Here is a 72,089-nt window from a genome sequence, read left to right as displayed (position 1 = left end):
CTGAACTCAGATCGCCCCATGCAATGACAGTCAGACGGCCTTGTCAGCAGACAGGTTTCGGTCGGCTACGCCGCTTAATTGCAGGCGAACTCTAGATGAGTCTAATAGCTAGGGTAATCTTGATCTTGATCTAGGTGTCAGCGCACTGTGGAATAGGAGGCAACTAGAGGCCGGACGAGCTGGCTCGCGAAGGCAGTGGTGGAGCCTTCTTCGGGCCCGAGCCTACCCTAAGAATTGTTCCCTCCGTTATCACGGCCAGAATGGAAGACTGGGGGACCAGTCAATTCTAGGCTCAGTGGCAGTAAGCACTTCCGCCCCTTGCCAAGAGTCTAAGCTCCTAAACCTGAATAACGGGCGATCAAGATCGAGTTGCTGTCGAGTCGCGGTCGCCTTTGGAAGTTCAAGTAAAGTACGATTTCCCGTGTACATAAAAATTCCAAAGGTGACTCGATCGCATAGTAGAAGCCAGATTAGGAAGATCACCTGGGTGCTACACCTGACGAGGCTCTGGAGTGTCAACTATCACCTGCATAACATTGGGCTTGTGGCACGTGCAGATTCTGTGGCTCAAATTGAAAATTTAGGCATTTTTACACGCTAGTAATATAACAAAAAATACTACGCACCTTATCTGTTTATTTATTAAATTGGTAGGTATTCATTTTTAGGCTAAGAGAAAAGAAAAACGCAGTTCTTTAAAATACTCAATCAAGTGGATCTAACAAACTTAAGGATGCTAAACAGTTATTCCGTAACTAGCAGTACAATTCTATAATTAGTGCATTAAATTGGGTAGCATTTAATTACCACTTAATTAATTACCATATTAATTTGTTGGGCTAAGTCGCTATGTGGAGATAGCGATGACAAATAAATAATTTAAAAAACCACAACTAGGAATGGTTGGTAAACTGCTTGAACCTCATCTGGTGCAAATGCAGAAATATTTACAGGTGAAATAAAACATGTTTGCAATAAAAGTCAACTTGTATTGAAAAAATGTAGGTAAGAAAATGAATGAAGTACTTCTTCCGTTTATTTCGTTACGTATAATTACCGAAGTGGACAATTAATCATTTTTATTGCAACATGCTGTTACTAAATATTGTTCAGTAAATTGGTTTGATAAAATCACCTTTTGTTTGTTTTGGGTGTAGGTACACAACAGGTATCTATTATAAAATTTTGTAAGTTAACCTCGGGTAAAACAACAAACATAATATACAATGTATCTTTAGGACGTTAATTACGTTTCCAAGATATATTTTCAGTTTTCTAATTACCTACTTACTTGAACCTTTCAACATAAAATAATAAGTAACCCACGGTGTCTATTCCAGCTATCCATATAATCGTTTGCAAATTTCCAATTCGTATAAAATTGTAAAAATTCACACATGTGTAAATAAGTGCTCTAGCTAGAAAGTAAACTTGAGGAATTTATACATTATATTGTGCAACGGAAAAGTAAGCAAAAAATCCGAACAGGAATTAGTCAATCTATAATTGCCGTTTAATTTCACACAAAGGTGGTACCTACCTATTATGTTGTGTGACCAAAACCTTGAAGTATTGTTAGGAAAAATAGGAATGAACTGATAAATTGATATAATTACGAATAGTGAGAGGTTGTGCATACTCAAGGTCTCTGAAGGACCAGTAATCTAGATTAAGTTTGCATCACAGTCCGTCTTATTACATGCTTTCACATTGCCATAGAAATTGTCGTTTATCTTCTTACTAACAAAGTTATCATAATTCATAAGCACATAAGCAGCTAAAATGTCAGGCTTGTTCCGGACTTTATAGAACTTCCGTTCGACTTATTTTTTTAATCGATTTGTTAGCGTTTGGCATCCAATAATTGTTTATTATTATTATACACTAATGCCCTATTACTTACCTCAATACAAGACCCGCTTCTTTACTGCGATAAATGTCACACTTATGCAGTGGTTGATTGATGTTTAATGAATCATATTGTCCGGCTGCTCGACACAAAGCTCGATATAGTTGAAACTGTAGTAAAGTGCTAACGAAAAATCTGAAATAAAATTATAAAATTTAAATTTAAATTAGCTTTCCTTTTGTATTGAAATAAGTTATTTAATGCTAAAGAAAAAGATATCAATCACCTGTGCACAATAATTAATATTGACCTTCATCAAACCATTCTAAGGTCTTAAGCCGCGGTGTAATAAAAAGGAAAAATGTAAAGTTGCCGAAGGTTTTATTACAAAAGCACAAATGACTCGCATTCAAATTAAGACATTTTTTTATAATATCCTTTAAAGTATCAAATTAATTCCGCCGTATTTATGATTTTGGAAGAAAGTGAGGCGTCATATATTGGACAAGTGTACGCATAATCTAGTATTACGTAAAGGACGCATGAGCTGGCCTCGTATTTGACTGAAAAATGACTTTCTCAATTATGGAAAGGGAGTTACTTTCGAGCGGGAGAAGACTTTGACACAATGTCGCTTATGCCTACTTAATGGTGGTGCATTAATATCCCCAGCGAAAGTGAAACGGAGGTATAAAAGTGGGTAAAATCTTAATAACCCTATACAGTTCACATCTTGAACTAGAAGCATCAACTGACGTATGATGAAAAAATTGGTGAGTTAAATGCAAGTGCTAATGTGTACAGTGACAGTGATTTATTTAGTGACCCTATTGGATTATTATTTTTATAGTGACACACATTTTAATTTTTGACTTACTAAATCCAAATTTCATTCAATCGATTTCTAATAATTTAAGTTTTAACATCGTCAATTTTATTAATTTCATTTTCTATTTCAGCTGTTATTTACTATCTTAGTCCTAGCCGCAGTGGCTGTAAGGGCTGAGGCGGAGGAGAAGAAAGAAGTTGACAGTAGCGATAAGAAACCAACGAAACGTGGACTATTAACATTGGGTTATGGATATGGTGGTGACTACGATAACGGATATCTTCTAGGCCAAGGAGGATACGGATTGGAAGGAGGAATTACTTTAGGAACCGGTTTAGGCCATTACGGATATGGAATCGATCTAGGACACAGCACCGCAATTGAAAAAACCATAACCCTTGTAAAAGGAGTACCAGTCCCATACCCAGTAGAAAAACACATTCCGTATCCAGTTATAAAGAATATCGCTGTACCAGTTAAAGTACCAGTACCACAGCCATACCCGGTTGAAAAGCACGTGCCATATCCAGTCAAAGTACCAGTTAAGGTGCCTGTTCCCGTTCCACAACCCTACCCAGTTGAAAAAATTGTGCACGTGCCAGTCCATGTTCCAGTTGACAAACCATACCCAGTAAAAGTTTTAGTACCACAACCATATCCAGTAGAGAAACACATCCCAGTTCCCGTAAAAGTGCCAGTTCCACAACCATACCCAGTAGAAAAACCAGTCCCATTTCCTGTCAAAGTACCAGTTCACGTTCCACAACCATACCCAGTATACAAAAATGTCCCAGTACCCGTAAAAGTCCCCGTCGACAGGCCCTACCCGGTACATGTACCTCAACCTTATCCAGTTGAAGTTATTAAGCACATTCACGTTCCCGTGGACCGACCAGTACCATATGAAGTCAAAGTACCAGTAGACAGGCCATATGCTGTTCATGTAGAAAAACCATACCCAGTACCAGTAAAGGTACCCGTACCTGCCCCGTACCCAGTAGAAAAACCTGTCGCTTATCCCGTAGAAAAGCCCTATCCGGTACCAGTAAAAGTTTTAGTTGACAGACCCGTACCTGTGCCTATAGAAAAACACATTCCTTACCCCGTAGAGAAACCATACGCCGTCCCCGTTAAAGTGCCAATTCCATACCCTGTTGTTCACACCCCCGTTGTTCATGACGCTCCAATTGCTCACAACTATCATGGTGGATATTACGATTACCACCACTAAATTTGAAATGTTCACACTGTGTGTGTTTAATACGCAATCTCAACCCTAATGTATTTATACCGTATTATGTTACTGTAATAAACTTCTTGTTTTATTTTTTTAAACTTTTGAATTTTTATTTGTGCTAACGGATCGCACACTGACCTACATCAACAGAATAGGAATGATATTATAACATTTCCTAATGTAGAAAGTGAAATTAAGGCGATTACTTTCATAAAATCATTAATGTGCGTGCTCCGCCGTGTATCGATAGACACTGATGACATTTTAATTCATAAAAGTAGGTAACCGGAAATGGTGCTGTTATACACATGGACATAACCGAGTTCTTCGGATTACGTCAGTATTAAACGAATATATAGATGTAATTTCCATACAAGTCAAGGAGCCGCACTTTTCCGCAATATCCGGCTTTTGTTTCTTTATTTCTGTGTTATTATTTCAAAATTCTATTTCGCGAAATAATTATTCACTCATTCATGCGAGTTCATAACAAATCGGCCAGCATTTAACAGTTGGTCAAGTGGAGGCGAAAACTGATATTTAATAAACGTGTGTAACTCTGTACAGATCCAAAATTGAAACGAGTCAATTAATTACTATATGAAATTGTGCTCTTAATTACCTGTCCACATTTCGCTTACCTTGAAATTTTTAAGCCGCGCACCATTAAATTCGTCTGAGGTAACGAAGTATAACTAAATAGTGTTAAGCAAGAAGTTGGACATACATTTTTGTGGCTTGGTTCTTTCAAGGTCGATTTTACGCAATATTAGTTGCTGTAATTTGGTATTTTAGCCCAGTGGCATTTGCGCTACCTGGAGTACCAAAGAACTTGTAGATAAAGTTGAAAAGTAATTAATGGCGGAGTAATTACAGGAACAGGTAGCGGGTAATTATAAAAAGCTCTTGATGACATACAAATGTACACGTATATGTATACCTATTTGAGATTAATTTAAAATTATTTCATAAATGGACTAATTAAGCTCACTTTGCAGATCTACTTATTTCTCGCTAATCTCATCTAATGTAAATGTAGGTTATGTTGCAATATCTACAGTGGTAATTAGTAACATTGAAAATAAGCTAATTTTGTGCGTATCCCATAAGATTCAAATCTAATCGTACAATATATCCAAATGTACAGGGCGGTGCGGTATATTTTCTCAATATGATGCAGTTTTCGAGAGGAGTAAATATTTTTCTTCAATTTCATATTTATTTTGAATGGAGTTGAAAGGCATAACTTACTGATGTTAATGAAAGATGTTCAATATGACCACGTGTTGGGTATACAATCGGCGAATATGGAAATTGTTTTAATAATTTTTGTTATTTCAAAAATTTACTTAAAATTACATTTCTAATCAAGTTGATCAATTCATCTTGTATAGTGTATATTATTGCTTAGATAATTTACGATACCATTTGTCACACTCGCGTTGAACTCTCCTAATATGTTCTTCCATAATTGGAGTCAGAAATCAATTCTATCATTTCTAGGAAAATTCAGTTAATGGGTTGAACAAATTTTTCAGTCGTTCCATACTAAGGATTGTGAGGCTAATAGGCTAATTATTGACATAATTCTTTTTAGAACCCATAATTTTTTAATGTTCAGAGACAATAGTTTTTCTCTGCTCCAACTCAAGAACTGACGGATATAGGCACAGATAACGTCAATAAAAGTGGCAATAAAATTCAAATGTACATTCATTTCTGGAATCTGAAGTTTGATCGATTTTTAGAGAAGGTTGGCACCCTAAAAGCGTATTTATGTTACCGTATAAACAATAGGGTAGATGACAAATTGTTTAAAACCGTTTGTAACTGTTCGTATACCTCTACTATAACTTTAAAATATGATATTTCAGCAAAATATTATTGCAAATTGATGCAATTTGAATGGTAAATTTGTATTGTAGCGCCAGAACGCTGTTTTGTGGTAGAAGTTCGTCTTTCATGGCGAACGGACGTGTTTTGAGTGAGCTCCGGCCTTTTTTCGTGGGTTTTTGTGTTTGTATAGGTTTAAAAATGTATTATCTCGGGCAGCCGGTAGCGTACAAAATTTGTAATTGTTTAGTGCTTATTTCATCGAAATCGGTTCAGTGGTTGAGATTTTACGAATTTTTACAGTTTTAAGTTTAATCTCAAGATTCATAACGCGCGAGACTAATTAAATCGTGAGAAGACAGGGCAGGAACCTCCAATCAACAGGACAAAAAAGGGCGTAAAGCTAAGATAAGTGCTTACTTGCTTACTTACTCACCTACTTACTTAGAATTAAGGCTAAATTTAATTTAAAAGTGAACAAAGGGGAAAAGATAGAATAGAGAGGCGCAAGTCACTGGGAGCTACATTGAATATACCTACTTCGAATCGGGGTGGAACAAATTGACCCTTGGGAAAGGAAATATAAACTTGTCAACCGGAGACATAAAAGAAACTAAGCCATAAATTACAATATTTAAGCTCTCAAATTTCGGTCTAATAGGCATGATTGACAAAAAAGGAAACCTTTCTTACCAAATTTCAGCGGCTTTTTTTTCCTGTTTTTTTGCGCTTTTTACTTTCGTTAGTACCTTTAGTTTAGAGTCTCCCAGACACAATAGAATATACGGGGCGGTCAAAGATAGACTGAAGGGGCACGTCTCGGTGACTTAACAATTAACTTAACTAAATTATCTCTCCTAGGTATCTCTTTTAGCGATCAATAAACAGCACCAACCACCCAAACCAGGATTAAGACCTTAAAGACAAGTACTCGTAACAGCGATCAAATAGAAGTGCGATCAAAAGAATACATCCTAGAATGCATCAGTATAAATAAGGATGGGGACTGCCTGTTTGGAGCGATTGCGCACCAACTGAGGCGACTGCCAGTGACATCAGAGCCTCACAGGAAATTAACCAAATGATTAAAAAAGAAATCAACGCATACATCAGGGAAAACCTGGAAGATTTCTACCCACAATTGATAGGAGACGTAGGCGGATACGTGGAGGGAAGAAGGAGAGAACCAGCAGGGTTGCGGAAATCGTAATCAAGAAGCACCGATGCATTGAGGTGGAGAAATTTGAAGGAAAAGCAAGAGTATATCCATGGCCCAAATCAAGATGAAAATAAGAAGACTAACAATCATAGGATGCCACATCCTCTCGGACAAAAGAGGGCAGGCGGAACTCAGAAATCGAAGTGAAACAACAACAAAAAAATGCGAAAAGAACCTGGGTATCATACTAGGCGACTTCAATGCACAACTAGGCAGACTGGACGGAAGTGAATAGGAGGAAGGGAACGGCAGCGACCTTTACGAACATGGTACACCTACATGGACTGAGGGTAGAAAACATATTCGGCAAGTCCAAAATGGTAACATGTAATCAAAGGAAATAAGCGTCACGAACACAGCAGACATATGGGCAAAAACAGTAGGATCGGACCACAAAATGGTAAAGGGGAAAGTAAAGAGGGGGGAGGGGAAGAAGAGAACAGGAAGGAAAGGACAAGGAGCACAACGGGGAAACCGAAGGGTGGAATGTGAAACTTCTGTCAGGGGAGAAGAAAAGAAAGGAGTACCGAAAGCAGTGGTAAAAGATTAGAAGCAAAAAGGGGATGGGATACCATATGGAAAAAGATCGGCGAAACGATCAAAGAAGCAACAAGGAAAACACTAGGGAAACAGAAACCGCCCATGTGACCGAACAGAAAGCGGGCCAAAACCCACACTAACCTGAAACAAAGAAGAAGCTAAGGGAAGCCAAGGAAGAAGAAAACAGAGCCTATGAGCAACACGAAATCAAGGAATTCGCCGAGTTCGCGGAGAACATCACCAAACTCAGACCAATAGAGAGGAATACGGAAATGTAATGGTATAGGCACATCAGAAAATATAAAAGGAGGAAACAAGGGGGAAACAGAAAATATCTCGGAAAATATATACCAATGACAGCGTGGGCGATGCTGGGACTACCCAAATTCCTAATCAACAGAACCATACACGCGTGGCAAAGGGAGTATACTAGTATACAATGGTTTTGGAAGAAAACCGTACACCAAAAGAAAACCAGGGGGATCAAACAAGGATGTCCGTTTCCCCAAGGCTCTTCGCAATAGCACTTGACCACGCTATAGAACAAACAAGGATGGTGGTGAGGAACCTTAGCATAGGCGACCAATTACAACTACCGACATTACTGGCGTACGCGGACGATCTACTCGTAATCGCGGATAATTTATAAGACACCGAGGACTTCGTCCAGGCCATCGGGATACCAGGTACACCCGGAAATGGTGAACCTACAAATATACAACGAAAAGAGCTACATGATGACAAGAGTGCCAGGAAACAACACCCCCAGTACAAAGAAGGAGAGAAGACCATAGCCGGGAAGGAGATAACCATGAAGCACAAGAATATATATGGGAACGTATGTACATAAGCAGCACCCTCAGCAGGCACAACGCAGTGAAAGACAGAATATCCAACGCATTCAGAATCACACACGGAATCTGGAACTTCATACGAGCGAAGAAAATACCGGACAGCTTGAAATGATGATTTACAACACGATCGTAGCACCGACAATCTTATACGGAATTAACACTTCAGCGCCAACAAAGAGCAACAGACGAACATTGAGGAGGGCGGAGTGGAAGGCACTCAGGATACTGAAGAAAACAGCAACCTCACAAGAAAGCAGAGAAGAGAACTATTAGAGGAAAAGACGATTGCCAGGAGACTGAAGATGAGGCAGATGAGATACTGGGGACATACCAACAGGAGGAACAAAGACCATATCATTCGGGCTGCCAAGATTCTATGTGCCTCGGAATGGAAGGTAGGCCGACCCTGCCAAACATGGAACACCACCATAAACCAAACGGTAGAGGTCTCGGGGATTACCATGGGAAGATGGGAAGAGAATAGCAGAGACAAACATCAAAGGAAGAAAGAAAGCAGAAGAATACTGGAGGTGGAGGAAGAATCAGCCACAAGGACAAGTAGCCAAGGGGAGGAGGAAAAGGGGACAGAAAGTAATGCGGGGAGAGGACAACAATAAAAAGAGCCTAACACGAGGGAAAACAGGGAAGGGAACGAGACCAAAGGATAGGAACATCGGAAGCCAATGAACGCCCGGAGAAGAAGCTATCACTAGAAAGCAGAGTTCCCTCTAAGGCAGAATACCAGTGGCGAAGCTGTGGCCGTACCCGTTCGGGTCGGATAACACCCAGTTAGCCACCCCCCCCACAACCCCCCCAATCCACAAAATCGACCACATTGTTTGGCATATGTCGCGGCCCAGCGCGATGGCAACAAAGTAGTGGGGAAACGTCCCTGATAGTGTCTACGAGGAACGCATCCTCACGACAGTTGACTAAATCCTGGGAGAGGCGGCGACGCCAGGTATATGTCAAAGTTTCAAGTTTCAAGCGCCAGAACGCTGTTTTGTGTCATGGCGGTGTCTGTGACGTCATAGTTCTGACAAGTGACAATTGTAATTATAAACACATAACCCCAACGTAAGTAGTAACTATGAAAACAATATGCCATGTCGAAGATTTTCTCACGTTAAACAGTTGAAATGGGACAGGGAATTAATTCTTGATAACCCATAGGGTATAGAACGCCTCGAGAAGCTAACTAACTACCTGGCCGCCGAGTATATCAACTTTACTTAAAGTCACATGATTTTATGAGTTAAAATTGCACTATTGTTCGGAATGATTGTAATAGTTTCTAAACCGCAAATTATCCCTTGTAAATGAAGGCTACAAAAAACCTCAAGACACGGGTTTAAACTCCCACTACTGTTCGAATTTACCGTAATAGTTCCCAACTCGCGATTTTACACGTTTGATTTATACGTACTTCGAGTGGCGTTTACAATGTATGATAAACTAGTACAAAAGTGGCATTGCGATTTCTTCAATAACTTTGTTGCGAAGTAAAAGAATGACCTTCTGTAAACGAACGATTGTAGTTAAAGGTTTAAACTTGAATGAAGTAAATTTTGTAACAAATTGTTATCAGTGTGGGATAAAAATGGAAGATATATATGGCTGTTTTTTAAGATTCTTATTTCTTAAAAAACAGTGTAAGTACACGAATTAGCTAAATATGCAAATGTCGTAACATTATATGTACAGTCTCTTGTAAAAGTAATGTCCCTCGGATACCTACCACTGTAGCATAGGCAACCAACATCCCAGCCGACTAGTCCAAGTTGGATTTGCGGGTGTGGGAGGTAGGTAGGTATCTAATGCGGTTCGTTTTCAGCAGGTATTCCCACTTTGCCAAACTAAAAATAAGTTAGTAGAATGAAAATGAATGGCATTTATTAGCTCAAAAGATCTGCGCTGCTTTAATCTATCCTTGGTTTAATACAATAGAAATTTTTACATTTCTTTCAATTGGTTTGGTGCGTTTTAAATTTGGAAATACTTTAGCTAAAATAATGACCTTTTACTTTTAATTTTTTCGAGTAGATTTTCTTCTAACAAAATAAATGTGATGATTTTGTCGTTTTATACTGACATTGAAATTGAAGTCTCATTATTAATTACTCGGGCCTCCTAATGGAATGCGATTATCTGCACTGGAAGCGCAACAATCCCGTTCCTTTTGTAACTACCACCTCCCACTCCTTTCAAACCCCGGGATGGCACCCGCGGAAAAATTCAGCTGTTTTAATTATTTTTCCCTAATTTATAATCATTTCACCTGCCTGAAAAAGCCGGTTTAACTGGTAACTAATTTTTTTGTCAAAAAATATTATACCTATAACCTGGACTAAATATCCTTATAATATGCCTACCTACTCAAAAATATGCAACGTAAAAGCTCTCCTAAACTAAAATCAACCACGACCAAGTATCACAAATGCATATCATTTAATTTCTGATGCTAGTTACAAAAGAAAGGTATTGTTGCACAGTGCACTTGTAGGGCAATTAATCGCATTCCATGAGGAGACCTACTCGCAAGTAATTATTAATAACACTGGAATTTCAATGTCATTAAAGGACAAGAATATCACCTTTATTTCGTTAGAAGAAAACCTACTCAAAAAATTAAAAAGTGAAAGGCCATTATTTTGTCTTAATAGTCTCTAGCTAAACTATTTGCAAATTTAAAACGCACCAAACCAATTGTAAGAAATGTAAAAATGTTTACTGCACCAAGCGAAGGATATGCAGCGCAGATCCTTTGAGCTAATAAATCGATGGCATTCACTTTTATTCTACTAACTAGTATTTAGTTTGGCTAAATGGGAATATCTGCTGAAAATGAACCGCATTAGATAGCTACCTCGCACACCCGCAAATCCAACTTGGACTAGGCGGCTGGGATGTTGGTTGCCTATGCTACAGTGGTAGGTATCCGAGGGACATTACTTTTACAAGAGATGTATATGTGAATGAATCATTATCTCAACCAAAAATGTTGACTCTAAAGGCCGTTATTGTGGAAAGAAAATTTTTGTCGACATCTATTGAACTTGAAACTGTATAACATTACGCAACAATACGATGCTACATACGTTGAAACTAACGACATTTTAAACAAAAATGGGCACTTCACAAAACACGGCCTTCACATGTCCGCAGAAGGAAAACATTGCATCCTAAGAAGAGTCCACCAACTTCTCAAGTCAAATGCTCCATACCCTCCTGGATTACCTTTGTCAAATGGATTGCGATTTAGAACCATTGGTAATTTAACTTATATCATTCCCTTAACTAGTGAAGCCCAAAATACTAATAATACATTAATTGATTTAAACGTCAACCCGTCGACCATCTAGTTGATTTAGTAAAATTAAGTACAACTAACTCTAAGGATAAGGTAATAAAATCCTGTACAAATCTAACAAAGAATGAGATCGCCAAAGATAAGAATTTGGATTTCAAATATTGTAATAGAAATTGTCTTGATTTATTTTATAACCGTTGTAATGACTACCCTGATAAGGATTCTGATAGCACTAAACTAGGTATAGGGAATTCTTTTGGTGTACTGCATTTAAACATTCAAGGGTTGGCTAACAAAATGCTAGACTTTGAAATTTTTTTGTCTCAGTACACAAATTTGGATGTTTTGTGTGTAAATGAACACTGGCTGGCTCATGATGATCAAATAATTACCTGTCAGATTGAAAATTATGTAGTTGGCAGTGATTTTAATCGCAAGTATTTTCAAAGAGGTGGGGTAATGATCCAAATTAAGCCTAGCCTCAGTTTTTCCAATTTACAGTTTGTCACTGATTTAAGTATAGAAAAAGATTTCGAATGTTGTGGTCTTCAACTGTTATCCAATTTTACGTGTGTAATATCAATTTATCGTGCACCGGCAGGCAATATGGGTGTCTTTTTGACGCAGCTTGAACAGTTACTGATAATGCTTTCTACGAAAAAGCGGGTTATCATTTGTGGTGATTTCAATATAAATTTACTACTGGATTCAAAAGATGTAAAGATGTTTGTATCATTACTTAGTTCCTTTAACTTCACAAATATGTTTGACTCTCCAACAAGGGTTACAAGTACATCAGAGACGTGTATTGATAATATTTACACTAACTTTGATACATTTTGTTCAACCAAAAACATTTACATCGATTTTTCAGACCATAATGCCTTAATACTCAACATGACAGGCGCCGTCTCTAAAATACACTACAATAAATACGTATATACAGAAAGGGAAGAAGTTTCAGTAAGATTAATTTAAATTTCTTTAGCAGTATATGCTAACGAATACGGATTGGTCACAAATGTACACAGCCAAAAATGGCAAATTTGATATATGTTATAGACAGTTTTTATGTTGTTTTAATTAAATCGTTTCCTATAAAAAAAACCTGCTCTCCAACGTACATAAGAAAGGATGGATTACTAACGGTATCAAAAAATCTAGTAAAACAAAACGGGAACTGAAGCAAATTGTTAATCATTTTCCCGATCCCACCTTAGTAAATTACTATAAGTTATATTGTAAGAAATTTAAAGACATAGTAAGGGCCGCACGAAGAAATTATATCGCCGCTATGAAATTAACAAATCTCCTAATGTTATAAAAACAGTATGGGAATTAATTAAAAATGATTTAAATAAAAAAACAGAAGCCAGGGAGAACTTAAACTTGGTTGTTGATGATATTAAACATTATGACCCTGCTGTTGTCGCAGATTGTTTCAATAGTTACTTTGCTGATGTAGGTGTCTCCATCCAAAAGAATATAACTCCTATTCCAGGAGGGAAATTATTAATGCCCTCGAATAGAGGTACATCTTTGTTTCTTAGTCCTATTACACACTCCGAAGTGGAATCAATTATAAAATCTCTAAGAAGCACATTATCTACTGGATATGATGATGTCCCACAAAATATTATTAAGGTCGTTGCTAAATTAATTTCGAAGCCACTCGCATGTGCCATTAACGATTGCTTTGAAGCTGGGGTTTTCCCAGATGTCTTAAAAATTGCTAGAATTCGTCCTCTATTTAAATCAAAAGATAAAACGAGGGTAGAAAATTATCGCCCAATTGCCATTCTGTTGATTTTTTCTAAAATAATCGAGAAAGCTTTAAAAAACCGTATTATTGAATATTTTAGACAAAATGATCTTTTTTGCAGCCAACAACACGGGTTCATACCCGGCAGATCTACTAGTACAGCTCTCAATAATTTAATGTTAAATATTTTAACTGGTTTAAAAGGGGAGAAGTGGACAGCTAGTGTTAATTGTGATCTATCTAAAGCATTTGATGTGATTAATCATACTATTCTATTGAATAAATTATTTCATTATGGTATTAGAGGAATAGCTTTACAGTTAATAAAATCATATCTAATTAACAGAGAGCAATTTGTACAAGTTTCACATACCGAATCCGACCGACCGACCGACGGCTTGTATCAAGTGGGGTGCCTCAAGGCTCCGTCTTGGGACCTTTACTTTTTGTCATTTTCCTTAATGATTTGCCATTTAATTTTTGATCACTTGAATCAGTTTGCGGGGTATCTATGTATGCCGACGACACTAGCTTTGTAGTCACTGGCACGTCACAGTCACAACTTTCAAATAATCTGATACAAGTATTATCTCAAGCACATCGTTGGTTCTCAAATAATCAATTGCAATTAAATGTCAATAAAACCAACATCATTGTATTCGCGAAAGATATTACGCAGTTTGATAATTTTAATTTTGGTAATGTTAAACTTAGTTTTGTTTGTAAAATTCTGGGCCTTGAATTTGATAATAAAATGAAATGGCGCCAGCATAGTTCATCATTAATTTTAAAACTGAATAAAGCGTTATTCTCTCTCCGTCATCTAAGACGCTTATGTCACTATGATACATTAAGGAGTGTATATTTTGCATACTTTGAATCTCATTTACGATTCGGTATACTATTTTGGGAAAACTCAAACCTTATGAGCAGTATCTTTAAGCTGCAGAAAAGAGCCATCCGCATATTGGTTGGAATAGGTCCACGGGAGTCATGCCGGTCTTATTTCAAAGAATTAAAAATTGCGACCTTATACAATTTATACATTATTGAATGTGCAGTGTTCGTCCACAACAACATTCACCTGTTTGTTTTTAATGCCAAGGTTCACAATTACAATACAAGACGTGGTAAGTTTATTAGAACCCCAGTTTCAAAATCTAGTATTTTTAACAATTTTATTCTTTCATTGTAACAGCTATAAAAATATACAATAGCCTACCAAATACCTTAAAGGCAAGTAACAATTCTGGTTTTAAAAAAAATTTGAATGCATACTTCAGGGAATTTGTTTTTTATTCTATATGTGAATTTTTTGATTCTTTTAAATAACTACCTATACATATTTTAAATTGTTTGTATGTGTACACCTGTATTGTAATATTTAAAAAAATAAAAAATTTGTGTGCACATCTGTATTGTAATAATTGTTGTTTATTGTGCAAGATTATTCAACGCCTTACGGTAAATATGAATAAAGTTTATCTATCTATCTAGTAGAATTTTAGAATGATCACAGTCTAATTCACATGTCCTTATAGTATGGATTAAGTCTTCACGCCCTATTTCTGTAGTAAAATCAAGCTAGAGTGGTTGAAAATAGGGTGACATCAATTTTGCTATTATTATTGTGAAGCAGTTTCCGCATTTTTTATTTAGGGAGCTTAGTGAAGAGCCATATAAAATATAAATAATTCGTTCCGGGATCCTCCATGCTAACAAGTGATTACAGCGCTTGGTGGTGGCTGTGAGTAATTTAGTCGAGGCTTCTCCATTAGCATGTGAAATGAGATCCTTTAAATGGTGAGGTCTTATCACGTCCAATTCCTGGATTCCTGCTGAAGATCCGGAGGGAAAGCTTAATATTGCATGGCGTACCTATACATCCTTGCTTTCAACAGATAATGGAGAATTATAGGGGAATAGCAGTTGTTTTAAGGGAGGCGGATGCGGATTATAAGTAATAATATCAACAGATGCAGTATTTTTTTTCTAAAAAAAAGTATTTAGACTTTTGCTCTAAAATAATTAGGGGAGCTAGTAATTGACGATAAAGAAATTACCATTGAAATCCCTTATGCTGTGTCGCGCTAGGCACCACCCTGTATAAGGATTCGTAATTTTTTTCTCCACAAAAAACCTAAATAGACTTTATCCGGAAGTAAACAATTACTACTTATTGAAATTCCTATGGTGCGTCCGTCAAATCACCACCCCGTATACACTATAATAAAACCAAATCTAACCCCAGGTTTAAAATTTGGTTTTCGCGTGCTATAGCTATACTCAGGCGTTCGTTTGCTATATTTGCTTACACATTTATTAAGTAGTATGACAGTATGACATTAAAATATTAAAATATTTCGAAATTTAAAAAAGCATGGCAAAAATTTAAAATGGCTCGTGTGCGCGAAGGTTGACATGTGTAATGTTTTGATTGCTGGTGACAGAACCGATCCAAAGATGGTGTTAAAGCACCGGGAATTTATTTTCGTTTTAATTTTGTCGTGTATAATTTGCCAGATGAATTATTAACTAATTGGTGCCTATATCCACTACCCAATAGTCTTTTCTAATGTCTACTCTGACGACAAATACTCCTGGTATTATACTTGTAGCTATATCTTAAAGTTAATTGCCATTTTTAGTATATATTCATGGTTCCAAATATTTAATTAGAAGTAGGTAATTAAAAATGATCGTAAGGAAATTACCATATTAAGTATTGCGCTGTTTGGTTATGTGATTCAATTACATTTTTTTGAATGTTATGCATTCTATCCAACATATTATAATTAAACCCTAATTGCCAATCGTGGGTTAGTCTTCCGAGCTGCTGATACATTCTTTGGCAGGACGAGTTTTTCTAGTTCGGGGCCAGTCATTAGTGAATGGTCAAGAAGGGTGCAAAATGGGCGAGTGCGCGTGGAAGTAGATACATAAGATGTTTTCCAAAGATTTAATTAGAAGTAGGTAATTAAAAATGATCGTAAGGAAATTACCATATTAAGTATTGCGCCGTTTGGTTATGTAATTCAATTACTTACATTTTTTTGAATGTTATGCATTCTATCCAACATATTATAATTAAACCCTAATTGCCAATCGTGGGTTAGTGTTCCGAGCTGCTGATACATTCTTTGGCAGGACGAGTTTTTCTAGTTCGGGGCCAGTCATTAGTGAATGGTCAAGAAGCGCGCAAAATGGGCGAGCATGTATTTTTCCTTGGTATCATTGATTATGTCGTGATATCTGTAATTTTACTCATATCAGCGGGAGTCGGAGTATATTATCACTTTACAGGAGGCAGGCAGAAAAGTGTTACGGTAAAACCATTGGTAAAATTTAGTTTGTTAATGAATGGTATTTTTAGGAGTATTTGTTGGCCAATCGTAACATGCATGTAGTACCAGTTGCATTTTCGTTAATGGCATCTTTACTATCTGCAGTTGCCATATTGGGTGCTGCCAGCGAGAGTTATACATACGGTATTCAACAGGCTGTATTCAATTTTGCTATATTTCTTTTTGCGCCCGTTCTATCGTATATATACATGCCTGTATTTTTCCGTTTACAAGTAACAAGTGTGTACGAGGTAAGTTGAACATTATTAATCCCATACACACACGCTTAGCATGCTCAATTTCACTGAGGGCAAAGAAATTGCATTTTAATAAAAAAAAGTGAATGCTGCATGTAATTTTAAATTCTATATATTTTTGACCGCAGACAATGCCACCGAGTCCCAAACTTGTTCTGCTTAATTAAACAGTATAATTAATACATTCTTTGGGGATGAGTAACAGATTATCCAAACTATACCTGAACTGCTTTCGTACAAATCAAATTTCAGTACTTGGGAAAGAGATTTGGGATGGTAGCAAGACTCGCTGGCTCCCTTACGCGTACCATTCTAATGACTATGCAGTCCGGATTGGCCTTGTATGCGCCGGCTCTTGCTTTAGATGCAGTTACTGGAATACCGAAAAGTGCTGCGATCTTAAGTCTAGGTCACCATTCAAATCAACCATAGGGTTCCACTTTTACCACTACCTTTTTAGGTTTAGTATGCACCTTTTATTCGACTATTGGTGGCATGAAGGCTGTAATTGTAACAGACGCATTTCAGTCGTTACTCATGTTTGCAGCAGTAACTTGCGTTCCAATACATGCAATATTGCAAACAGGAAGCTTTTCAGAAATTTGGAGAATAGCAAAGGAAGGAAACAGAACGAGCTTCTTAAAGTAAGTTCTGCCATTTTACTAGTTTCTTTAATTAGTGTAAACCACGAATAATGCAATTCTAGTTTTGACATCGATCCTACCGTTCGACATTCCTGGTTTTCGTTAATAATAGGTGGTGGAGTCATATATCTGTCAGTGAATGTTACCGATCAATCGCAGATACAGAGATACTTATGCGTTAAGGATTTAAAAAGTGCACGTCAGGCACTTTATTTAAAGATAATTATGTCAGGATGCCTTAATGTTAGCGCAATGTTCACTGGATTAGTAATTTATGCCAAGTACTATCAATGTGACCCTGTTGCTAATCGAAGTATTAGATTCTCGGATCAGGTGACGACAACACTGGAAATGTAACAACACTATTAATTCCTCTTCAGTTACTGCCCTACTATGTCGTTCAGATAATGGGCCACATTCCTGGATTGAGTGGTCTTTTTATCTCTGGCCTATTCAGCGCTGCACTTTCCACTTTGTCGTCTTCGTTGAATTGTTTAGCAGCGGTAACATTGGAAGATTACTTAAAGGTGAGCTATTGCAGTCACCTCCTAAAGTCTTACCCTTGCTTACACAGCCCATTTATTTCAAAGCCGCGGGCCGCAACCCTCCAAACGACAAGCTATTTCTATACAGTAAGATTATATCATTAGTTTTTGGATTTATTTGTATAGGATTGGCGTTCTTTGCACACTTATTAGGCGGCCTTCTTCAATCTAGCCTAACACTAACTGGCATTCTGGGGGGACCACTTCTTGCATTATTCAGTTTAGGTATGTTTACAAGAAGTGCCAATCAGAAAGTAAGTAAGCGTCTTATGTAATGAAGTAGTAGCTTCAAGTTTAAGGGCGCCATGACGGGATTTGTTGCCGGAATTGTACTTTGTTGTTGGGCGGCATTCGGCGGCCCGAGACCAGCCTTACCGAAACTGCCTGTACAAGTAAGTGGTTGCAACGGAACCATTTCCTTGCACCCCACATCGCCTGCAACTCTAGACGATCAGTGAGTATTTTTTAGCTGATACTCTGAAGTAGTAATGTTTTCACATCTAGAGAGTATTTTTGGCTATACCGTATGTCTTATCTGTATAATGGTGTTATTGGTTTTTTATGCGCGTTTGTGGTGGGAATTTCAGTAAGTACAATATGTAACAAAGTTTCCGGAAAGACACCAAAAGTGGATCCTAATTTACTTGCCACATTGACGTTTAACACGATGATAAAAGTGAAAAATGACGAAACTGAGGTAAATTACTAAGACTAGACAGGTACGTGCCCGATACTTTGATTTAAGGTGGGAGAAGCTCTTTTACACCAAGATATACGGAATGGGCATGAAGTGAAAGATTCGTTCTAAACAAGCCATTGAAGAGACCGAGAGCTTTGTCTCCAAAAACGAAAAAGTTCCGAGAATATGGTGCTCGATGTATTCAACTATTACATAGTGTAGATGTATCATTAGGACAATCAAGATTAAAACAATAGTAAATTAGTTTATGTGGAGGGGCAGTATTACTAAGTAACTTCTCCTCCAGATAAAATATGCTCATTTTTCTTCAAACTCCCGCAAAATTATGCAAAATATTTATTTAAGGTCCGATTCTACAATGCAGGTATATACCGAGAATAAGCTATACCTAGAATAGATGTCCAATAGGATACATGTTGCTATGGCAGCTATTCCAAGAATATCTTCTTTTAGAAATAGGTTTAATTGTAGAACGACGACGAAAAATAATGCTTCAAAGGGACAGTAGTTCGGTCTCGAACTTCAACGCGCCTCTCGTATTTAAACCAAAATTCCACTTAAATTTCTTTAAACTTTAACAAGTAATAAACACTGCATCGAAACGAAACTAACCAATACGAATACCATTAAAAACGTCACGTCTACACTAATTTTCCTTATCCTGTTCTATATAATTCAACATTTCAACCTCATAATACAATTTTTTAATGATTAAAAATTGTCACGTTATCTCACACAACTATATATTTCTCAAATAAAGGAAAACCTTAATAAATCGTATCGAAACTGACACATTCGCATTAATGAGCACCTTGATAACAAATAAAAGTGAGGTACAAACATTCCAAGAAATACTCTATGATTTATGAAGAAAATAAACAAATAAGACTACACGGTCGATTCGCAAAATGGTGTGTTAAAACGTAATTAGACCTACGACATTAATTAGAGAAAAATGGTTGTGTCATTAATAATATTAGGCACTCGAATTCATTCCAAATGTTTTAAAACCCAATACAACGTCCCATCTGACATTGTTTACACAGCAATTATAACTATACAGAACCATAGCCCATAGTCACCCATAAACACCTGTCCAGCTAGCTGAACTAAATAAAGTCACTCACCAAAACAATTAGCATGAATCCCTTAAAATCCTGGGTCGTAACTTGGCATCATTCTAATACGAAACTGTTCCTTTGCACCAAATACGAATTTAGGGGTTGATAAACAAATAATAACGATGTAATACAAAGCAGCAAAACCAATACACAAAAAGGACCAAGCACACGTTCGATTGAAACAATAACATAATAACTGTCAATAATCCACTCGTAAACCCCGATCGCCAATCCGAAAACGCACAAATCACAATCACAAGAACAAACTTCTCTTCTTTATTATGCACATACTACTATATTTACTCTCTACTAATAATCTCTCAATTCACTAAAGTTTCTTTTATAACATTTACTGCCTATAAACTGACTTTACTTTATTAACAGACAACAATTTAATTACTCCAAAAAACGTCTAAGTAACACTGACACTGATTCCAATATGCCGCGGACCAAAACCCGACTTCCTACAAACGGCTTAAAATAAAAAGCGAGAAATCCCCGTTGAAACACTTCTTCTATTCAAAAACTTCCCTTATTGTCATGTCCGTTTTTCACTTCCTTATTCTATTGTTCACGTACGCAGAAACCTTAGTTAAAACGCCCACCTGTGACATCTATTTACAAAGTTAACTAACTTTTAGCGATAAGCGCTACTCATATTCCTCTTGAAACTAAATAAACTTTTACAAAAACCTAATACAATTATAACAAATGTGCTTATCTTTCCTTAACTAACTGACCTAGGGAGTGCCACCCATACAGTACGATACTACGCTATAACAAAATAAAATGCGGATATTTAAACAAAAACTAACCATCGTCTAAACTACGTAAATTTGCACCACACTGTATATATTTTAATGATTTATAACCTTTACACGGCATAGTATTTTCCGTCACTTAGAGTTGACCTTGTATTACGCTGTAAATCGGCAAGAGCGGTGCGATCTCCGTACTCTATTTAAAAAACCGTCGAGTATATAAAAAAATGTTTGGGACAAAATTTGTAGAGAATTTTAATTTTTCTGTGGCCCGTATGAATAAAAATAAGCAAATGCTTAGACTTGCAAAATTCAAAGTAAATACTCGTAAGTGCTCCTTCGTACTGGGCGACTTAGCAGCGCTGCTAAGCAGAAGCAGAAGGACAGGACGCAGTGCAGCGCTGCTAAACAAACCAGTATAAAGGGGCACTTACGAGTATTTACTTTGAATTTTGCAAGTATTAGCATTTGCTTCCTTTTATTCATATGGGCGAATAAGATTACATAGCTTTTTGTCTCTCACTCTGTGGTGAAATATTTATTTATTTATTTATTTTATTTACTAACAAAACGGGACTTGCCCTTTTACATTGCCAGCAGTCAACGGTTTTGGCTTTAACAACTTAAACAAACAAAAGTAACAAAACAACAATACTAAAAAAAAAACAAATACCAAAATGCAATATCAAAGATGTAACAAGACATTACGGACACTCGTTCAAGTTTTCTGGCTCGTGACCTATTAGATTTTGTCATAATAATATGCAATAACTCCTTTTTTTAAATAATGTTAAGTTTACATTAAATATATTAGAATTGGTCTGGTGAATATATGCATTGGTGGTTATGGCTGCCCTTATCATTGGCGATTTTAATTTGTGACCGGTTCGACACTTAGGCACATAAAATATACTTTTTGGTCTGGTTTTATGAGCTGGAACATACAGATTCACAAGTGATAACAAATTAGGACAGTCAATTCTATTATTTATCAATTTGTGCATGAAACAAATATCAGCAACTTCTCTCCTATATTTTAACGGCATGATATGATTTTCCTCTCTAACTTCCCGATATTGATCATATTGGGGGTAATACCGTGCCTCTTAAAATGTAGATATTTTAAGAATTTATTTTGAACTGTCTCTATTTTTTTTTTATGGATTTGTAGACCGGAATTCCAAACTCTACTGCCGTACTCTAATTTAGATCGTACCAGGGAGTTGTAGATCATTTTTATGGAAACGATATTTTGAAATTCGGAGGTATTACGTATTAGAAACCCTAAATTTTTTAGTGCTGAATTAACAACGTTATTTATATGCTCGTCCCATTTTAAGGTAATTGTAAATTCTACTATGGCTGGTTTGAAAATTTTTTGTTTCCCAATGTGTGCCGAAGTCCAAGGGTTTAAGACGTTTTTGAGTAATCGGTAATCAGCAGCTGATGGAGTAACTGTGAAGCACAAACTCATTGGTTGAAAATAACAATTAAAAAAATTGACGGGATGTACCTACCTGTAGTTTTAGACAAGAAAAATTAGGGGTGTAAATAAAACTGCAGAACTTTATAGAGCGTTAGTAATTTCTGTGAATTCGTCTTGGAAGACTAGCCTCGGTTCATTCGGCCCAATTCAAGCCGTTTTTACTCATGGCACACCTTGACATGATAAGTGGTACATTTTAAAGGTTTGTATTTCATTCATAAATCGTTTGAGCTTTAAGAATCGAAAATTTTACAATAGGCCTAAAGATCAGGTGTAGTAATGTCGGACAGTTAGCGTTCTCACTCCATTAGTAGGTGGTAGTCTCCATTTTATTTTTTTGAAAACGCGCTTTCTTTATTAAACTCATAAATATGCAAAATAGCGGGATAGTGTATCAATCGACGAAAGGTAGGTAAAGTATTTGCTTGCAATAAGAGCAACGGCGTGTTTCCGTTAGCGGGACGTCGTCAGATTTACGGCTTTCCGACGGGAGAGACGCTACAATTAGCTCCGACTCCCGGCACATGTGGCGCTAGCAGCATTGCTGATAACAGCATGTTTGAAATGGCATTAAGCTTGCTTCTATAGTTCTATTATATGTATACAATACTGAATACAACACTATTGTATTGTATTCATTGTGTGTTGTATTGTAGAATCTTTGTCCCTTTATAATATTCATCTCTGCACAAAAGCGCCACATCGCGAGTTATCTGGCGCGCTATTGATATTTTTAACAGGCAGTGCGTCGGAACAAGTGAAATAGAATTATTTACGTCTTTTCTTCTGTCCCACGAATGGCACCACTTAACATTGTTGGTTTTCTAAGCCGAAGTAATTATTAAAACCAACTTGCGAATACCCTATAATACAATGCCTGATACTACAATAAATAAATTCGTATAGTGGAATACAATAAACAAAATGATGAATTGTTGGCAATTTTCCAATTGTTTGTTAATGGAAATACGCTTTTGTATTCGAAAACTGAATAAAGAGACTAACAGAAATTTATCGAATTGCTCCATTTTATTAAAATGCGTAAATAAATTCCAGTAGCGATTTTATACAAATGCACTTTATTTTTGGAAGAAATATTTTTAAATTTACACCTACGTGGTGGTTGAAAAACCGATGAACAACTTGCGAAGAAAGCGCGGTGAAAGCGCCATCAATTCATTACGTTTCCTTTCATATCGCGATGTCATTGTTTCAATCTGTCTGAGTGAAATCTCATCCCTAATACGTTTGTCCTTTTCGTTCGCTTTGTCTCAGAGGGAGGGTTACAAAGAGAAGGTGTATTAAATGTTTTGTGCGAAATTGATCGGAAATATACTCCATCATTTTTCACACTTTCTGGCTTGAACTAGCACACCGCGATTATTATATTAAATATAGGAATTTAGATTCCAAAAATTTCTCCAAATAATTGAGTGTTTTTTGCATGGAAATTCGTTATCAAGAAGACATGTGAAATGTAAGAAATGTACATTCATTATGCGAACTCGCACAGAGCTACCCTGTCTTTACCATAGCTCAGTAAATTGATCTCTCAATGTATGTTAAGCTCCCCTAAAAAAGATGTCTTTATTTACGAATTCATCTCAGTTCTCGATTATCGAAAACAGGACTAAAGATCTGTTTACCCCTCTCAAATTATCCTGTCAATAGTACTGGACTGACAGTCAAAAGGTATACACAGATATATTATACGAAGACACATTATGGTACAACCAAATAGCACATCTATTACAGAACTAAGGAAAAGTGAACAAAACTATTTTTTGTATAAAATAAAACATCCAGTATAAAAAACCAACAAGGTGCAGCAGAAGCAAATGAGCCGACCAAAGGACTAAAGTCGAGGATAAAGTCTTATATCATAAAACAAAAATAAAATGGTTTTAAGGTAGTTCTTTTTGGTATTGATGATCAATCCGCTCCAACTAAAATGGCACTTCAAAAATATAATTTTCCGGAAAATTAACAAAAAAAATGCTCGAATACAAATTCAAATCCTATTCTATTTCGTTCTCTCTAACTTTTATAGGATGTGGCCACCCCACTAAAAAGACAAATGTCAAGTGCTTGAATATCAGGTTGAAAGTATTCTACCTTGGATACAAATTTAACGTAATCGACCGTTTTGTGTTAATTTTTTGGAACTGATATTTGTGTGGGTTCAAGCCAATAGCTTTAAAGAAAATTACTCTCACGTGTCAGTAGCTGTTCACCACATTAGTGATGTGCGCTATTAATTTATGTTCATCCATCTTCGTCCACTTCTACAATTTTGCAGATATCAAGATGTGACTTCTTTTTTTGTTGAAAATACTTGCGACTAACGAAGACTTTTCGGCTCGGTGGAAAATTCGCACTTTATACTTATTTCAACCATGACTCATTTTGTGGAGAATATTTGCAAATTTTAGAAACTTGTAAGCTTCTCCTATATAGTATCGATGCAACGCACTGCGCCTTTTTCGTGTAAATTATAGAAATGCTCCGATGCACTCACCAAATTAAATTAAGTTGTAAACATTACTGCTATATACAGACAGGGGATAGTGTAAAAAATAACACCTTGCAAGCACGCATCATGCGAACGTGATATTACACTTTTAACAATAGATTGGGCGCCGCGGACGCGAAGCGCTAACAATAGGTGGATGGTCGTTAGATCTTCGGTATGGTCGACACACCCCATCCGACTTCTATCATATGTCATGTTATTTCATTACACTACTTTTATACAAAGCAAAAGCTCTATTATTTATCTTAGCGGTAAAGTACAGTATCAACCCCCTTCAGCGCCCTTTTCTTTCCTTAATTTCATTTTTCGCCCGATGTATATACGTGTAAATAATTAAAATCCAATCGGTAATGATAACAAATATCTATAAACTGCCTCAAAAAGATGTGGATCATCATAAAGAGATATAAAAAATGTTACAGACAAAACAAGTATCTAGTTCTAGTAGATAATTATAACATTTTCAGGATCACTTATACAAAAATGCCGCTTTTGTAATGACACATAAAATTATTGTTTATTGTTATATGGTCACAATTTCAATGACAACACGTTGGAACGTATTATTACGATGCCAAAGAATTGAATTTGTTGCATTCTTGTTAAGCACGTGTATTTTGACCAACAGAAATCGTGACTCTCATTTTTATATGGTCATGTACATTTTAAAAATATGGAATACATACCTAATTAAAAGGCGCCGTCATATCTTCCCACATTTATCAATGGGTTAATATTGTTCTAAATTGTTAGTTGTCGTCCCATTCTCTGGCTATCGTTTTGAATTACACTCTGTAAAGCGGCCTGGTAATCGAACTGGAGAGAGATTTAAAAAAATCGTATTTTGGTAGTGGACCTGGCCAAAAGTACGGTCCATGGGAATGCGCGTTGGTCATTTAAAGGTGGTAAAAGGTACGGTCCATAGAAAATTCGTTTTGTGTGAACGCGAATAAAATCTAAAAAGCTAAAAAGTGTTGTCTTTAAGTTGTTAAAAAAGGTGACAATGAAGGAGAAGAATTGTAAACGAAGGTTAGTGGTATTTATTTATTTATCCATGTTTATTGGATACTTTAAAGATCCATTTCCAAGGGAAATATTAATCTGTAGAATATTTAAAGGTAAAATTTTAAGTAACGGATCAAAAATGATTCAAATAAATTTAATTTCTTGTATTTTCAATGTATTTTGCAAGTCAAAGAACCTATTGAATTTGGTGTCCCTTGCTAGTTCATTTTCTCGGAATCAAAAAGGGATTTCGTACATTTTCTTATATTAAATGTATCCAAACCTAGAGCCAAACTTAGTTTGTCATGTTAATAACGAATGAAAATTTGTACTTACTTGTATTAGTAAAAATCCAATTTAAAAAAATTAAGCTATTTAAAGGTAAAAAGTGAGTGCTCATTTCAAAGTAAATTTTATTATCGAGATTTTGACAGGTTTAAATATTAGTAAATGAAATTTCAATGTAAAAGGGATATTCAATCTTAAATAATATTTGATTTTTGGATTTTTGTTCAATATATACACTTATATGGCTCTTTAGCGTTGTTATTTTGCTGGAAAGTGGAAAGGATTTTCTAAGTAAAAAATTATAAGGGTACAGTTTTGGGAAAAAAGAATAAAGCTACTGTACGGCATGGGAATAACTTATTTTTTGTAATACTGTTTCTTTTTTGACATTTCGACCTTCATAAAAAAATGCTGAACCCTATTTGCAACAAAGCCTGCTGCAACATTTAATGCAAATCCTAATATAAAAGTCTATCTTCAAGACACTGCCATTTAATTTTAATATTTTTTTCGTTTTTGTCTTCATTAAAAAACAACCAGATATTTCATAACCACTTAAAATCTCCTGCACAAATTCATCGTTCATCATTAGCTGGCATTAATAATAATGTTTACTTGCCAGATAATACCAAAGGTTTAGACACGTTGTAACGTATAATACATACACAAACAAATGGTAAAATACAATACAAGAATTATACGTATACAAGATATCTTTAAAAATTACAAACGTTAAAACACTTTAAAATTATTGCTGTCACAATCTTTCTTTTAATTGATCGCGTACTCCAGGGTGCGTTGTGACTTGTGATGGCGTAGAAAGCTATAAAAACCGCAACAAACTCCTATTTTGCCTGAATGGGACACTGTAACTATAATAGTTTCCAATTTAATACAGAAGCGTACACATATGTATGGTATATAGGTGCTAAAATGTGTAGAGCACTACTAAGAAACGTGATCATACAAAGGCGTTTCGTTTCTTTTTCTTCTACTGTTCTGTGCTTACTGCTTGCGGAAATTCTGGAGCAACGCAAAATACGAATAGGACATCCTCGAAATCTAAAAATGAAAATATAAACAGTTATTATTTTGTGCAATCATTGAATAATAAATCTGAATATTATTCAATGGGGCAATTAAAACTTACGGTAACTATGGTAACCACGCCCAGAGGTGCGAATTTTCCAATTGTAAACTGAACCGGTTTAATAAATTAAATTAAAAACAAATAACTCTCTTAGGTATTTATTTTTAAAGCAATTTTTAATCTAGTTATTTCATGGTTTCCAATTTATGATGTATGCAGTGAAAACGAGACAGTGTTGTTTCTCAGTGGTACGAGCTGAACCCCTAACATTACAAATCGTAAAATTTGACACTTCGTATTTTATTCCTTTAATCGTTTAGTTTCCAATGTATTTCACATTGATAATGCAAATTCGGTTTTAGGTATTTTATTGGTGAAAATGCCGCTGTTACAAAAATTCTCAGGGCAATTTACTTTTTGGGAATGGAGCTAATGATGGGTTGTCGGGATATGTCTTTAAAGAATTTCTACTCGGACCAGAAAAACTGCAAAGCTCACATGTTTCCAGGAAAAGCAGAGGGCATTGTTTTCTTACGCTAGTCATTGAAAGCTATTTTTTTTAATAAATGCAATTCAATTTTTATTGCAATCGCATTAAATCGTGTATATATTTTTTTATTTTTTAGACTTGGAGAAATGTATGAGAATTTATTATTCGACAACAGTTCAAAATGTGACGTTAAGAGCTACGGTACCAAAAATCTCAACATTTGCCTTTCGTCTGTATAATTTTTTTTTGGCGGATTTGGGTATCCCTTATCTAATTTTGTAAACAATCTTTGAAAATTCTTCCCAAATATGGTGCAGCTGAGGATCCTTAAACGTGACAATAACGAATTGACCCGCCAAATTGTGTTCGACCACGAAGAAATCGTACAATTTCAAGCTATTTCGCATTTCTTGTACTTAAACAATTTCAATAGGTCTACATTGTATTTGCGTACGTCCGGTCATTTTTAGGGAAGGCGAGCGCGTGTTAAACTAAACCTATACCTACGTTTTTTTAAGGGATTTGCAGGAAAATCGTAGGGATCAGAATTTGATCGGGCCCCCGTTAAAGGCTGCGCTATTTTCGAATGTCTTTGAGCGTTTTGAAGGATACGTACAGCGTTTCAGTTAACATGTTCAGAATAATAAAATTATCTGTATCGTGTCATTTTATATGCACCTAGTTATTACAGTCAATGAATAGATTGGGAAAGCGTCTAATGCATAAGTAAAATGTTCATAAGTTGACATGTGAACCCTTCAACTTCCAACAGGTGACTGCATTTCATAGAAGCCTTGTAGAATAATTCAAGGAATTAATATTTACTAAAACGCGTACTTTAGGGTAGTGTTGGGTTTAAATAACAGAATAAGAATGGAAGGTATAGGTACAATTTAAATAGGATTTAATTTTTTTTCCAAACAGGAGTATTATTTCGAAAGGACGGATAGGATGAAAATTAAATGGGGAAACTAGTAAATAGAAGGACACCATTTATACTGACGCATATATATCCTTTTTGCGTTGGATGTATTGATTAATGCACCTATCATTAAAAAAACAGTGCATATACCCTTCATTTTTAATAGGATTAATATATCCATATTGTAATAACATTTCCGTAGCGAACGGCTTTGTTGAAAACAAATATTATACTTTCGCAGTACATACTTATTGAAATGTGTAAGGAAATGTTGATTAAGTTTCCTGCATTTGACGCAGGTGTGCGACGAGCTTTTCTAAGTCATCGTTACCTGTTAGAGTATGTACATATATGTATTCAGGAATTGAACGTGCAGCCTCTGGATGACTATCCACGTTGTCAATTGTCTAAGACATCTTGTAGCTCAGGAGGGCGCAGAAAAAGTTCCAAATGTCACTCTTCTTAGCTCGTACACAGCTACCTCTGACAATCTCCATAGTATACGCTAGTATTTGCTATCATCCAGATAGACGCAGACTTGGAGATACATCTGACTGCTGACATGACGAACTGTGAAGGCGGTATCGCAGAAGAAAGGAAACTGCTTCCTGTTGAACTACGGCAATTGTTTTGTAAATTGCCTCACAAGGTACGAGTATAAGTGAAACAGCATAATGAAAAATTCCATCGAAATTCAAAACATCCCAGCCCGGGAATATAAAAACAACCCCTCGTACCTTCAAGGAGGGAATTACCATGGCTGCAAAATCGCATGTTTCTCTCACTTTCTTACATGGCAATTTGGATGGGGTTAAAGAAGCTACTGTAGATACTATTTCTTTTCATGATGACGGGGTTGTGGGAAATTGTTGCGAGTATTACCTTTAATGACTTTGAATATGCATCTATGTAAAAACAATGTAGGTATACTTGTGGAACGAGTCCTTTTCTCTAAAATTAACACACTTTCGGATTTGTTTTAATTTTAAGGTACATTATTTCCGACCACATTAGGAGAAAGGGAAAATTCTACGCAAGGTAAACAGAATTTTTTGCTCCGAAATGAGATCTTTAAAAGTATTGCCAAACAAAAGAAGAGAAATAGTAACAAAAGAGGAGAAGTGGAGTAATTTAAATCAATAATGGCAATATAAAGAGAAATCTTAACCCATTTTTAAGGAATAAAATAATCAGCGTAATAAATTCTAAGCAATCGCGCTCTTTTTAAATAGAACAATACAGACTTTTAAAATTCTTTAGAATCTTAACAATAATAAAGGGAGACAATAGTCTTCACATATATACAAAGTATAATGGAAATGAACACAAAAAGTCGTTCCATTGGCCGTGGTGGAGGAAACTGGCAACAATACATACAATGCTCGTGTGGCGGGTCACAATAGAGTTGAAAGAATAGCCGAATGCACCGGCCGTGAATGCCGTATAAAAGAAGTTACTTCTGTATAATTGTGTAAATAAACGACATGCTTTTAAATGTTATGCAAAAGAGGAAAAAATTAAGCGTATTGTTATGCGCGAACTCCATTTTCGTCAACTACGGAATCGGCTTCAGCATCGCTGAAAATAATAGATGGTGATAGTGCTACCTATTTTTTTTAATAGGTACACACTCAAAGTTGCGATCAATATTCATTATTGTTGAGGTATGCATTGTTTACCGGTATTCTTTATATGTCATCCCATACTCAAATTAATACACAATGGCCGTGGTGAGAGGGCTTTGTTATTCGATGGTATTGTGTCGCTGTCAATTAACCTGAATTCAATGAGTATCCCGAATTACATCCAAGAAGAGAATTTCAGTAAGCACTTTTTCATCAGTTTAATTCAGATGCAAAATTGTAATCGATTTGCCTATATACGTATACATAATTTTTGCTGGCGATTTGAAAAGCTACCAATGCTTTCTTGTGCTCCGCACCAGATTTAATGAACATACGAGATGCTTGAAAATGAGGTAAACGTTAGTAGGTAATGCTTAATTAGTCGTTAGTTTATAAAATATCGGATATTTGTTACGGAAATGTAAAGTATAGTGCAGATATTAGAATAAAGGTTAAAGCCTTGAATTTAGTACAAATTAATTGGTTATACATATGTCATATATAAAGTATGATACCACGAAAGCATAATAAAGTTTTCTGGGTGTAAAAGTGATGCTTGACACGGCCGTGTGTGTGACCGATCGGTAGCTATTAGATTAAGCGATGCACGATAGTACGAATATATTGCCTAAAACTCGAAAGTCGATATTCCGTTGCCGAAATCTCGATCGATTTACAAAAAGCGACTAGCCGACAGTTAATGAAACTATAAGCTCTCTTTTAAGAATCGAAAATGCGCTAAAATAGTTATTTATATAACAAGAGCGCCAACTACAATTTCGCGCATTGAGACTGAAGGACTGAAGGACTGAAGGAATACCAGTGAAATGCTCGCGCTAGCGTTACATACAATATTTTTTCTACAACTGAACCGATTGTTAATTAAATTTGCTGTTTAAGTTCAACTTTGTCATCTGTACGAAATGCGCATGAGAAATGCCTGAGAAAAAAAGAGGAACGTTACCTGTTAATTAACCGTTTAAAAATTTAGTACTTCACGCTTCGAAATTCGTCAGAAAATGATAGTTTTTTTTACAGTTGTAGAAAAGGTTTTTTTATATACATTGTATCCTCATATTTTCCAATTGAATTTTTAGCTTTTGGGGATAATTTTACTTTTGAAAAATCAAGGGTGCTTTTTCAAAAAAATGTTTTACAGCATACCAGTTTGGAGAAAGGATGGTACAAATATTATTAAGAAAAGAATGAAAAAGTGAGTCAACATGCAAAAAACTGTTAGTTTTTTTAATGCTTTTATTAACTGCATTTTTTTAAGAGATCAGAAAAAATGTCACTTAAAAAACTGTTCAAAATGGCATGTAATGACCGTGTAGACAATTTGAAGCTGATAGCCGATATTTTATTCAACATATTTAATTAAATTGAGTATTTCAAATTGCAATTGCTTCAAATGAGCTATTTTGAACAGTTTTTTAAATCACATTTTTGAGTATTTCCTAAAAAATCCAGTAAAAGAATAACATCGTCAAAAAAATCAAAGTAGGCCGATGACTATGAAATTTCCCACGTTTACTCAGTTTTTCATTCTGATTATGCTTTGTTAATAACATTTATTTGTATCTCGTCTCCAAAGAGCACCTGACTGGTATGAAAAACACGTTTCCTGAAAATTTCAAGGGCGCCCTTGATTTTTCTAAACCAAATTATATCACAAATAAAGCTAGTAACGCACTATGCTGCCTGGCTGCGATAACCAATCGCACACAATATTCCACGAGGTGGGCTAAATTTCGGTTAAAAGAAGGTTAAAAGTTTTCTTATTTCTAATAATAGACTCTTTGAGCCAACTGCAACTAAAAAAGTAAAGGGAAAACCTCACAGGTAGCAACGGTCCCCACTGACATTCGCTACACACGACCGATAGTCCATTAATTTTAGCAACATTCTGTATAAAATTCCTGACGAGCGCTTTTGTGTATACGGGACAATAATTTTCATATTACCACACAAACTTGTCCTATTATGCCGCGAAATAATAATCCAGCAATACCTTATAATTGCAAAGAGAATGATGTATTTCCATCTAATATGCACATTGAATAGGCAGGGACCAGTTAACTTCTGAAAGCTGTATTGTCACGAGCTTATAAAGAGCGCCACTGTCCGGCGTCTGGGCATCTATTCACAAATCCAGACGTCTCAGCAGTTCCTTTCCTAATCCCTGCTAGACGCTTTAAGCGTGAGTGCACAGTAATGCTTATTGTACACTCGGAATTCGACTTTTAATTTTCACCGAATTCGTGTACGCTCGATTAATTAGTTGGAGGAAAGGTTTTCGGAAGCGATCGTTAACATTGTAAAAATCTTCGTATTAATGACATTTACCCATAAAACGTCCGCTAATCCATGCACGGAATTCTTTATCCTCTATGTACACACGATAAAAATGTCACCGCATTTCCTATTGTTATATTCTGAATGCCGCATCGAGCCATACATAAAGGGACTTTGATAATGGCGAGGATAGAGACACAGATGAGTCTACTGTTGAAGAGAGACAACAACTTTTCATCACCAAGGAGATATGATGGCATTGTTTAGCTAAACAATAGACAACTTTTGTTGTCAATGGTGACATGCAAAGAAGTCATTTTAGCCTCCTTTCAGCAGTGGACAATGTTTGACTCGAGTTTCAATCTGAATTTTTTTACTAACGTCTTTATACAACTTTCCGATCTTGGTTAAATATAAAACTTTTTCAGATGTGAACTTTACGGAACTTAGATTAAAAATGTACAAAGTACATTGTATTTTAAGTGAACTCTTAAATCCCACAAACGTGTTAATAAAAGAATGAGTACTCATTTGTTCAACGATTTCTTGCAGTATTTTAGTTACACGTATAAACTGCATTGTGTGCTGGAATGTGCTGTAGCCTAGCCTAAATAAAAAATTAATTGATAAAGAGATTTTTACCTCAAATCGTCATGAAACCTTCCTTTTCATGCCTACTTTATGCCAGAAAATGTAGTTTCCCTGACAGAGGCAGATCAGACTACGTTTCCTGCAGCCTGTCACTTTACCGACCGCACCTGTCACATTTATAAACGTCTAAAATGACATGTCATCATTGACAGATTGACATTAATCAAAAGTTCTATTTGAAAATTGAAATTTTATAATAAAATACAATTTCGGGTAAAATTTAATACAAACCTCGTCAGTAAAATGACACCTTCTGACAATATTTTCTATCCAGTGTAGTGTATTGTAGTTTTATTTATTTACAATTAACTAGCAAAAAACGTATAACAGTCTTAAAATTGATTAACTTATAACAGTAATTATTATTTATCACTTACAATTTATAACATAATAACACAAGCGCAGCGAAGTTGGAACTGCCCTACGCGCGCTTTAATTTGCTTATATATTAAATGGAACGTTTATAGAAAATTACGGGAGGTTTGGCAACATCGGCATCAGATTTCACCAGGGATTTCACTGTTCGAATGAGGAACATTCTGAAAAATTCATTACCGTGGGTGCCCTTTTTTAGCTGCTATGGTTTATTGAGCTGCTTCTACTTTAGCTTCTGTTGATTGCTGACCAGCTTCGAACCCAGTCTAATTGCATCAATTGTTTCATTTTTCTGGTCACTACTGCCACAAACTTTCACTAATTGTTATTTAAAAATAACTCGACACTTCACACCAGTGTAATGTAAATTTAGTTACATGGTTATTTATTTACAATCAACCAACAATAAATTTATAACAGTCATAAAATTGATTAATTTACGTATAACGGTAATAACAATTTATCACTTTCAATCAGAGACTTGCTATAACAAGTCTCTGCTTACAATGTATAACATAACAGGGACGCATCGAAGTAGTAACTGAATTCAATTACGCAATTACGCCTTCGATGACATCCCGCTGTCTGGAATAATGTAAGAGAACGGACACAAAAAATTTGGAGTCCGTTTGCAACTTTACTTTCCTTTATACCACACTCCCTCTAGGATCATTCTACGGTTGCTCTCAGTTTGGTATCCAGCGTCCACGTAAAGTTTTAATCGCCATGTATATGAAAAAGGTTTCAAGTACCGCAGAACAAACCGTTTCAAAAATGAGAAAACTAAGATTTTCTTTATACCGCCGTCGGAAAAAAGGTCAATCCTCCCTGCCGAATCCTACTAAAATTGCATTCACCATCAGTTTGGTATCTCGTGGGCTTGTAAATTTTGAATTGGTACTCATACGAAAAAGTTCGAATTACGGCATGATCAAGGACATGTAAAGGTAGAAACTGTCAAAAATTATAGAATAAACGAGTTCCCCTTTATATCTACCATTCTCGGGAGAATTGCAGTCCTATGACGATCCTCTGAAGGTTACTTCCACTCTCAGTTTGGTGTTACGTACACGGCTTTAGTCTGTCATTAAAAAAAATTCGAATTACTGCAAAAGAAGAAACCGTTTAGGAGAAAAATAAGTTTTTTTATACCATCCTCCGAAAAAGCCCATTCATCCCTCAACGAACCTTCTAAGTTATGTCCACCTTCAGTTTGATATCTAGGGCGCATGCAAGTTTTGGATCTGTACATATACACTATACAGGGTGAGTTTTTTCCGATGTTTCGTATGGAGATCTCGTAAACCGTAAGAGTTAAATGAGCAAAGAATAGCAGAATTTTATGTAGATTAAATTTCCCTTTCAGAGTTTCTTCTAAGCCTAACTATACAAATAACGAAGTTTAGGTCAAAAAACCGAAAATTATCATTTTCGAAAATGCACTGGCGATCATTTATTCTCAAAGATATAAAAAAATAGTTTTAACAAACCCTAAGTGAACCCTCAGCTTTCTGATAGTGTTCAAACAACAACTTGTGAGATACGAGTAAATCACATCAACTTTCTTATTTCTTATGAATTCTTGAATTTTTATGTCACTTGATAGAGAATAAAATTACTAAATCAGCAATACTAAACACTTAGTGTTTCATTTGGGAATCCACCTTGCAGTGTTGTCTCGAATTTTGCAATTACTTCTTATGGCAATAATTCCATGGCCGCGTCGATGGTGACTGCGCAACCATAAAAGAATGAATTTGGTTTCAATCATAATTAGCCATGGAATTATTGTCATAAGAAGTACATTGTAAACTTCGAAGCAAAAATGCAAAGATGATTCCCAAATGAAATATTAAGTGTTTATTATCACCGGTTTTGTACTTTTTCTCTATCAAATGACATAAAACTCCAAGATGGCGCCCATAAGAAATAAGAAAGTTGCTGTGATTTACTCGGAACTCACAATTGATAAAAATTTTATTTTAACACCATTAAAAAGCTGAGAAAAAATTACTAGGTTTGTTACAACTACTTTTTGAAATCTTTGTAAATAAATTAACGCCAGCTCATTTTTGAAAATGACATTTTTCGGTTTTTTTACCATTACTTTTTTGCTTGTGGCCGACAGTTAGAGAAACAACAAACTCCTTTTTTAAAATCAAAATTGTGCCTCTGTCAATTGTCTAGTCTAGACTATATCAGACAGTGGAAATGGCATACGTTGTTTTCTTTTTACCAAGTGACAGTACAGTTGCGCAAGCTACTACTGCCAAAAGAGCATATAGCAACCATCACCAGCGTTCTCCTGTCATATTTGTAACTTTCTCGCTTACTTAGGTCCAAGTGGCAATCTGTAGTTCTTGTGTGGGAGACTATAGAACTGAACCCACTACCTTAATATCCAGCTTTTCGTTATTTGTAAGTGTGTTGATCCCTATTTAAGTAGCTATAAACAGATTGGTGGTAACTATATAAATATAAATGCAAAGACAATTTATTAGGGGTAAGCAACAAGGAAATAGCAGTAAAATCAACCCCTCTCGAGTTATCGCAATACACATAACATTACAAAATATCATCCCTCCGTTTGAATCGGAAGTATATAAATCACTACACTACTCTGAAGGTATCGGTATGGTGTATAAATTTAAATTTGAACGTTCGGATGCGTTTCAATGTCTTTGCATTACCGCTTCATTTGATTAATATAACGGAACCGTATTAATTAACATTTCTATCGCCCCTTTTCCCTTGGCATTCTATTCCGACGGCCGCGGCGGCGGATAAGTTTGTTGTAAAAATAAGTACTTCGCTCGTAATACGTAAACGCGAAAGTTGTAATCCGTTTAGAGGAATCTGCAATTGTGTAAATTTCTATTTCGGTTATTCGCAATTGTAACTTTTTACTTAGTCCCTGCATATTCATCTCAGAAACGTGGTCCAATCTGAATAAAACGCGAATGGTACTAGCACTAAATGAAAACTATTCAGTTCTCATCTTCGACTGTTACAGTGCATTTCAGTTGGTCCTATTGTTCTTCCCGCATTGTTCATAATCAAATGAAAATCCATCTGTATCAACTTCGTTCTCGAGATAGTCGGTCTGTTGTTTAACTTGTACGATTTATATCATACACTCAATATTCGTCTAATGAATGGATTAAATATGTAGATGCCTTCCCGATAACACTTTCTTGCGGATTTTGGACGAGTAATTGTTATTAACGTAATTCATCTATCTTTCCTTTTATGGGCATCGAGTTCCTGCGAAGGTTCGAAATCGCTCCTTTCAATTGTGAGGTAGCAGAATAGACGCTATTGTGAACGTTTTTTGCATCTCTTGGAGATGAATATAATATATATATATAATCCCCCCGATACCATGGCCGTGTGTTCATTGTTACACACGTATTTTATGGGATAAATGTATGCATGCGGATAGACGTAATAGTGGGATGAAAACCACTACAGGATTTATGCAGATAGTCGTACAAAGGGACATAGACAATACACGAAAAACGCATACGTCACTCACGTGTTAATAAATTTTCCAACTACTGTCATTTTTATTTAATCAATAACTTTTTATTCAAGTATTCACTTTTGTGGTTTACATCAATTAATCTAAAATTGACGGAGTTTTTTTATCGCTAAACTAGTGCAGTGCAATATACTCCCGAAAGAGATTTTACCCAAAATCGTCCTGAAACCTTCATTTTCATGCCTACTTTCTGTCAGGAAATTTTAGTTTCCATCACAGAGACAGAGCAGACTACATTTCCTGCCGCTTGCCACTTTACTGGCCGCACCTGTCACTTCATCGGCCGCATTTTTGACATTGCTAAATGTCGATAATGACTCCTGTCATCACAGACAGATTGACATTAAATAAAAGTACTATATGAAAATTGAAATTTTATATTAAAATACGATTTTGGGTAAAATTTAATACAAAACTCGTCAGTGAAATGACAATTTAAAAAAAGGCAACTTTTTACGTAGTGCTGAAATCTTAAACCTTCAGAAAACGGACGAAATTCAGGTCGAGAACCGACCATCGCTTCTTTGAATTACAATATAGACTTTCCACAAATGACTTTTTTAGTAAATCATTTTTAATTGCTTGATAGTAAATTAATTACCAAACTACGATAAAGTTTAGATATACTGACGACAAAATCAATCATGAAATCGATCCACTTTAGAAAACCATATTAGAGGTTTTCTATTTACAGCTTTCACTATGATTTATAAGCTAACGAGATCAATTTTACTAACAATTCCAATGTTGATAATTTCACTCAAATACATGCAATACAACGAGCTCCAATTTTCCCAAAGAATGCTATCTTTAAGAACGTTCAAATTCGAATCTTGCTTTGGAATTTTTAAACGCCAGTGAAAATTATAATTTACGATTTTTTTCTTATGTAAACAACTTCTACATTTATATAAATACAATAACGGTACCTCTCGTGAAAAATAGTTATTTGTACAACTAGAAGAAATTCAATTTTCACCACTTCTTTGGGGGTGGCTCCCAAACGAAACACGTTGGACCCTCGGTTTATTTGGAAAAAGTGCTTGTCTTGATCCACTCTATCAGTATCGCCCATTTTTTACATGCGGTCATATAACACCCTGTATATGATTGCCAACGTAAAAATGGAAACTGTAAACTTTCCCACAAATCTCAATTTTCCAATTACCAATCTTATAGTTCGACTGCCCTGCTCACTTTCTGCTAACAAAACTGCAGCAATGGGCACCCCTAAATAATCTCCAAAATGACTACTTTCTAAAATAAATGAAATCTAAATTAGAAGCAACATTTAAGCAATTAACAGTAACTGATATAAAATTCTTTATATTTTTACCTTTCGCTACTCACTGTATGAAATAAATGTACCAAAAGAAAAACCAGTATGTGAGGAGTTCAAGCAAACGACGGTAAAGTTTTTAGAAAGAAATTGTAAATCTGATTTTTAAGCAGTTTAAAACGCGCCGATAATAATTTATTATTAATGCTATGCAATGTTGGTTCTATTAGTAAATTGCGGTTTCTTTGCAAATATATGAATTATTGTCTTCACTTCGCGTGTAATTTTAAAGAGAATTGTCACCAACATAAAGCACTATAAACTTTTCGTTCTTGGTTTATTCGAGTGGTAATTTTATAAATTATTACAGTAGTTACTGCTTGTGTATGTTACATCACAAAATACTGTACCGAAAAATGACAATTTTTTTTTAAACGCCATCATATCCAAAAATATGTAGGTAACAATTGCTTTTAATAACACGTATACTTAAAAGCGTTGAAAAAGGGGAAAAATGTGCCACAATATCTATGATCGCCGCATTCACAATGAAACAAAAGGCATAGTGATGTAATTAAAAACTGCATTCATCTGTTTGTCTTCTCTGAACAATTGAAACAATACGGTTTTTTTTTGCTTGGCTCGTCTTTTGTTTGGCCATCGCTAGCCCTGATTGTAATACCGGCTATAACACTATTGCCTTGACGTCTAGAGAATTTGTTTTGTTGTTGAATATTAATTATTTTTCCTATCTTTTTGTTTTTAATTTTATGCGTTACACCTGTTACAATGGGTACGATTGTTCTTAATCGTTTCTCGTTTAATTCGTGATTATTGTAGCATTTTAATTTTCGTGTTATTCGTCATATGTCAATCGCTTAATCCCCCCATGACATTTTAGTTCATTTTTCATATTAAATTACACATAATAAAGCAGAAGGGTGTTGTGCCACTAATTCATTATCCCTTTAAAGTTTTCACCCTAGTTTAACCTACTCATGTCGCATTTCTTAATCGTATCACTTCATAAACACATTTGGGGGAAACGAACGCATCGGCATTATTTTATGTAATTTACTGTTGACTTTTCTCGGGGCACTGGAAATTGACTCTAATTAACAGTCCTGGCGTTTGTGGACAAAAACTTGATCGTTCGATATTGTGAATTAAATATGGAGATCGATGGTGTTTAAAAATCTAGAAAACTTATGTGTTGTGTGTTTTTCGTGGCAAAAAGCTGTTTGCGGGGTTCGCAGAAGAGATGCCTATGTAGTATATTCCCGAACTCAGAACATGCAGTGCGTATTTTAAAATATAAGTGCAAATAGGGGTGGCGTAAACTAATTCTTTGGTTTACCTCCGAAAACTTACCCCAAGAATTGATGTAATCTTACTACCACAGTCATAATGTAAAAACCCGTCACAGCCGTTCTTCCTCTGAATTTTTTTGAAATTTCAATGTAGAAAACCTTTCTGCAAGCCGTTCTGTCTCTGTTCTCTTCTCATTTAATCGACATCAGCTAATTACAGAGATCATAGAGTTCTCAGTAACTAATTGATTGATTTTAAACAAATAGAAATGGTTGTGTAAGTAATGAGAACTCCTAGATTATCGGCCATTTAACCACTTGCTCCATTTAAAAATTTGTGGGAGGTTACAATACCCAAAGGAACAATTCATGAAGGGGGCTGGTTTCTTAACTTAACATGGAATGCCATCCACCAAGAAGTGGGTGGTGAAATACCTACACCATGATTGCATCTTGTCGCTAACAACTTGAGCAATTGGGCATTTGGTATGAATATAACAATGTAAGACCTAAGACGAACTGGGCACTTCTTCTTACGCAGTAGAAAAGGTAATTTTATTAGTAGTCCATACTTTACAGGTGATTTTTTTGAGGTCTAAGTTAGCCTGGAGGTACTTTTTTGTTGAATACTTATTGTGATAATTAGCGATTTATTTTAATACAGAAGTTAACCGCACAAAATTGCTTATTTGCCAATTTATTTAAAATTTTGCAGGATCCCCCAAATACCGGGATCCCGCGGGATTAACATCTAACGATCCCGCAAATACCGGGATTGAGATTTTGCTGCGGGATTGCATTCCCTAGTTGTCGTCAAATGAAGCACAAATAAACATCAAAACCAACTTATGTTACTTCGGGAACTTCACTTCGTTCATAGCACTTAATTTTTGATTTAGAAGACACTCGGTTTGTTGTAATTTTAGACGTAAAATTTGGTACTTGATGGTCCCTTTAACTGCTAACTTGGACAACCTTATAAAAAGCCTGTCACGGTAAACGCATGAACGTTAAAACAGATAAAATTTGTTTTTTGATTACGTGATTCACCACTGAACTTAACTCGAAATCACGACGACTTAAATCTCTTTAAACACTCTCTAACCTTCTTCCACAAAACTCTACAACTGGCAAGATGAACTGTCTTCCAACACACGCAATTCACCAAAACAACAAGCGGCCACATAAAAAGCAACGAATAACGTCTTCCTCTTCTTTTAAAACATTTCCCTTTCCGAACCATCTCCATATCAAAATTGCTGAGTCGTCGAATAACTAACATCTGTGTTTACTTTGGCCAAAAAAAATCTGCTATGTAACTTAATTAGCTTACGCAGCGATAACGAAACCTTGTCGCGCTGACCGGAGATAACGCTTTTACAAATGCTACGAAAATATTTCCAGATGAATTAACTTAATTTTTTAACTTTACAATTACAAATCAAGATAAACAAAACGATTAATTAAACAAAATTAAACCAAATAATTCTGAAACAAAATTGCCTTGGCCTCGAATTCAAATGAAATGATTATTCTGTTTAGTCTCAAATAACAATCAATATTTAACATTAAAAATAATTGAAATTCCCATACACATCGTTATTTAGGTGCTGAAACACAATACGTCATGACGTACTTTACACAACAGTATATTTGCCAAGGGAATAATAAGCTCTAATTTGTTTATTTATTATACCTACTAGTTTTTAATTTCTCCTTCTCCAACATATTATTTAAAGAGGAAGGTAGTCAGTTTCTGCCATTTTTGGCACAAACTAGCTTTGAATTCATTCTTTCCTGGTCAAGGATATTGTACCACAACGCACTTATATGCTACCCGAATACGAACGATTTCGTCGTACTGGAGCTTCCACTACCACCAAGGTTATCGGCATTGTACTAGTCCTACTAAAAATGAATTTTTGGGAGACGTTTCAAACAAAAAAACCCAGCCCCTAACGTCTTGCAAAGCAGGGGTTGGAAGTCGTTAATCGTAATAATTAAAATGGAGTTCTGCTATTATTATTTGACCGATGGCTATCTCTCTTTACTAAGATATTTTGCTCCAAATGGATCTATTTCTTTTAAAAACTGACAGACTTAGCAGGCCTTCGTGAGTTCACACTCAACAGCTTCTCGCTGTGGTGGCCCAAAACGGAATCCTCTACTGCTGTCACCTCGAAAAGCGTCCCTACCCTCCCTTTAATTTTTTCAGTAAATCGGTCATCTTTAACCATTAGCGTTTATCTCAATGGAATAAGCTCAAGTTAGGGCCCTCTATCAAAATCAACGGTCGTTTTTAACTCTATGAAGGCTACCCTGTATACCATCTACCACTCAAAAAACTCGCAACGTTAACGAAAATTCGAAAAAAGTGAACCCCATTAAAGGGCACCCACTACACCCTGGTAGTTTTGGTACAAATTTGCCCTTGCGTTACACTATTTCTAATATAAATCGATTTCTGTCATTGGGAGACAATTTAAACAAATATCAATGCAATCCGCTCTGTCCGTACCTTCTACATCGACCCTAGAGGTTAATTCTAGGGTTAATTCATCCGATCCCCTCATGCCACTTTATCTGTAAGTCCATGAAAATCGATTTTTGATATTTAGAGATGTCCAATTTAAGCAAAAATTAAATCAAAATTCCCATACACCGATAGTAACGGGTAATCCATTCCAACCCCTTACGATGAAATTTGTTTTGAATGTATTAATCATTTTACCAATAGAAATTGAGGGCCAACATTGAGAGGCGTCATAATAAAATCGCATTTCATTCATTACTTTACACCAGGCACCTACCCTTCGCTCTTAATCGAGATTAGAAGATATAATCCACTCTCACTCATACTACATACAACCTTCCCATGCATGTGACCGTGATTAAAGATGGATTTACGCAATTGGTATTAATTGTTGTGTGAATTGCGTATGACAAGCTTTACACTAAATATGCAAAAATATCACTAACTTACAAGATCTCTCTCTACTGAGTGCTGAAATACGGGTTTGACATAGAAACGCTTGCAAGATCTCTTGCTTTCAGAAAACAAGTTCGTCCACTGGTTTGTCAGTAATTTTTTTGCAAAAAGAACTGAAAATATCTACTTGTTACGTCAAAAATGTAACATAGCGCCCCATGTTTAGTGTTGCGAAACACAACTATATTTTTAGACTTTTGAATTTTCAAGGGCTTGAAGATAATTTTGTCGGGTGACCCTTACGCACAGGAGACAAGGTAAACGTTCGTTACGAACGCGTAGCTTCTGCCTTTCAATAATCAATGTCAGATGAACACTTTAGTCATGGTACTGACACGTTGCTTGTGGAGGCCACGAAGTTTTTTTTCAGAAGACAACGTTGTGCTTATCTCTAGAGATGACATAACTGATTAATAGCCACAACCATACGCAAGTTAGTAATAGCGATGTTGATCAATGATCAAGTTATTGCGTAGTGTCCGTTTATCGCCTTTTGATTGTAACACATTCGAGCACATAGCAATAAATATCATTCACAAATTTGTCTCTGGGTTATCAACAAGAGTTTTTTCAAACACCAATTTAGTATTTATTAAGTAAACTAGTTCATAACACGTAATTTTAGAATAAGTATCCAACAGTCTTTAATAAACAGACCTAATACTATTTAATTTGTTAAGAGTATAAAAACAATAGTATTGTTTCAAAGTAGCTTAGTAAGTACTACATTATTATCACAATTTTAAAGCACACCAGACCTTTTTAAATTAATACTAACATTTAAACAACCGATACAACATAAGTCAAAGAATACATTAAAATACTGCTATTTATATCAAAGGATCTTTGAAATTTGGAACGAGTTAAAAGAAAAAAGTCGGTGAAATAAATAAACTTTTTGCAATTATTGCATATTGTCAGTCTTATAAATTAAGTAGGTATACCAATAATTGGTAAAGTATTAGTGCCCAGTTCTTTGAGTGAACAATAAAAAATCTGAGATCAAATCACAGTGATTTACGTAAAAACGTATTCGACAAATTCGCAGCTTCCGTTGCAGCAGGAGTGGACGGTATGTGGTGGTACTGTTGCGCCCTCCAAGCGGGAGAGCTGTGAGCGATTATTAAAGTAACTGCTAACTCCTTTGGGTATCGTGGCCTGAGCGTACATTGTCGCGTTTCCCTGGATATTTGCGTACAAATTTAGTATATTTCTTCCCGTCCACATAACCTGAGAAGTATTCACAGGGATTGGAACTTCGGTTTTTTTGTCTTCTTGATGATCGTCGAGTGTCTAGAAAGGTGCAAAACAATTAGATGGTTATTTGGTTTTTTTGTATAAATAACCATTCGGGTACTTCTGCTATCTTATTGTGATAGAAAATGTATAAACATAGCCGGAGATAAGGTAATATTGATTACGGAGACAAGGCCAATATTTTGATATTCTCGCGAAATACTAACCTCGAGGAATTCGTCCAATTGGAATAGAGAGAAGCCGTCATCCGATGGAGGAGTGAAGTATTCCGTGGAAAATGAGGCTATTCCACTCTCGCTCGACGCTAGACTAGGTGACGTGCGTGAGGATGATGATGAGCTCGACGATGAACTGGATGCGGCATTTACTATTTTGGCGCCTTCGTCGAAGAGGTATCCCAAAGGCTCGCATTCGTTTCGCGACAGTCCTGATAGCGCCATCGCCACAGAGAGGGATAATTCACTCCGCATCTAAAAAGTAAACATTGTCACTTATCAAGAACCGATTGTAAACAAACATTTTGTGAGCAGTTAGGTTGTGTAATAAGGCCTTGCGTTGATAGCGCTGGATGTATCAAGGATGAGCGTGAAATGAGACTTGATTTGGGGAAGATAATGCAGATAACTTATTTTATTGTTGAATGCAGAGACAGAAAGACGGAAATGCTGATCGCCCACTAGGTGTAACATGACAGATGTAAAAAAGGGACATTTGAGTCAGAAAATAATACCTATTTATATATCATGGGAGCAAAATGACTTCCTCCCGCGGCCAAGGGAGGAAATTATACTTTGCTTTCGTGGTTTTTTCTTCGCGTTTAACAATTCGACTATTAAATCCTTTTCTTTATTAAAACAAACAGAGTGTAGGTACCTTACGACGCGATAACGCTTGGAGTCCCAGATGACTATCAACTGCCGTATGACCTTTTTGAAATTGGCAATTCTTCAATGCTCGCCCTGGCCAATCAAACCTTTGAGTTTGTCTCGAGAAATGACTAATGACTATACAAGGATTCAAATCTAAGGTGGCTCACCCCTCGAGTAATACGATGAACAGCTCAAAGAATTCTCCCATTATGATTTGGTACCCTATCCTCTCTCACTATTCGATGCAATCGAAATGAGGAAGACACACAAGCCAGTGTTATATGACCTCTTTTCCCGGAAGACCTGCACACCAAGAGCATCCAATCTGCTGAGCGCCGCCGCCGAAGCAAAAGACACTACTCCTGAGATCGTCTTTACCGAGTTAATGGTATGGTGACCATAACTCAGGTCATATTGAGCATCTATTAAAACAGTAAAACCTTTTACAGGATGTAAATCCGTCGTCTAATTTGATGGATTCATTCTACTGCCCTAAAGTACTCATGCGGGAAAATTAAATTACCGGACAGAGATACCGATAGCAATTCGAAATTATAAACGACGAGGATCGTATTTCTTATGAATGTATTCCTCTGGTATAAATTTATCATCCAAAAATTGGCGTATCAGTATCACAGACACGGAAGAAAGTATTAACAAACCAAACATATCCACACGTAATCTACTCTCCAAAGATAACATATCTCTTTTATAAATCCTCATATCAGAACCGTAAAAACGTTGAATTGAAAAAATGATTTATTTGCGCACACCTCTTCACCTCGTTCTTCACAGTGAAGTTTCAAGGGGTTTAAAAACATGTTTAAATTTAATTTTTTAGATGGTTTTAGGATACTATAGATCATTTTAAATGTTTCATTGAGTCTCATGCTGTTTCGGAAAGTTTCAGTGACTTACAGGACTGGTACATTTTTATATAGTGTTAAAGGGTTTCGGCAAGGTCAAAAGGCATCCAAAAGCCTTGGAAAACATTAAAAAGGTTCAGAAGTTTCCAAGAACCTAACAATGGGTTCAGAGAATTTTAAACAATTTCTGAGAATGTGTCAAACTATTATCACTTTAGTATCAATAGGATCAATACTACAGAATTTCAAAACACGCCTTAGAATTTCAACTTCGGGATTTCAGGAATTACCGCAGTTTTCAACAAATCTCCGATGATCTCAAGGGATTTCCAAGAATCTCTTTCTATTTCGTAGGATCTCGGATGTACAAAATTCGGACACCGGTGTGTTTAAACAAACTGCCAAAATATTGTTATGTAAACTATGTCATGCAGATGTTTTGTTTGGCTTAAGTACCTATAATAACGATGGGTCACCCTGTATGTTGAATTTCATTTAGCCGCTTATTGTTTTGTAAATGTTTGGCAATGTTGCCGTTATCGAAGCTTTTTAAAAAGACAGCCAGTGTTGACTAATGGTATAGCCTTGTGGAAGAAAGTTAGGGAGTGAGATTTAAGTCGTCGTGAAGAATCTGTTTCGAGTTAAGTTCAGTGGGGACCAAATTTTAGTAGGGAGAAACTCAAATCTCTTATACCCTTAGAATATTGGGTAAAGTACTGAGATTCTAGGATACGATACATAAGAACCTGGGGGAGGCCCTGTTTTCTAATACTGCTGGCTAAAGTTCGCAATTAAACGAATAATTCAATTCATTGAAATGATTGTAGCGAGTATGGAGTATCCACACATCGAGGCGCCATCAAGTCTATAAAAGATTAGTCAAGCGGAAGCGACGATTTCTTTCCCTAAAATATGATACGCTTTCTAAACTCTTCCAGAATATTCCATGTTTTCTCTAGAAACATATTTCTGATTTATAAGCGCTACCAACCTATCTCGTTTACTTTTCGGGAAAATAATAATTTTTTAAGTCTAAATAGCCGAAACCGCATAAATTGTGTATAATGAAAGATCAACAACCTTAAATAAATTTGTGCCATTTAGAATGATCAAAATTCCTTCCCCTTGCAAGTTCAATAAGTTTTGTTTTAAGTCTTGTTTTTGGAATTACCTAATGAAGAATCCTAATTTTTGAAGTTGTAATAGGTCGTAAAAATGAGAAGGTTCACGTACACTATGCGATTTCTGAACAAAAGATTTCCATTCATTTTTGTTTGTTGTCAAAAAATATATTGCACTCCAGAAGGTAGCTATTCCTATACGCAAACATATTATGTACGATAAGATCATGATATTAATTTGTTTCATATCTCCAAACACGAAATGATGTTTGTTTCCATTAATTTCATTATGATAACCAATGACTAGAAAGTTAATCAGGAAGTTGTTACCATTCCTTTACCGACAACCATAATAAGCAGCTCTGAAAGCAATTTTGGCACTAAAAATTTAAAATTCATCATTTAATGAAAAGATGAAAAAATGAAGTGCATAGTATACACAATGTTTTACAATTACAATATAAACTAATATATGTTTCATTTGTTACAGGTGAGTAATTACAGCATTAATCTGATGATTTGATGAGATCTCATTAAAATTAGGTAAGTGCAATATTACTGTAGCGCGTTCGCACCTCCAGATGCAGATTGTGCTTATGGGACATAGAGTACTTACTTTTCAAACGTCACAATGGCAGAACAAGGCGATTATGTTGTGTTTTAATACTTCAATTCAATTATATGTCAGTTTGCCATCATTGGGATGAAAAACAAAGATAGCGTTATCGAAAAATTACGCATGTAATTAATTATAATTAATTTAAGACCCGACACTGCATCTGGAGGTGTGAATGATGTAAAAGATGTATTAAAATACCCAAGCAGCTATAAGCAATTTCCGAAAATAATAGAAGTTTCGGGTACGCAACTTTGATATAATTGTGGTCGAGAAAAAAATGCTGGAATGTATTTTTAGTTTTTCGCAAATTCTTCAAACTCCAAAGCAGAAAAGAAGAAATTATTTGTAAAGTTGTAAATAGAATGATGTATAGAAATCAGTGCAAGCGAAAATGCATTTAAAAAATCTAGGAAATCTGGATTCACAAACGATCAGCAGTGATTTAATCTGAGGTAAAGACACAAGACCTTGATTTTTAATCGGATAATTTTTACGCTAAAGTTTTGTTGCAACGGAAAACACTCGATAAAATCGCAACAGCGACAGGTAAAAAAACCGAAAAATTTTTCGAAAATGCGATGGTGAACATTTATTTTACAAAGATATTAAAAAATGGTTTTAACAAACCCTTCCTGATTTTTTCTCAGCCCCATACTAAACATCGGAAAAAACTCCCCTGTATAATTATGTTTGACATAATTGCCTATTTCGCCAAATAAAAGAGATATTGAGGTGGCCCTCTTATCTCGAACTTAAATTCACCAAAACTACTGAAGTTCTGGCCAACTTAATGGCCCCGTCCAGACTTGCAGTTGGAATTTTATTTTTTTCTCGAACTTTGGATACGACATTCGATTGTACAAAAACAAGTACAAAATTTTATGGGAAAATTCACATAATCAGAAAGAATATACTCAAACACTCAAGGAAAGCTGCAAAATACCATCCATATCTATCAGTTATAGCAAAGAGTAACCACTTTTTGGTTATAGTTCCTGAAAAAAATCAGAACCGCGAATTTTGGGGGCAGGGCTCCTAAATGATCCACTATGGACCATTGGTTTATCAGGGAAAAATAAATGCTTTAGATTCTGCCTCTCCTTCTGTGACAGTGGCACCCTTTTAAACACTCTGTGACGAGATGGAATAGTTACGTTATGTAAGTTTGGTAGTAAAACAACGGCAAAAAATGGCTTGAAAACGTGAGTACAATTCATCACCTTCAAGGGCCTGTAGCTGGAAAACGATGTGTTTTTTGGAAAAAAGTTGCAGAAAATTTGATGAGCTTTCGATTTTGATAACATTTTTTCCTACGACCCACTATTTCTGAAAAATATCCGAAAAACCGCAAAATTGTACCTTAAACCCTCTGCCCTCCTTCCGGCGGCACAGAAATCGCTCGGACTTTATTACACAATCATCAAGGGCCCTTGAATCGCTTGGGTCGCTTCCCAAGTTCTTCAAGTTTCCTTAAAGTTTCAATAAAATTCTCTTCAACTTTATATCTCCTTAATGTCCGAGTTAATGTCCTTCATGCTTCTTACAGGTTACAAGTTGCTTCAGAGTTCTCTAATTCCTGGTCTTCGATACTTCGCGTGTTACCTTTCAGTTTTTATCAATTCCTCTCAAGTTCCTTTCCTTCTGAAATTGATTGTACCTCCCACGTTTAGCTCAAGTCTCGCTGTACTTTTCGCTTGTGCTTCTTCTCATATTTTATGAACTTTCCCCTCAAATTCTCCTCAAGTTTCTCTTCAAATAGGTACCCTTAACAATCCCCTCACCCCCTTTGTTTCTCTGAATTTCCTATAAAAATCAACAGTTTCTCCGTCCTTTTTGAGCTACCTACTGTAAAGTTCTATGCTTCTCCCACATACCATCAAATTTTCCTAAACTTCAGGCACAGATTTAAAATATTTATTTGTTACTCAGTTGTAAGTTGATTAACAAGACAAAACGCAAACGGGTAAACGTCATGTTTAAACGCTACTGACTTGTAAAACTGACAGCAGACTTGTAAAACTGACAGCAGACCTGTAAAAATTTTACAAGTTAGTAATCTAGTAATTTCATTGGCCAGAATTAATGCGAAGTCTCTGTTACATGGATCACATGATATTTTAGACATTTCTTCAAGATCAATTTAAGAACTAATTATTTACGTTTACAAATGAGTAACAAATAAAATATTGTACATTATACGCCAGGTAATAGTTTTTACTGGCTCTAGGAGATGACAGGCTCGCCTAACGGCTCGCCAGTCAACTTCTCCTATCGCCAGTAAAAACTCACTTACCTGGCTAATAATGTAAAATACTATTAAATCTGTGCTTCAGGGTTCCACTCAAATGGTTCAAACTGGAAACATGAATATTAAATTCGAGAACCTGCCATGCAACGTAATTATACTCGTAAATACTCTCATTGGAGATAACCTAGACCGCCTCTTCTTTGTAACTTTTGTGATTTACTCCAATAACCAAGAAAATTCGTACATGGAATAATAAGTCTTACTCTACCCAAAATGGAAATGAATTGCCTGAGAAGAAAACCGGATTATTAAATACAATTTACAGGTTTACATAAAACCTTTGATAAAACGCAACCTCCAGCCAATTAAAAATGCACGGTCTTTCTTTCATGAATTTTTGCCCACAAGAAAAAGTGGCAAAAATTAGGAGATCTTTAGTGCTATTAAATTTGATCCATCCAGAAGTTCCCTAACAGTACAATCAGTGGTCGTTTTCATCAACTGTATAATCAACCCTGTTCAACAACGGTTTGCAAAATTGCAAATCAAATAAAAGTATTTCGAAAGTAGGCACAGGCATTCGCGCGAGTGCCGCGGTTTTAGCGCCTGTTTTCAATATTTACCACTTTACGAAAATAGCCTTTTTCACCATATTGCTATTCGATTTAGGTACGAAAAAACGGTTTTCGTTTTTAACTCCACGTTTTACACCCTAATAGCGGTAATTGTCATAAACAATTAGTCCTTTCCATCACATATCTAGGTCACAATTATATAAAAAAGGTAATTTTCGTGATCATTCCATTAGTCCATAAGGCATAGGCACCTGCAATTCTTATTTGGTCATCCAAAAACAAGATAAAGAGTTTGCTGCGTAATTGCGACCGCCTTTTTTCTAAATAATTATCTTTTCAAAGGTGTTTTGATTGGAAAGGCGCCTATATTTTGTTTAAGTACATATTGTTGATTTTGTTATAGAATGTGCATGCTTGACCCTAACATTTGAAATATGCCAACTTGGTAATTGAAAGGTAAGTAAATATAATAATGAGATAAATTTACACTTACAGGCATTGTTGTGGTGTTTACAGTCACTCTAGCGTACTTTTAAGTGTCACACAGATGTATTCATTTAGATGCGCACTTATTGACTGATATAATCTATCAAATTGAATGATAAAAGTATGGAATACATGCGTTTACGATAAAACTTAAAATTTCAAAACTTTCCGCTTGAATGGAACTGGTGTCGCCCTCTGTTCAAACGTGTGGGAATTTATCATAGAATCCTGAATGCTGTACAGGGGAGGTTTGTGTCAGGACTGTGATGGTACAAGCAACGACTAAGAGATGGCGCAGTGATTCATTTTCCCAAAACGCGACCACTTGCCTAATTCAAAAATGTTATGTCCGGTTAAAGCTTGACATTTTTCTTTTCGCAATGAAATCCATTAGTAATTTAAGGGTACAGGGTCGAACTTAAATAGGCGTAGCATGTCAAATTGCGATTAGTAACGCGTGAAAAATAGGATCCGAGGGTGCCGCGTGATGATGAAATAAATAATCGAATAAACACACTTGAGTGAATTAATGTTGAACGACACGCGATGTGCCACTGTATTTTCTTCCCATTATATTATCCGTCTGGGGTTGAGAACTTTCTATTTGTTCGCTTACAAATATTTGATTTAATTTCCTTATTAAAACCAATGCTTTAGCTTTAAGAACGAAACTCATCCAAGAGGCATTGATTGGATGATAAGTGAGAAATTAAGGAAATTATTTCATACAATCTCTCGTTACATACAGAAAGCTAACGTCTAATAAATGGGCCGAAGAAAATTTTGGTTTGAAGGAAAACTCCAATAATCACCCCACAATGCTTAGTTTCCACAAGTAAACAGTGACAAGGGGTGAAAGAAAAATGAAAAAAAAACACCTATTCGTGTCGGCTTTGTGGAGTGAATTGTTCGATAAAAAAGGATCGTCATTTAGGCATCAAAGTTTACAAACGAAAAGTTTTCTTAAGAATGAACCTGATTGAAGGCAAACAAGTATATTAAAGTAGTAATTTTGTTTGAATACGCGCGGTACAAATCGATACACAAAACGTAAGTGTGAATGGCAGCGAGCATCGATTCGTGATTTCCTCAAATTGCATTCATTTCCGTATTGTCCGCAATTCTTTTGTGTGCGAAACCGCTTTCCCTGGTAGTAGTGTAGGTCATGAACTTAACAATCAATGATATGTTAACAATAGTAGTGTTACGTCACGACATCGTAAACATATTTGCATACATGAGCCTGTTGGCGGAGTCACCGGGAAAACTTCTGTCTGTTTCAAAATGTAGACTATGTTTACACAGGCGCGATTTGATCCAATAGGAGAAACCTAATGGCTGAAAACCCCCTTCTGACAATGCGTCGGCAACTGGTGTTTTCAGGACGTAATCCCATGTTAAGTTACTGAAAATTGATGCTGCTTGTCAATCTTCAATTAATTCCGTTTTGCGTTCGTCGGAAAAATCGAAAAGCTAATCTTTTTACGTACGCCGTTTTATTCCAATTTCAGCTTCGGGAATAGCGGAATAGACATAAAGTATTGCTAAAAAGAAGCAAATTTGTACATTCTCGGTGGTATGATAAAAGATATATACTTTTACACACCAAGTTACGCATAATTTTCTTACCTGCCACTTTTGCGCATCTCTTTTAACCTTGCTCCTGTTATATTTTAACGTTTTGCTCTAACACACCCGATCAATATTAACGCAGACATCAAAATAATATATTCTGTAAAATTAGGCAGATATAGGTACCTACTTTTACCTACATGTTTACCTACCGTTTTCATTAATATTAGAAATAACACAAACAAAATAATAATTAGGTATATTTATTAGTAAGTATATGTGTTTTAATGCAGTTCTTGAGAAAGCACTAAAACAAACGTCGAGAGATTTACCTACAATACAGTAAGTACGTACCTAACCTTTAAAACTGATCAAATTCGTCCAGATTCTAACAGCAGTTTGCTAACAATAGATACTTATTTTAAGTTTTGTTTAAAGTTTATTTTTTTCGAAGACATATATTAGGTATAATGAAGCCTGATAGCGAGTCGCGCAAAAAGCTTTTTTCAACGCGTGATATATTGCTTGTGGGATGTTATGCTCGTATCAATGTTTTATTTCTAATTTCATAAGAATGAAGCAGCTTTGTATCTCACGTGGGGGTGCTATGCCATCAGAAAGAACAGAAAAACACTAAGAGTATAACAACACTTTTTAAGTTTCGGACAAACGCTAATACATGCGATGGCCAAAGAAAGTGCAGAGAGTTAGGAGTCAATTTTTATAGAAGAAGCGCCCAAAAGTAAAATAATATCGGCAGCATTTTGAGTATGACGTGTAAACATGCATTTCACTGATCTTGCTGTAATTAATGATTAACTTATTATCTTTACACCGAGGTACTATTTGCATACATGTCGTATATTCCACCACGTAATACTCAATGAATGTGTGTCTGTAACTTTCTTATTTCGGCAACGATTCTTTGCTGGCAATATTAAAGCTTCATTTTGTTTAACAGCTTACGTTAACCGTCGAAATGTTTAAATTTATAGCTTCCGCAAATAACATTTGGCAACGTCCGAATCTGCCAACGTATTCCGCTAAAAAGTAACTAAATAAGAATGAATGTAAGTGCGCCAAATCCTGATTTAAATTGGCATGTCATTTTCTTCTGTTGATACGTGCAAAGCTTCTTACAGCGAAAACGGTATACGAACAAAGATAGGTATAAAGTTGGTAATCATGCGCGCCATTGGAAGCCTCTCTAGACTCCCGATGGATGAGTGAAGTGTTTATGAGCGCATACACGTTTATTTTATAAGTTGAATGTTCCCAAGGAAGTTGTGTATAAATCCAGTGGCATGCGATATTTACTGTTAATGAAAGAAGTGTCAAAAATTTTAAAAAATCGTGAATATCTTGAAAACCTTTGATGCTGGATGTAGGGAAATCAAACGACATAGATTTTCATGAAAATGTAGAAAATGCATTAAATTACAGGGTGTTCTATTTAAAATAAGAAAGTTGCTATCCACATTCGGCATGAAACGATCATGATAATATTTTGAATTTGTTGTAATTCCTTCATGTTGAAATTTTCAGAACAGTTGTATTTATTTCGAAATAAGAACCGATGAAAATTTCAACATGAAGGAATTACAACAATCAAGTCACACTATAATAATGTGTACCTCATCCAGTGTGTTTCTTGCGCATTCAGCTACTCGACTGGGCATAGGTACTGGAAATTCGCGAATCGAAGCTAGCCTCTGATATACCGTGTCCCATGCAAGTTTGCTATCAATCTAATACTTTAAATTTGTGATCAGGGGCGTACTTTCTCATGGCAAAGAGGGGCATATTGTTTTTAAAGCAACCAGTATTTTTTTATTACATAGATCCTAAAGTGCACACCTTTTGTGCTGCTATATCCAAAAAAGTGTGTTCTAATTCATGTAATGGAAACTAGTAATTGCTATTAAAAAATATGTGCCCCTTGACCACGTAGAAGAACGTCACAATACATTAAAAGTAGGTAGCAAACTTTTTACAATTCTGTATAAGTACCTACCATAAAAATTAAGTTTAAAAAAAAAGTTGCCATGTTGCTACGGGGGTTCCTTCTGGATTTGAAGATTACCATCGGTTCCGCCCGGCAAGGCAAACCGTCTTCTTCTTAGGCTGCTCAATCGATAAAAATAAATGCTCCGGCTAACTCAAATCGGTGGGCTTTTATTCTTTTGAAACTGCGTAACAAACCTTAAACTGCCGCCTACCAGTCTTCTGCCTTAACTCCTACTCCTCCCTTTCCTTCCCCTCGTTCTTCGTTAAAAACAGGCACATTGAAACCAAATAGATAATATATTGAAATGAGATTAGTGATACAAACAATTTACAGGGATCTAGCAGTTCTTCTCTTCTCCTTGTAAAAACACTAGCTTAACAATGACAACTAAACTAAATAAAAAATCCTATCAGGTGAAACTAATTTACTCAAGGGGTGGCCATCCTCTACAGTTTGAAAATTGCAACAACAGGTAATCGTTTTTAATCCAGCGTGGGCTGGGACTTATTTAAATAAACACAAAAATTTATCCTACTCTTCGGTAATCGTTCATTGGACTTTAATAAACAATCAAATCAAAATTTTTTTTTACTATAGCTTAATTACCAAAAAGTGGAATTTTACAGAATATTACAAATTTAATTTAGACTAACCTTTACAACATTTGTACAGCCGATCTTGTGAACTGGTCTTTCCTCTGGTACAGGGTGGATGTGATGAAACCTGACACTTAGGTCTCTGTGACTTCTTAGGGGGTGGCTTGAATTTAACACACGGAAACAAAAATCCACGGTGCCTATCCTTCCTCGGAACGAAGCAAAGTTTAGTGTTTGAACGGAAACTTAGTCCAGGAAACCCTTCGCGTGGCGAGTGGGAGACGGCTAGTTGCCAAAGTTTCTAGGCAGCACGGGTACTTAATTTTATTTTATTAGTTTATTAGCTTTGATTGCCTGCGGGAGACGGATTTTTGAGTCAGCGGTACGGCAGAACACAAACTTTTATGATCACTATCCGACGGTAAACCGCGATGGTTCAAAGTATTATTTCACCAGCTCTTCTTGGGGCAAATATCTCTCCGAAACGCAGCGCTCCTTCGACAAATGACCGTACGGCACTAATAGGAAATTCCACCTGGGCGGATCCCGAAATTCTGCGCTTTGAGGACTAGGGCAGCACTTTGATTTATATATCCTCGAGAAATCACAACGTATCCTAACGCGATTCACTGCATCCAAAGTAAACTGGGGTGAAGCTCAAGGGTTCGCCCAAATATCACCTGATTGGAACCTGGGTCTTCTTCGCCAAAAAATCAACGCGAAAAGAAAATAACACTTCGGAACGGGTGCAAAAAGCACGCAACTGGGAGCAACCGAAATAAGCCGGTGGCTCAAACCGCCAAGTGTACCAAAACGATCGCTCAAGGTACGTGTTGACCGCTTGACGTACTAACCGCGAGTCTCCCCAAAAACGATCCCCTTCTTCAGAATTGAAATGAAAAAACCACACCCAAATTACCATAAAACAAAAATGGCTCCCGCTAGAAATTCTCCCATTGGTTCAGATAAAGAAGACTTAACCCACTCTAACTTCGTCGTCAAGCTCAAGGAACTGCTGACTCAATTGATCTCACGGTTTTCTGCTGATGACGTGAAAAGTCCTTATCTCTTGACGGCTCGGTGCTACATCCGCTCCTATTCTCGGTCTAGACGGCGCCAAAGTTGATAAACGAACGACAAAAAACTCGCATTACTCATGATGACGTCAATCAGCTTTGCACTCTTCCCACGACGAAATTAAATCTGAGCGAAATTAAATCTATCGGACCATAGTCTTGAGCGAACCGAAATGCCCAAACACAAAATTTCCAACCGGAACAAACAATGAAATATACAGGGTGACCTTCACTATCATGACAAGAAATTTCGAAATTTTTAATGAAATTTGGCGCGAAATCAAACCACTCGTTACAATGTTTAACCAAAATTTACAGATTTCGTTTTTATTTTTTTCTGAAGTATTTGAACCAGAGCTGGGCAGAATACTTTCAAAAAGTATTTGAATACTAAATAGTAAATACTTTACACAAATCAAAGGTATTTGAATACTAAATGCTTTTACGTCCAGCACAAGCGAATACTAGCTAGCTAGCTTTTTTTATATTTCTATTGTTATATGCAAATTTAAGGAGAGTAAAAGCGTATTATTATTATTACATTATTATTATATAGGACCCTTCTTATACCAGTTATATCCTTAAGAATACGTGTACCAGTTTTCAATGCGATCGTACGTCGTGCACATGATACGTACGTCTTTCTGAAATTAATCCTAGTGATTCTGGAACAGATCCATTTTTGACCATCCGTTTGTCCGTGTGCATGATAACTTATTTAGAAACGTGCGATCGCTTTGAAAATTGGTACACATGGTTTTAAGGATATAAGAAAGGTTCCTGCTGTTTTTAAGTTACGTAGACTATCGAGTTCGGTATTCAGATGTATCGGATTTTTATATTTGATTTTGTGACAATGGAAACTTTCCCTAAACATTTCTAAATTGTTCTCAAATATTTGAATAACTTAAAAGTACTGCCTTTTTTTGAGGCCGGAAAAAAAATTGTCTGAGATCGAGAAAAAACATTTTCGAATCGTAGAATCCATAATTTCAAACAGTTCCAAGATTGGGCTACTATTTCAAAAGTTACAGCCCTTTGAATTTTCTTTCGAAATTGGTTTCTAGTCTATAACTTTTGATTGAGAAGTCTGATCGAAAAAGTACGAATTGTTTTGGATTCTACGCACCAAAATTAATAAGAAAAAGTGTTTTCCCGAGAAATTTTGGTGCAGTCGATTTTTGGTAAAAAAGGAAGGTTATACATGCCTTTTTTTGAGCCCGAAAAAAAAATTGTCTCAGATCGACCCGGAAAAAAATTTTCTTATAGAATGTGGCCTGTAGAATCCATAATTTCAAACAGTTCCAAGATTGGGCTACTAGTTCAAAAGTTACAGCCCTTTGAATTTTCTTTCGAAATTGGTTTCTAGTCTATAACTTTTGATTGAGAAGTCTGATCGAAAAAGTACGAATTGTTTGGGATTCTACGTACCAAAATTAATAAGAAAAAGTGTTTTCCCGAGAAATTTTGGAGTAGTCGATTTTTTGTAAAAAAAAGGAAGGTTAAGTATCCAAATACTTTGCGAAGTATTCGAATACTAAATATTTGTGAAAGTATTTGAGTTACAAAAACAAATACTGCTTCCATAAAAGTATTTAATTACAAAGTATTTGAATACTTTAAAGGATTTGAATACTAAAAAGTATTTACAAAATCGAATAGGTACTGCCCAGCTCTGATTTGAACAGGCACGAAAAAATAAAAAGAATACTTTCTGATTGCCACTATTTAAGCTCTACAAGACCCACTTGAGAGATTCAATATTTTATTTATTTTATAATACACTCTGTATTGAGTAGCTTTTTTTAATATGAATACAACTATATAAGTATATACGGTACAAAGAAAATAAAAGTTGGAAGCTGTTGGTTTCAACATCTCACCACCGCTTAGATACGGCCTGATCTGAACAGAAAATTGTCAAAATATCTTTAATATAATGACACATCAGATTTTAAACCCATACACACCAAACTTGCGTTTCTCTGCTATTCTCAAAAATGCAAATCAAGCAAGTTAACTATGAACTATTTAAACATTAAAAATGGTTTATCTTTCAGACTGGGGTTCCATTTACAATTAAAATTCAAAAACTGTGGCATTCTATTTGCTCCTTCCGCCAATCATACTCCAATATGCAAAATCAATTTATAAACATAGCAAAAATAAATAAGATAATATTGTCTGTATAAATAAAAGTTGCAAACTTTTCGTAAATATAAAATATTATTCCAATAGAAAAATTTTAAGAAAGACAGCAAAAACTAGGGGAAGAGTTTTAAGATATACACGCTTTTTGACATTGGTAAATAGCTTTTTTTGCAACTAAATTAACTTATTGGATCCGTGCTAATAAAGAGTTTTTGAAATCTGTATTTCTTTTTTCTGCATTTTTACCGCAATAAAAGAAATTCGAAGTAAAATCGAATTCTTTAGCTTCCTGAACAATTTTTGTTCACTAACTCTTCTTCCTGCCTGTTTTAGACTAGATGCGATTGCGCTGGGTCTGTTGATCATTAATTTACAGGAATTGTGAACAAAATCCTCACGAAGTTTATTCTAGGTTTTATATCTCAAATTATTTATTGCTTTGGCCGGTAAAACTAACGTTCTTATTGCAGATTTTGCAAGTTTTTCAACAGAGAATGATTGCATCAGCTGTAAAATAGGCAAGAAGACGAATCAGGCAAGAAGACGAATTGTTCAGGAAGAAAATAAATAATTCGATTGTACTTCGAATTTGCTTTTATTGCGGCAAAAATGCAGAAAAAGAAATAATAAAGAGGTTTTAAGTAAAACAGTTGAGCATTATAACAAATGAGAATTTTAGCAACATTAAAGAGAAGCAAGAAGACAAATTTCGACAAAATCTTTATTAACATCCAACACGTTGATTTATCATGTCAAAAACCGCGTGTATCTTAAAACTGTTTTTCCAGTTTTTTACGATTTTCTCGAAGTTAGGAATAATATATTTTTTTTGTGTATTAAAATATCAGTGCCCCAAAAATTTTACTACCCCGCGCACCTCTGTACGATGAAAAAAAATAAATTTTTCTCCCCTTGGAAAAGAGGTGGCTTTTTCACAAATCGTGAGACCTTGGAAACGGTTCAACTTTACGGGCTCAAAACTTTTTTAAACATAACACAAGCTATGTTTCCTCCAAATTTCAAACTCCTACAACCACAAAAATAGGAATTAAAAAACGAAAAAAACCGTTTTTCCGGTATTTCTAGGAAACTTGGAGGTATGTGGAAATAGTGCAGATACAAAAGTCGTTCATTTTTTTATTCCCTATAACTTGGTATATTGAACATTTTCGCCTAAATCTAATAGTTTTGCCACAAATTGTAAAATACCACTTTCCACCATTTTCAACCGATCAACCCCCGCGATTTCACCCGCGAAAAAATGCAGCTGCTTTAATTATTTTCCCCTATAATTTCTATTTATTTCACCTGCATGAAAAACCCGGTTTGAACCGGTAGTTAATTTTTTTGTCAAAATAAGTATATATCCTGGACTAGAATGTATGGTACATCATATACTTAAATCATACTCAAAAGTGTCATTTTTTTAAAATTCTTCAGTGAAAAGTGTTCAAATACTCTCAGTCTAAATCGCGAAAAATTAGAAAAAAGGAAACCTTACTGTTTTTTGTTATGAAAACTGCAGGGATTGTTCCAAAAGTGCTTTGATTAATAATCCTTGGACCAAGTAACATGGTCATATCCTAAGATAACTAATATGCCCATGGGGAGGCGCGCAAAAATGGCACTTTGTCATGTTTGTTGCAGAAGCATTGCAATTTAGCAGTTTTGTTTTGTAGGCATTATCACAGATTAAAACGCCTTTGGTTTGTACGATTATAATGGAATCGATTTGGTATTGTGGGTGTTTTCAGTTTGCCTTAATGACTTAGTTTAATTGAAACCAAAAATTTGGCGGTAAAATTCTTATTGGCGTTGATCGAGAGTGCATTAAAACATATACCTAAGGGATGGTGGTAGGTACGTATATGGAAATAATTCTGCGCCCACACACAAACTTATTCAAATTTTGAAAATGCGTTTGATTTGAAGTCGTCTGCCGTGGACATTTGAATATAATGCAAATACGAAACTTAGTATCGCTGTCGGTCTCGCCTTATCAGAATCTTTCATTTCTAGTCGCCCTAAAAAATAGGACCAACTGTCGCGTGGGTCATTCATTCACTGTAACTACGTTAAATGTTACCATCCGAAGGTCTTTAAATGTCAAATTCTTAATGAACCCACCATTACCAACGAAATTAAGCGACCTTTAAATATCCAATTAAATTCGTAAAACGGACCCGCGTTTAGTATAAACACGGGCTCGATTTTTTATCTCCCTAATTCATCCATCAAAATTTCTCAAACGAATCATACGTAATACAATATTAGAGACAGCCCGAGTATGAATAGGGGATAAAACCGAACCGCCCCCTCCAAAATCGACATTCCTCAGGTGAGATGACATGAATGGGTCCTTTTCATTGAGCCGGTGGTATATTTTATTTTTTTTGCCAAGTGTCGTATAGGGTATTCAGAGAGGAAGTGACGCGGGGGGGTCATCAGTCACGCTGACACCTGGAGAATGCGACGACTTCCACGAATTCACAACCACCGTGAAATATTACTCCACATTTCTCGCCTTTGAACAACTGGGAAACCTCATTTTTAAGAGTTATTTGTTTTATGTTCGGCATTGTGTTGATTTTTTGACTTGGGCCCTTTTTTTATTACTTTCTGATTGATGCCTGAAATGTATTCATAGATAATTAATGGGTTGAGCAAGACGTGAAAGAATGGAAGAGAAAAGTAATCCATCTCCAGCTGCATTTTTGGGTAATAAATTGCGCGGGCGATTATGCTCAATCTCAGATTTTTGGTACACCAGGTGCGCGCACACGTAAAACCGTCCTTACCTGACCGTGTCACAATAAAATCGCCCGTGCCAACCCCCCGAAGCGCTGTCAAACGTAAATATATGTGCTAAGTTACCTACCTAGAATTCGGGAAAGGACTGATGATTTTCACTTACCGATCGTAAAATCTGCACGGTTTCGGTGACAACGATTCACCTTGACGATATTAATCTCTTGTCAGTGACTTTTATTTTTGTCGGCTATTCTGAAAATGTGTTTTATGGCTTTGGGTCTCGGTTAATTGCGATTTTCTTACTTGCATTTTCTACAATATTACCTGAGATGCGTGTAACGAGATCACAGCTTTTCCGATTTACGTGAAGAAGTTCATTAAAAAGTATTTAACTGGTAATAAGGTCTTTGCGGTGTAATTGAAAGATGGGATTAAGTATTGTAGCCAACAACAATGGAGTTATTTTAGATCTGAAAGCGGAAGAAGAAGCGGAGTAGTGATGCTCGGACAATGGTAGGATTAGGGGACTTGAGATGGACTCCCATCTTCGGCTTGTTATTAATATAAATATGGCGGTGCATTAGAGGGCCGCCGAAGGAGTAAGATTTATTATGCTACGCACTTTCCGCGTCGGCTCTAATTGACAACAAACGCGTATAAGGCGAGGAAACAATAACGTTGAAAAAAGGTGTTATAATTATGGAAGCTCTCTTGCGCGATGTGCATGCAAAATAAGAGGTTTCGTTACCGTCATGCGGTAAAATATCGAATGAAAAGATTATAACAGGTCTTCATTACTTATGAAGGTGTCTAGCATACATAGGTTGACTGCACTAATTGGACCCTAGAGCGCCAGAAGCAGAAGCAGCAGGAATACGAAGGCGACAAATTAAATTAAATCTTGCTGCTGCCACACCTCTCAGCAGGGTTGCATTCGCTAAGTGCTTGGCAATTTACATGCACACATGGAAAGAGACTCATCTCTAGGAATTCTGATGAGGGACGCTATTCATATAAATTGCATGCTCACTAACATAGTTACGTACGCTACATTTATCCTGTTTCTATTTTTAGTTGTGCCTCAACAAATGAAACCTATTAGGTCGATATACGTCTTTTGCCTATACAGAGCAGCTCACAAATAAAATAGAAAAATGTATTTTTTTCCTGAAAATGGGCGGATTTAAAACCACCCTCTTTTAAAATATTATATTTGTTGCAGAGGACTTACGCCGTAGAAACCACCTCAATACTAACTGTTGTTCCGCAATCTGAAAGCCAAAGAAGATTCAGATCCCTGTAGTTTGCGTTATGTACTGCGCTAATTATGTCACTGATGTATCCGTTAGTAAAAATGACGCTAGTTTTTCATTGGCGTTAATGTTCCCATCATCATTGTCAAGTTTCACATTTCGCCCCTAACGTTTCATTGAATCGCAAACGCAATCGTCGATTAAACGGTTTTAGTTTCTGTAAGTGATATTTGAGGCACAGGAACATTGTTCTGGTCTTGCAAAATTGTGTAATCAAAGATGATGCAAACTTTTGGCGAATAATCCTTTTCTAGTCGCCATAGATGTATTAAGGGACTGTCATTTATTAGGTATACCATAAAAGGAATTATCTAGGGAATTATTATGCAGTTAAAAGCTAATTGTGAAATATGTGCGTTTTCATCGCTTAAATTGTAGTCGTATTAGGTCGAGGACGGAGTAATTAAACGCGCTGTGTTAATTTTCGTTACAAAAATTCAGATGTGTCGCAGTTAGTGATTAAAATAGGATTAAACTTGATTATTAGAATTAGTTTTAATGCCGGCAGTAACAACATTAACCAAATGTTAGAGTGACAAAAACGTGTTCAGTAATTCAGTAATGTTTATTGTTCAACAGATTCTTAGTAATCCATAAATGAACAATTATAAAAGTAAATATGTTAACACTGACTTATACAACCCGTTAATATCAAACGTTCCCTGGTCTGGCATGCTTGATTCCATTAACACAAGGATTATCTGTTCATCCTAGAACATTTGATTTCGCTTAGAAAGTGCAGTAGTAATTTATTTATTATGTGCAATCTGGGGTTAAATATATACATAAGAAATGTCGAAATAATTATTTGTAGTAACATACGTTATAGCTTTAGATCTACCATTGCTAAGATAAACTATGTTAAGGAAAAGACCAAGATATGGGTTGAATGTGTGAAGAAACTTTCAGTGGTGGCTAAAGAGTCTACAAGCTGCTTACACATCCTTCACAAACTCTCTTCAAGTGGAAAAGCGGAAGGGATATTTACACAAAGAGTTGTTGGGCATGGAGATGTTGAATATTAAGACTTGTTGTTTCACCCCGGCAATTTTTGGGCACAAAATTACCAATACTTAACAATACATAACTTGTTTGAACACCCCAATCGTTATGGAGGATTTTGAAGGCAATGTTTGCTAACAAGGCTTATGTACAATGTGGGAAAGCCAAATAAAATAAAATTTTATACCTGAATCACAATCTCCGTTTTAAACACTCAAATGCGTGCGAAAAAAGGCCTTTAAAACATACGTGCTTTAAAGTTGCTAAGTAACGATACTTCAAGTATAACTTTTGAAACTGTCATCTGGGTGAAATACAAAATCCTCTTAGGTCACTTTCTGTAAATGCAGAACATTTCTTTGGCTTGTACCTATACTTTGGTTGAAGCTTTCACAAACGCGCGTAATTTAGGGTATGCTTCCAAAATCTGTTCCATTTTTTAATCGCAGCATTGTGTGAAGTTTTGAATGAATTCACCAAATGATAGAAGATTTAAATACCTTTGACATTTCCTTCATATATGCCAACATTATCGATGCATTTAAGATTTTTGCCACTACTAGCGTCTGATGACATGATTATTAACCTTTTTTCCACTTGTAAAGTAGGCTTTCTCGGCATTTGTTCAAAGTGGTTAATAATGTGGACATTATTAACTAGTAGTCAATAATGAGAACTGTCACGCTGTCACTTTTAGAAAACACAACCCGAAATTTCCCTCAATAAACGTTTGGACAAGTTCTCTAAAATGAATAATTGCCACCATCCGCCATTTCCAGAGAAATTACATACCTAAAATTATCACACTTTGAAAAAATTCGAACGAAATTACTGTTTGAAAATATCTCAATGACAGAACAAAATACGGCCTGTTTGACTTGTACTTCTACGTACTTGATTGGCATGTTAAATTAATAAACAACAAATTCTGTCTAACCGTTCACTTTCTTATCAACAGAATGTTAATTTAGAGGACTTCCAGCGCTAGTAGTGAAAAAAATAGTATATATACCACGGTAGAGAAGTCTATTATTGCCTTCGCACCTTACACCCCTCGGCGCAAGCGCCTCGAGATGTAATCTTGGTGCTCAGGCAAAAATACTATACTTCTCTACCTTGATATATAATGTACTTTTATTCGTAAGTAACTTCCTATTCATCCATGGAAACAATTTTTTATATTCTTTATAATAGGCTCTACCAGATTTGGATTTTACACCTACCAACGCTTGTTGTGTTGTGTATTATCTTTTTCAACGGAAATCGTTTTATTCACAAAGACGATGCAGACGATTTATAAGCAAACGTTAAGTGACATTTCCATGGCAATCGTGAAATTACGAACACCCAGCCCACTTAATTAGACATGTATTCGAGTATAATGTCAATATGAGTTCATTGTATTTCTCATTTTTAAATTATACTGCAAGTACGGAAGTATGGATTGGATAAGGGTAACATCGTGTTAGCTCTATTTGTTGATTTAAAAAAAGCTTTCGACTTAGTCGATCACCAGATTTTATTAAGTAAAGTTTTAACGTTAGGTTTAAGGGGAAATTGTTTTAACTTAATTAAATCCTACTTATGTAATAGGAAACAATATGTTCACTATTTAGATAGCAGTTCGCAGTGCTTAGATGTAGAAATGGGAGTACCGCAAGGGAGCGTGTTGGGGCCCTTATTATTTCTTCTATATATTAATGACATTACAAAATACATAAACGGTGACTTTTGTCTGTTTGCCGATGATCTAACGGTACTGTCCTGTGGCAATACTCATAATGTGGCTTTAAATAATCTAAATGCTTGTCTTACTAAGTTAATGTCATATTTAATTACCAACAAGCTAATCTTGAGTAGTGATAAAACACGTGTAATGCAAATCTACCCTAAAAAAGTGCAATATATTGCAAGTACTCTGATTAGAGTACAACAAAGATCCATTAGGCAAGAAACATTGTACAAACTACTAGGCTGTAACATTGATTGTTCTCTAAGCTGGAGAGAGCACGTTGATATGGTGTGCAATAAAATAACGTCTAATTGCTTTGCTCTTAAACGTCTGTCATATATTTCAAATGTTAATGTAGCTAAAAATTTTTACCACTCCAATGTTGAGTCTATCATGCGCTACTGTGTCATTTTCTGGGGTGACAGTATACATAGCAAACGAGTCTTTGTGATGCAGAAAAGAGCAATCAGATACATGTTTAATTTAAGTAGGGACACATCATGCCGTAGTACTTTTATATCTAACGCTTTGTTAACTTTTCCGTGTATCTATATATTTGAACTGTTGAAATTTGTTAAATGCAACATTAACCAATTTCCCTCTTTAAATACATACCATAACTATAATACTAGACGTATCGAATTGACGTATACGCAACATCGACTAGAACTATTTAAAATGAATCCCTATTATGCTGGTGCGGTTTTATATAACAAATTACCGCTGAATCTTAGACATTTACCGTTCAGGCGTTTTAGTTTAAAACTCAAACAATTTTTAACTGTAAATTGTTTCTATAGTGTTAATGAATTTATGTCTTATGTTAATATTGATTTAGAACCTTAATTTTTGTTGTAGTTGTATGTATAATCATATTGTTTGGCCTTTGACTTGTCCTATATCCGTTTAGGATCTTTTGGATAAATATATTATTATTATTATTATTATAATAATAAAAAATACTATAAGGTACACGTGTATAATTGGTCTTTAAAGCACTTGCAACGTTAAAGGTACTCCGCTTCGCGTCGTGCCATTAAACTCGTTGCGCGTCCTTTAAAGACTTGATTATGCACTTGTATCTTAATATACTATTATAGTAGATGTTAAATTCACATTTTCATAGGATTGAATGAGTAGGCCAAGTCTCCCTATAGCAGTAAGAGTGGGGAAAGTGATATCTTTAACCGCAGAAGTAGACAAAGTGAAACAAATGATTGGATGGCATCTGTGATTTTCATTAAAAATGGGACACAAAATGGGATGAAGTTCAGAACAAAAACAATACTGTCTCCATGGAAACGATGGAAAAACCCAACCTTGGTATTTTTGACGTCTAAATTACATTCAGATGTTCAGAAGTTTTATAATGATATGGCTTCTGCTATAAAAAAATTTGTATTTTACACGACTGCCTTGTAACGACTTTATTATTCCACTCATTAAACATGATTTGAGTTGAATAATGACCGCCATTACACCACTAGTGGTGTAATTAAAAATTAGACTCCTTATACTCGTATGTTCATGCAAGAGCATGTTACAGCAGGTCGTGTGATTACAGCTTACCCGGTCTACAACCTCGTCACCTGCAATCCTCACACTCGTAGTGTAATGATACTTCTATCTCACTAGCAAGATAAATAACTATTAATATACGCGCAGGGGTAATTTCTCACTCCGCATAAAGCTCTTTAGTAGCGACCGAAATCTTCTAAACGGCACGTTTAATCAATTTGGCCTTGACTGAATAACATCGTCTTTATATTCAACAACTAACCCATTTAGTTTGTTTCCTTCTACATTTACTGACACAAATAATTTGCGCTTAAATTTAGATAACCCGTTTAATCTCTTGCCGACGGAAAATCTTCTTTTGCTTCTGATAGTTTTCACCTTTTTAATTGTAAGATTTTCGGAAAGAAAGAAAGTGACGTCTCAAAACGCTATGGTAAATTCGTAATGATATTTTCTACTGAAATTTAACGTGGCTTTCCCTTGGAACTTTTTTACTGAACCCTCAAAAAACCTATTGCAACGCTCTTTGTTGTTATGTTTTTTTAAAATTTTATTTACTTTAAGGCGGTCAAGTACCTACCGTAGTGGTCCGCCGACTAGCTCTGCTTGAGCAGATAGCTCTTTTTTCCAGGACCAGTGGGCTTATGTGCTCGTAATAATTAATAACGACTACGGACGCTCTAACGGAGATATATTACAATTGCATATACACGATACAATGACTGGAAAAAGAACACCACTGCTACTATACTGCGTTCTCACCTCCAGATGCAGTATGTGGCCTTATGAATTAAATGCCTCTATTACTAATTTGCGACATTCTCCGTTAACGCCATCCATGTTCCTCATCGCAACTGACATATGATTGTATTGAAGTACTAAAACACAACATAATTTCCTTGTGCTGTCATTTTTACGTTTGTTGTTCGTTTGGCAAGCATATACTGTATGTCCATAAACACCACATTGCATCTGGAGGTGCTAAACTGCTAACGCGCTATAGTAACCGGTACCTTACGCTATTCTTACTTAATCAGTGATTACCCGCAAAATTGCGAATTATTAACGAAATCGGACATATTTAATCGTTAATTCGTTGGTTAATTCATTCCCACATCTTTTCAAATATTCCAAATTTGCAGTTTCTACACGACTGCATGACATCACGCCCAGTGTGAATTTGTAAATAAATAGCCTTAACCAAAATGACTGTAAGTATATGGTTCCCGATCCAGAAATCTCGTCGCCTAGGTTTCCCAAACTAATTAAGGGAACAATACGTAGAAAGTACGATCTTCAAATGTTAAACGGGAATTCTGTATTCAAAAATATTTTAACTTTTGAAATTTATTTCAAAATTTCACAAAATCGAAAATCGATACATTACACTAGATATGCAATACTTAATTGTTTATAATGTAAAAAACAAAAAAAATATGAATGTCAATTAAGTAGATGCTCACCACGAACGTTTTGGCGACATCCTAGTCTTAAATAAAAATATCTTCTAACTTTATTAATCAGATGATTTTACTTTTCAATGTTAATTTGAAAACAACGTTTTTGGAGGATAGAGAATGAAGAGACCTTTCAAACGATATACCGCAAGCCTATCTATTTAAAAATTGGGCGTTGTAACTGTTACTAGAAGGGAATTAAAGATAGGGATCACAATTTCAGTTGAAGAATGTCAATTTGTAATTTAATTTTGACGTGTTTCGGGATTTTCTATAAATATATAGGTACCTACAGGAACACAAATATGTAAGAAATTGAAATGGAGCAGTCCTACGGGTCATTCATAACCGCTATACCCGTCAATTCTTGCGAAAGGAAGATGCTTTTCTTATTGGTTAACTTTTCCAATATAATAATACCTACAGTAAAACACACTAGGCCAAAAACGTCATGAAATATGTGTTTGGGAAAATGAAAAAGGTATCCAAATGGACGCTGGAGACCTGATGAAGTATGGCAAACCGTAAATTACACTATAAAAAATGAAATAAGAAATCCAACCACAGCTTGCATTCATATCGATAACGAATTTACCGTTGAAATAAATGGAGACGTTCTTGCAACTACGTTATATAATAATTCCCGAGCTAAAATTCTGGCACACGTTTCCCAAGTAAAAGCGCATCTAAATTCAAATTCTAAGGTCTATAAATATCAAGTAAATCCTGCAGTTTCGTAATACAAACATATCGCTGCCTCTTTAGAGCCAGCAAATCTAGTTCGGAAGGCATTTGTAGTAAAGAGCTAGGAGAGAGGAAGCATCTTCTGCAAGGAGATGAATTGGTAAAGTTCCTCGCAGGAAGCGAGAACGTTAAGACAAAGTGGAGCTCTCCCTAACTTGCTGCCACTTATTTTAGGGGGCGGATTTGTAAGCTCTGATTTATTAACATGATTTGTGGTGGAAAATTTGGGTCATAGTTATTGCAAATATATGTTTACGGGTACATTTGTCATTTTTTGTGCAGTTTCTCGCGTCTTCGTTAACATGCGGAGACTTTGCGCGAGGTTTTAGTCGTGCTTCGAATTCGCTGCATAGAAATCCGCACATAAAATGTGTGGGAGAGATATCTTGTCACTTTGAATATATAATAGTAATACTGGGGGGGTAAAGTCTTCCAAAATAGCTTCACCTTAAATGTAACATTTTTTGTTGGCTCGAAATTGACTAGCGGCATTTGTGTATACAGGCGAAATAAGCATAGGTTGAACGTGAGTGCTTTAAGACAACCTAAGTTTGTAGGTGTAATTAATGACTGAAGTTAGCAACGGTAGAGCGAGTCTCAGACCTGCCAACAGAGCTTGAGAGCTTTACATAAACTTGAATAATTACTAGCGACGACTTTTCCCTTTTACTCCAAAGTAGTTTACACTGAAAACGAATTAGAATAATTTTCTAATTGCAAAATAAATTAATGGAAGCCGAAAGCTAAAAACTCAGCCGCAGTAATTAAAATGAAAAGTGCTTTGCACACAAATTAGATTTCTAATTTAGAACAGTTTAGCTTATGTAAAAAAATCCCAAGTTCGCCCCGTATTTTAAAGAAAAATATGTCTTTAAAATTCATCTCTCTAACAGAATGCAAACATCCTATCCGGAAATATGTAACCATTTCGAGGGGGTTCTTCCCTACTAAAAGTAAGACTTATATTAATTCCGAAATCATTTCGGACTATAAAGTATGGATCGTAATTGTCACTAGGACTGCGCAGAACCAAAGTCAGGCCCCTATAGTGGCGTCGCGACGGTCGATTTCATTTTGAAACAGAGACGTACTCTCCTCCTTTAAATTACCATTCATATTTTAGATATCTTTGCTTACATTCCGTACATTTAAGCTCCGCCAGATTTGAATAATGCCCAAATCTTTTGGGTTTCTCGCAATTAAGGGGCGCTCAAAGGTAATTCGTTGCATATATTTCGATTTTTGGCACAGTACGATACTGGTGTTTACAGAGCTATTGAACAAACTCCAATAGCTCTGATTATGTACCATTGAATGGAGATAGCGAGTAAGGGAAAGCCTTTTGTATTGAACACAAAAATGCTCAAATATAACCCATTACTATAGTAAAAGCCATTTCTATAGCGTTCCGACGTTGTAGACGTTTACATCGGCAGTCATGTTAGGGCATTCGTCAAAGACTGGTAATTTTTTCGAGTGTTAGTGCGTTTCCAGTGAAGTTTCGCGGATTTTTCCCTCTGTCGAAAACAAAAATTTGGACGAAGGAAAGTAAACATAACGAGATGGCATCGATATGAAAATAACCACAGTTTAAGTGCGCATAAACGAGAGGGCGTGAGGTCACGTGTTCTGACGTCATGTGTGCTATTATCGACGAGGCCTTTATGTCAACTTATTCATGAAGTGTCATGGCCAGAACCAATATCCTGCTACTCAAATATTATGTTCCTGTTTGGTTTGCCCAACATAAATTTCATTGCGCGTAATACAGACTCAATAAACAATGAATATGGAATCATCCGCATAATTTTATGAAGTAATGTGCGATTATGAATCTGAACGTGTTTCACTTTTCCCTGAAGCTGAATTCATTTTCTCTTGGTTTATATTGAGCTTAATAAGGTTTTGTAAAATGAATTTGTTAATTAAAGCTTATTGCCTTTTCTAGTTTTTCACTGTGTATAGTAACACAATAATTACCGAAACCAGGTCTTACCGGCGCGACGCGAGACAGTAGATCATACTCCAAACTAGTTCGAAAAGATTTGTGCAACTCTCATAATTTTGGGGACATCATTGTGTATATTTCGAACATCAAATTACTGTTTTCATTAAAATCACGCTACAGCAGAATCATGTAATTGTGTAACAGTAATGATTTTAAGCAATCCTCCTGTATATTCGCCATTCAGATTAACAGTAGGACCTCTGCTGACAGAAAATTGTAATTACTATTGGTGGGATACGATTTTGTTTATTTACAATGGCCAAGTATGAATCAATATTGTAGTTTTTATGGCTGTAAAAGTAACTACCTACACTTGCAAAGATTCCATTGGCAGTCGATGTAATTACACCTTAAAGAGCAAGGATGATTTAAAACGTCCATTGTATCACGTTACTTTTAAGAATTTTAAATGTGATCAGTGCAATTAATCGTCCAAAATCTTCGGTTAACGCATAATATTTCCAAAGTGTTTAATTGTGAACAGTGTAATTACACAAAAAACAATAGGAGATATAAAGTGATATTCATTTAGAAGTAGACATACGGATTTGTGTTACGCTTTTCCTGAATATTTTAATTTTTGTGGAAGAGAATCCCATACGAAACTAAAGGGAAAGAGCGGCCGAATTTAATATCTCGTCAGCATAACCGAAAGCTGACGTTTTTATTAAAGCCTAGAATGTCAGTGCAAAATGCGTGCGCACGTTATTTTGGTTGTATAAAATTCGACTTCTTTCAGACGGGTTTTTGTTTTTTAAAAGTAGACATTGGAAATCTCTATGTCTACTTCTAAAAGAATAACACTGTATATGCCATTCTTTGACTTGCTCCTCTTTGAATAACTTTCTATCACAGCATACTCCTTCCTTTATCCTAAATTGCCGTTTTTAATTTTTTAGGGTAGTTGTAGTTCAAATTTCTACTGTAAATGTACAGCTGTAGGGCAACTTTCACTTTGAACTTCTAATCGGAATTCATTTTTTTTCAAATTCATACCAAAATTTCTATAATATCCTAAATAATGGGGTTATTTAGCTATATTTTGAAACAGAGTGTGAAAGATCTAGCCTTTTACAAGATTTTGAATGAGAAAATGGAACACAACTTGCATTCCTTTGATAATAATTATGAATTTGGGATCCAAACATATATTTCAAATAAAGGCAAAAATGTTTGAAGCATTTTATTGCCTAACTCCTAGCTTCCTTATTCCCCTTCTCGGGTTTTATAAGTTGTTAAATAAATTTCTGGTTTAAAAAGCTACGAGGAACCTTCAGGTGATTAGGGAAAACAATAATAACGTTACACATTTATATACGCTGAATTAAATAATGTCATTTTTGGTGATGTCTGTGTGTAATGTTAAAAGGAGTTTATATAAAAGTGACATTTACAAGTCAAAATAATTCAGTTAGTGAACAATAGGGGGGTTTCTA

General features: G+C 35.7%; 3 protein-coding genes across 3 annotated transcripts; 2 read left to right on the top strand and 1 right to left on the bottom strand.

Annotated features, from left to right (window-relative positions):
* The first annotated feature begins 2,463 nt into the window (after window positions 1-2,463).
* Window positions 2,464-4,013, top strand: LOC116171385 (skin secretory protein xP2-like). Its single transcript, XM_031488197.1, has 2 exons — window positions 2,464-2,622; window positions 2,809-4,013. Exons 1-2 carry the CDS (start codon window positions 2,608-2,610, stop codon window positions 3,907-3,909), a joined length of 1,116 nt encoding a protein of 371 aa, XP_031344057.1. The 5' UTR covers window positions 2,464-2,607; the 3' UTR covers window positions 3,910-4,013.
* Window positions 4,014-16,616: 12,603 nt separating this feature from the next.
* Window positions 16,617-19,140, top strand: LOC116172369 (putative sodium-dependent multivitamin transporter). The gene is made up of 10 exons (XM_031489578.1): window positions 16,617-16,759; window positions 16,807-17,028; window positions 17,287-17,443; window positions 17,495-17,678; window positions 17,741-18,011; window positions 18,059-18,205; window positions 18,253-18,477; window positions 18,523-18,677; window positions 18,728-18,920; window positions 18,969-19,140. The coding sequence occupies exons 1-10, from the start codon at window positions 16,637-16,639 to the stop codon at window positions 19,029-19,031; spliced, it is 1,740 nt and encodes a 579-aa protein (XP_031345438.1). The 5' UTR covers window positions 16,617-16,636; the 3' UTR covers window positions 19,032-19,140.
* Window positions 19,141-43,415: 24,275 nt separating this feature from the next.
* On the bottom strand, window positions 43,416-50,869 carry LOC116172817. Its single transcript, XM_031490104.1, has 3 exons — window positions 50,733-50,869; window positions 44,148-44,411; window positions 43,416-43,977 (listed from the first exon to the last, which is right to left on the bottom strand). The coding sequence occupies exons 1-3, from the start codon at window positions 50,736-50,738 to the stop codon at window positions 43,702-43,704; spliced, it is 546 nt and encodes a 181-aa protein (XP_031345964.1). The 5' UTR covers window positions 50,739-50,869; the 3' UTR covers window positions 43,416-43,701.
* Between the last annotated feature and the right edge of the window lie 21,220 nt (window positions 50,870-72,089).

The sequence above is a fragment of the Photinus pyralis genome, unplaced genomic scaffold, assembly GCF_008802855.1.
Source record: "Photinus pyralis isolate 1611_PpyrPB1 unplaced genomic scaffold, Ppyr1.3 Ppyr1.4_LG5, whole genome shotgun sequence".
Taxonomy (NCBI): Eukaryota; Metazoa; Arthropoda; class Insecta; order Coleoptera; family Lampyridae; genus Photinus; species Photinus pyralis.
Note: the sequence above shows the minus strand (reverse complement) of the source record. Positions and strands in the feature narration are given on the sequence as shown.

What these genes read in the sequence shown, in the direction of transcription:
- LOC116172369 (XM_031489578.1), top strand. Translation starts at nt 16,637, where the DNA reads ATGGGCGAGCATGTATTTTTCCTTGGTATCATTGATTATGTCGTGATA. An exon ending in AACAGAACGAGCTTCTTAAA is followed by an intron (nt 17,679 to 17,740) that starts GTAAGTTCTGCC and finishes ATGCAATTCTAG; the next exon opens with TTTTGACATCGATCCTACCG. An exon ending in CATTGGAAGATTACTTAAAG is followed by an intron (nt 18,206 to 18,252) that starts GTGAGCTATTGC and finishes TTGCTTACACAG; the next exon opens with CCCATTTATTTCAAAGCCGC.
- LOC116172817 (XM_031490104.1), bottom strand. An exon ending in AATTGGACGAATTCCTCGAG is followed by an intron (nt 43,978 to 44,147) that starts GTTAGTATTTCG and finishes GCACCTTTCTAG; the next exon opens with ACACTCGACGATCATCAAGA.